This window comes from Microtus oregoni, unplaced genomic scaffold (genome assembly GCF_018167655.1).
Source record: "Microtus oregoni isolate MIOR12 unplaced genomic scaffold, Mior012 000002F_ref0000024, whole genome shotgun sequence".
NCBI classification, from domain to species: Eukaryota; Metazoa; Chordata; class Mammalia; order Rodentia; family Cricetidae; genus Microtus; species Microtus oregoni.
This window is the reverse complement of record NW_024543061.1, coordinates 66,427,078-66,498,717: the sequence shown is the minus strand read 5'-3', so window position 1 is coordinate 66,498,717 and position 71,640 is coordinate 66,427,078. Positions and strand designations below refer to the sequence as shown.

Here is a 71,640-nt window from a genome sequence, read left to right as displayed (position 1 = left end):
GTGGTATATGGATATAATTCCAGTGCCAAGGAGGTAGAAACAGGCAGACCCTGGGGTTTGTTGGCCAATTAGCCTTGCTGAGTCATACCCAGGTCCCATTGAGAAACCCCGTCTCAAAAAGTGAAAGCCCAAATAAAACCCAAGGTGGGGGCCTTGGGAACATAGCTCATTGAGTAAAAGTGCTTGCTGTGCAATTCTGGGGTCCCTAAGTTCAAAACCTCAGAATGCCTGCGAAAACTGGATGCATAGTGTGAACACCTGTAATTTCAACACTCCTGCAGAAAAGCTGAAGGTTAAGACAGGAAAAAGCCCTGGAGGTACAATGACTGGCTAGCATAGCATACACAGGAAAACAACCAAGAGGCCCATCTCAAACTAGACAGAAGACAAGCGCCAACACCGAAGGATTCCACCCTGACTTCCACGAGTGTGCCATCGTGTGTACATGCTTATGGTCACCCACATAAATGTGTATATGCACACACATATGTATAAATACATATATGCACATACACAAGTCAGAGCAAAACAAGCAGCAAGAACAATAACAACAACAAATGACACCTGAGGTACCACACCCAAGGTTTCTCTCTCGCCTCCACACACATGCGTAAATAAGTGTGGATCTATACCAACACACACACACACACACCACACACACACACACACACACACACACACCACATACAATAAAAAGCATGTGGTTTTGCTGGCACCATCCTCAGACATCTTGTGTTTACCAGGCCTCACAATGGCACCATTTTCTCCCATGTTTTGCCTTCTGTGGCTTTGTTCATCAAGGCTCTATGAGCAGAAGGCTACATTGTGTGTGCAATGTGGGCACATACTGCCTTGTGTGACAGGATATCTGTTTGTGGGAATACTCCCATAGCAATGCCACGCAATGACGCATTTCTCATGATGCATCTTTAAATGCCCATCCTAAAGTCCCCATACTTTCCCTTAGAATATTGTGTGATTGTGCACAAGGATGCAGGGAAGAGTGGTCCAGACTGGGAAAACAGGTGTAAGGTCCTGAGGCGGCACAGGGCTTTGAAAAGGCAGGCATGGCTGGCTGAGCTAAGTGGGGGGGGAGGGGCTGGCTCTCAGGTGGGTACCAGTAGCTCAGGGTGAGACTGATGTGGGTTGGTGAGAGTACAGATGTTTTGCCTGGGGTGGGGTGATAGGAAGCCTTGGGAGTCTGAAGCAAGCAAAGAGCACATATGCACTTAGGGTCTGATCGCTTCCCTCTGGCTGTGGGTGGAGAAATGTCCACAGGGGCTTGGTGTGAGTGCTGGGTTGTTTTAACAGCTCCCTGGCTTGGGGAGGCTCTGGGCTGTAATGTCTGCTCATTTCTGGAGCGTAGACAGTCCCACCCTGGCCAATTTCAAACTACCAAGAGTTTGACAACCAACTCTAAAATCTTGTGGAAATCAAAGCAGTCGGCTCAGGGGAGCCTCTGTGAGTCACTGCCAACAGGCAGCGCGGAAGAGAAATTCTGAGTTTCTAGGGCTGTAGGGCTGTCATAAAGGGAAGAAAACAGTGTCAGACTGTGGGAGATTATCATTTTCTCTTTTAAAATCTCTCTCTCTCTCTCTCTCTCTCTCTCTCTGCATTCATACATGTGCACATGTCTGTATGTATGAGTCTGGCCACATGCCAGCCATGGAGTGAGTGTGTATGGCAGTCAGAGGACAACTCTAGATGCCGTTCATCACCTTCCCCCTTGCCTGAGACAAAATCTCTTATTTTGTGGCTGCATATGCCAGGCTTTGAGATTCAGGGAGTCTTTGGGCTCCACTCTGCATCTTACTGCAGGAGCCCTGGGACTGTGGATGTGTGCTACTGCATTTGGCTTTATGTGGATACCGGGGATCCGAACTCAGGCCCTCACAGTTGTACAGCATACACTTTACCCACTGAGCCATCTCTTCAACTCGGGAAAAGTGTAAAGCTTCCTCCTATGCTTTTTCAGACCTAGGCCAGCTGGCCCTGGTGAGATCCCAATAGAACATCCCCATTGTCTTAGTGTGTGGGTGCACCCCTCGTGGTCCTGAGTTCCTTGCTCGTGCTCCGTCTCCTTCTGCTCCTGATTTGGACCTTGAGATTTCTGTCCGGTGCTCCCGTGTGGGTCTCTGTCTCTGTCTCCTTTCATCGCCTGATGAAGGTTAATATTCCTGAGGATGCCTATGTGTTTGTCTTTGGATTCACCTTCTTATTTAGCTTCTCTAGGAACATGAATTATAAGCTCAATGTCCTTTATTTATGGCTAGAAACCAAATATGAGTGAGTAAATCCGGACTAGCTGAACATAGCAGACAATGAGGAATACTGTGAATTCAAGAACAATTGCAGTGGGTTTTTGATCCTACTGCACGTACTGGCTTTGTGGGAGCCTAGGCAGTTTGGATGCTCACCTTACGAGACCTGGATAGAGGTGGGCAGTCCTTGAGCTTCCCACAGGTCAGGGAACCCTGAGTGCTCTTCGAGCAGATGAGGGAGGGGGACTTGATCGGGGGAGGGGGAGGGAAATGGGAAGCGGTTGTGGGGACGAGGCAGAAATCCTTAATAAATAAATAAATTTAAATAAAAAAAAAGCTTCCTCCTATTAATTATGAACAAGGTAATTGATGTTTCCGCTGCATGTTATTTAATCCATGGCTCGCCCTTAGAGCACTTTTGCACAAAGCGGAAAGAGGAGCCCTTCTGTTGGGAGTCAGTAGCCGGCACACCAGTCCTGGGGCAGAGATGGTGATGGGTTGTGGTGATTCCTTCTTCATGGGTGTGGACTAGGAAGCCACAGTGGTGAAGTGATTTGTCTGAAGTGGAAGAGGTGTAATTTGAAACCGCGTTGCTCCATCTTAAAGTCTTGAGTAATTTTCCTCAGAGCCCTATCGTGTTTTCAATGCCACCCTCTCAGAGGACACCTGTAAGTATGGCAGTCAGGTATGACAGCCTGCCAAGGCAGGGAGGTGGAGAGGGAGATGACACAACACAGGGAAAGCCATGTTGTGTTGCACTCCTTCCACATGGAAACATTCCAGCCTGGAGAAAAGCTTCCTCAGAGTCAGGAAGCTCTGAAGGGAAGTTCTGCAACACTAAGGAAACAAAGAATTCACAAGGTTCAGGAAGTCCCTGAATCTTACTAGATTTGCAAGGTCTCTATCTTCAACAGTTAGGACTGCTGAGGAGAGAGGCTCTCAGAGATGCGGTTTGCCTGCAAGTTTTGCAGAGAGCTCTGGGGTGTCAGCTTTTCTGTATCATTATTATGCATGTTTGGGAGGGTTTTCAGTGCTGCAGTGACTTTTGTGTCCACCACACTTCTGCAAGGAACCTTTTATGTCCACTGCTCATTGGTTCACGAAGTTGGATTTCAGTGTTGGATTGCTGCTTTGGTCTGGAGTGAGTAAACGCTTGTCCGTGACTCTCAAGAAATACTGTTACCCAACACTTGAGTTATAGGTTTCTATGGCAACATTTTGTCCCTAATGCTGTCAACAATCCAGACAAGGAGAAAGTTCTAATAATATCAGCAAATAATCTTAATAATAAACACACAACAATTCAGGTGATGAACATCAATTTTTTTTTAGAAAATAATCCAAATATCTTTGTATTAATTTCAGAAGAAAAAATAGGTTGATATTAAAGATGAGAGAATAAGAAGCAAGTCCACAGTCACCCAACTAGAGAGTGAAGGGCATCCAGGGCAATGACTAGTATGGCATTTCAACACAAATCCCCCTGGAGTATGAGCTCAACCTATGGGCAAAACCATCCTATTAGTGTGCCTGCTCTCTCTCCAGAGATCTTGGGCATGATTCTGGATCAAAGGGTGCCAGGTCACTTCCTAAAATACACTGGAACATGGCATCTAGCCTGTTATATGGAGACCATTTTCTCATCCTCAAGTACTGAGGCAGTAGAACTCTAATAGTGAGTAAGATGTTGCTGGTGGCATTTTGATTTACTCAGCATTTCTCTCTGTGCCTCCCTTTGCTGACACCCAATCTCTCCAGAAAACTGTGGTGCTTACATGGTTCCACGTTTCACTAAGTAACTATGGGAAACAGAGTCTGGATATATGGAGGATATCAGGTTGCTGCTTCCCTTTTCCAAGCCCAAAATATAGCCTTGCCCCTCCCCCACTGGTTCCCAGGGCCAACAGGGCTAGGAGTGTCCACAGCAGAATTCCTGGACAGCATTGGGTTGGCTCTCCACTTCTTCATTTATAGTCTTCCTATTTTTGACATGGAGTGAGAATCTGTAGGGCACTTCCCAAGAGCAGGGCCCTTTCCTGGCTTTGGGAAGAGTCAAGGATTAGACTGGAAGGTTTTCTTATTTTTTTCCCAAGGAAGTAGAATTCAAATTGGAACCATATGTCTGGTTTTTCTGAGCTACAGAGCGAGGCTAGAACAGGGTCTCCAGCAGCTGGCTCTTTGTTGCCTCCCTGTTAGTTTGGTTTTACTTTTTCCCTGAATGAGAAACTGGAGGTACATCCTGTTCTGCGCAAGAATTCCCTGCTGGTGATGGATGGTGTAGAAAGATGTTTAGGAATGTGTGTGTGTGTGTGTGTGTGTGTGTTAGGAGATACATGTGCATATATGTATATGTATATGTATATATATATATATATATATATATATATATATACATGTGTGTGTGTATAAGTTATGTACACATTTGTAATTTAGGCCATCTTGGAAGGCTGAGGCCACGTTATGATTTTGATACAAAGTGGGTTCCCCCTCCCCCTGTACCCAAGGTTCATATGTTGGAAACTTGGTTCCCAGCTGGTGTATGCAAACACTAAGAGGGCGAATCATGGAGTTCTACCTTCAGCAATGAATTCACTCTTGGGTGGAGTCATAATCTGATGGCATTTGAGGGAAGCAGTGGAGAGTGAGGCCTGGTTGGAGGAAGTAGTAACTGGGGTATGCTTTGGAAGGGTGTCTTGTCCCCGGTCCAATCTTGTCTTGCTCTTTACTTCTGGGTTACTGAGCAAGCATCCTATTTCTGTTCTACACTCCCATCAAGATGTGTCTTCCAGCAGAGTTCTGAAAGCGGTGGATTCAGGAGGCTGTAAATGTATTCTCCCAGGTGTTGTCCCAGCGACAAAAAGTCTGACTGGCAGAGGCATGGCTCTCTCGTTCTCCATTCACATGTTATATTTTAATCAATTTCTTTTCTAAATTTAGGCACAAGTATGTATTATATGTTGTGCATATTCTCTTGTGCCCTTACCTTCCCTTTTCCCACTACCTGCGGTGGTTTGAGTAGGAATGTCCCCCACAGTCTCCTGTGTTTGAATGTTTGCCCACAGCAGGTGGCACTATTAACAGGTGTGGTCTTCTTGGAGGAGGTGTGGCTTTGTTGGAGGAAGTACTTCACTGTGGGAGCAGGTTCTGAGGTCTCATATGCTCGCTATGCTCAGTGTGGCTGTCTCCTTCTGCTGCCTGTGGATCAAGATGTACAACTCTCAGCTCCTTCTCCAGCACCATGTCTTTCTGCATGCTGCCATGCTTTGTGGCATGACAATAATGGACTATGGACTAAACCTCTGAAGCTGTGAGACACCCCATTAAATGTTTTCCTTCCTAAGAGTTGCCTGGTCATGGTGTCTCTGCACAGCAATAGAAACCCTAATTAGGCCGGGCAGTGGTGGTGCATGCCTTTAATCCCAGCACTCGGGAGGCAGAGGCAGGCAGATCTCTGTGACTTTGAGGCCAATCCGGTCTACAAGAACTAGTTCCAGGAGAGGCTCCAAAGCTACAGACAGGTCTTGAAACCCCATCCCCCCCAAAAAAAGAAACACTATTTAGGATACCACCATTTGTCCATGTATAGTTTAACTTTTACTTCCATGTCATGTGTACATACATGACTGTCTATCTGTATAAAATCTAGGAACTGTAGATGCAAGTTTCTGTCTCACCCAGTCCCATAGCCATTCAGTACCAAATAAGCACACAGAGGCTTATATTAATTATAAACTGTTAGGTCTACTAGCTCAGACTTATTATTAACTAGCTCTTACAACTTAAATTAATCCATAATTATTGTCTATGTTTAGCCACATGGCTTGCTACCTTTTCTCAGTGAAGCATTCTCATCATGTTTCCTCTGCTTCTGGATGATGACTGTGTCTCGTCCCAGAATTCTCTTAGTCTGGTTGCCCTGCCTATACTCCCTGCCTGGCTATTCACCAATCAATGTTCTATTAAAACAATACAAGTGACAAATCTTTACAATGTACAAGAGCATCGTCTCACAGCAAGGAATCACCAACAAAAAAACATTAATTTATTTTCTGAGAAGGGCTGAATTAGCTTCATGTGTTTGTCTCTATTTGTATACATTCTTCTGCAAATGATATATAACTTTATTTTTCCTTGTGGCTGCAAAAGTTCCATTGTGTATATTTGGCACATTTTATTTTTTTTAAAGATTTCTTTATTTTTATTTTATGTGCATGAGTGTTTTGCCCATGTGTATATATGGGCATCACATGTGTGCCTGGAGCCATTGGAGGTCAGAAGAAGACACTGGATCTTCTGGAATTGGAGTTATAGATGTTTGTGAGCTTCCATATAGGTGCTGGGTACCAAACACGGGTCCTCTGGAAGAGCAGTCAGTGATCTTAACCATTAGACCATCTGTTCAACCCCTAGTCCATTTGCTTTGTCCATTCCTCAGTTGTTGGACACCTAGATTGGTTTTATAATTTAGCTATTGTGACTGGTACTGTAACGAGTATTAATGTGCAAATGTCCCTGAGATATAGAATGTAGCACAGTGCCTGGTACGTGGAAACTGTTTCATGGTTACTTGGCACATAGACGAATAAACTGCAGAGGCTCCCGTGTACAAGGGTAATCCTGGAGGCAATAGACAGTGTTGTGGGAGCTGCGGGCCTCTTCCCATAGCCTGGCTCCTGGCTGCTTGGCTAACTTATACCCCGAAATAACAACACACAAATTGTACTCTTTTAAACACTGCCTGGCCCATTGGTTTCAGCCTCTTAACCCATTTCTAATAATCTATGTAGCCCGCGAGGTGGCTTACCAGGGAAGATCTTAACCTGCGTCTGTCTGGAGTGGGAGAATCATGGCGACTCCTCAACTCAGCTTCTTTCTCCCAGCATTCTGTTCTGTTTACTCCGCCTACCTAATTTTATGTCCTATTAAAGGGCCAAGGCAGTCTCTTTATTAATAAGAAATTACTCCCACATCAAGACAGGCTTCTCATGAGCCTTTTATTTTCTACACATCCCTAAATACAGCTCAGGCTGGCCTTGAAACGGGCAGAGAATTCTGTTTTGCCATTGCTGAAGCTGAGGACTTTCTTGCCTTACCTAGCACAGCACAGTCTTCACATTCATGGACTGGTGTTTTCTTTTCTCATGAGCACATTCTGGAAGCAGACAGGAAACTCAAAGTCCTTTGAGATTTGTAACGATGAGTAAATTAAAACCGTCCTTTTTTGTACTTCTGTTAAAAGACCCCTCAGTCACGTCTCTTCACTGGGTCCTCCAAGATAGTGCAGGATAGTGCAGGAATGGTCCGGAAAAGAATGGGGAGAGGGAAAGAGGGGCTGGGGTGACCAAAGTATCTGTGTCCTCTCCCTGCCTCTATGCTGGTCACAGCGCAGCTGGAGGCTAATGCCACTCTTGGAGAATCAGACTTTGGTCTCTGTGGGCAGCAGGGCAAGACGCCTCTTCTTTTTCTGGTTAGTCTTGGGTGTGAAGTTGCTTCTGCTTCTGCTTGTGAGAGATAGATGTCTCTGTCTGCCATTGAGCTGATGCCCAGGGACCCCCTGAGACAGTGTCAGCCTCAAGTCAGGGGCAGAAAGCCAAAGTACTCACTGGGTCACAGAACTAGGATTTTAACTTACTCTGTTCCTCATCTTCTGACCCACGATTCTTCCTATGTAGAAAAGAACAGAGGTCCAGCAAAGATAGACCTCTTAGGCCCTGACTCTACTGCCAGCGTCTCTGTCTTGGGATGGGATATTCCCAAGAACTGTGAAGCACTTCCAAAGGGAAGTCAGAATCCATGCGCCTCTTTTTGTCTCTTAGATCTTAATAGACGGAAAAGGAAAGGAAGAGACAGAACCGTCAGTCTTGCTACATCCAGTTCACAAACCTGTTCATCATCTCCCCACATAGTGGCCATTTTGCTGTTGTCTTGGAAATGATACTCATGTATCTGAGAAGAGGATGCAGAAAACAAGGTGGGCCTGTGCAGTGTGGGAGCTTGGGGAGGTTTTAGCCTGCAAGGAGAAGTGGAAAAGAGGAAAGTTCCCCCAGAGAGGTGCCACCCAGACCCCCTGCATTCTTCCCTGCCACTACCCAGCTACAAAGCCCCTGATGTCCTGAGACATGTTTAGAGGAGAGGCCCAGCGCCCAGAGGCCTCTCCCTCAGCCTGTTATGGCATCAGGACCCCTCCCTTTCCTTTGTCAGAAGCCTGCTGCCTCTGTAAATTGTGTCTGGGAGGAAATGAGATCCTCCTTCTACCAGGCCATTTGCTCGCTTCCTGAACTGCCGAGAGTGCTGGGGGAGGAGGGCATGAATATTTTATAAAAGGCCATAAAACATAATTTGTTCCTCTGAGTGAATTAGAAACTGTAGTTAAAAAAAGAGAGAAGTTACCATCCATTGGCCAGGAGTTTTGCATTATTTAACCCCAGCTATTTCATTATATCCCTAATGCAGGAGGAGCAGAACACTAAAATCACACCCTGTGCCTCCGAGGAAGGAAATGGCAGCATAGAGCCCCCTGAACAGACACCCCGACTCACTGGGCATGGGTCCAGAGCTCTTCTTAGAGCAGCTTGCACAGGTGACATGAACCGACCATAGAAGGGTCAGACGCAGAGGGTCTTCGCTGGTCAGGTATATTTGCAGCAAAGAGGAACATGAGAGAGAGAACCTGGTGGGGTCTCTTCTGTTGGATGCTGCCAAAACTCACACTTCCTCCTTTGTAGAAGCCGCTCTTTGAGTCCCCAAGACTAGGAAGGGGATCAAGACGAGAATGGAACAGTCTTTTAAAGTGGCCTTCAGACATCACTGTCTAATCCCGTATCCCTGCTGAGATCCTGCCTTCCAGGAATGGATCGGAGACCCTGCCCTTTCCTCTCTATTTTGAGACCATCTGTCTGCTTCAGCAGACTCCTCCTCCGATTTTTTCTCTTGTACAAGGCATTCGCCTCTCCAAGTTCTCGATGGGGAGAAAATCCTTTCTTTGTTTTGATGTAATTTAACTTCTGCCCTAGCTGCCCATCACAGCATATCCTAGGCCTTTCTATTACTAACCATAAAGCCCTTTAATTCTATGTCTGAATTAAAAGGACTGTCTACCTTCTCTAGCAGCAAATTAAACGGTAGACACAATAGACAGAAAGTATAACTTCACTGCGTCAAATGTTGAGCGTCCATCTCTTCTTCATATTCTTATTCAACAAACTCACACTTATACTTCAAGACAACAGTTTAAAAGGAGCAGGAAAATGTGTTCTTGATCCTTCCAGAAATTATGGCTTTGTTGCTTCTCAGTGACTTGTCAGGTCAATGATAATCCCTCCCCCCATGTACGGTAATTAGTGCAGTATTTACGATCACATGTTTATGTCTTGTCCAGCTTGTTTTCTCTTTACCACTTGCCCTTCCAACTCCACACACACAGAGACACATGCACAGATACACACACAGACACATGGGTATGTGCATGCCCGTGTGTGTGCACACGGGCACACACACACACACACACACACACACACACACACACACACACACAATTTGTTCTTCTTCCCCCAGGGCCTGGGGCAGGTTTTGTATCACCAGCTTAGCAATCCCTGCCCTCCCTGCAGAGGCCACGGGACTCCTCCATCTCTTGGACACCACATTCATTTCTGTCTCTCACGGCTCCTCACAAGCTACAGTTTATTGAGCACCTAAGTGAAGGGGGTTTCTCTCCTTGCCCCGGAAGCACTTGCTATTTATAACATCTTGGGTTTTGTAGTCCGGATACAGAGGGAATAAAGAAATCTGGATCCCAGTCATTATAGCCCCCAAACTCTGGAATTTGTGTCCTCATTTCATATCCCTACCTTGGCACCATCAAACAATGCCGCTGCATGAGGTACTGATCATAACCTCTTCTAAAGCTTGACATCGCAATCTCATCCTTAAATTGTGCTTTCTAGAATGCACATCTCTCCAAATGTAAGGTGGCGGCAAACAGGTTTCCATGGTTAAATCCATTTGGAAACCATTGTCTTAAGTAAGTTCAGGTACAGCAGGCATGATGGGTCTTGCCTGTAATCCTAAGCTTTGAAGAGATTGAGGCAGTAGGATCCCTGAGCCTGAGCTATATAGTGAGTTTCAGGCCAGCCTGGGTACTGTTTCAAAAACAAAACAAAACAAAGCAAAATTTCGAGGAATAGTAGGAACCTTTACAACTATAAACACACACGGGGCTCTCTACAGAATGGTGTGGTGGGAGAGATAAGAACCAACAATGAGAATGAGCATCGCCAAAGTTAAGCTTTGGAAATGAAGTCCACGATCTCATGAAAAGAATTGCAATTCTTTTCTTCGGCGCTAGGAGATAGAACATTTATTACCCCTGTTGCTGCATCTTATAGAGAGGAACTCAGCTAAGCAAGTTGGTCTGCAAGGACTCGGCTGTGTTGTATGCAGTAACTCACAGTTTGGAAGCTTTGGTGGACTCCGCTAAAGGAGTCGTTATTGCTCAGACTCTATATTTGTCCCTGCTATTATCTGGCCACTAAGTGGTGCCAATCAGATCCCATATATGGTATAACCTGGTCTTCCCAAGGTCGGAAGGAGCACATCATACAGTGTGCTCACGAGGCAGAGAGGTAGAGAGTCTTCAAAACCAGCAGCAATGACCACCAAGGTCATGAAGGGTTTGGCTCACACATAGGAAATGTGCTAACTCCTAAAGGCCTAAGCCGCCCCAGCGTCCACTCATGAGGTGTCCGCAGTTTTTCTCTTAGACGGTAACATGTTCTGAACTCCAGTTCTGTTACAAACCTGGAAGCCCCCTAAGTTAAAGTTGCAGGACCCCAAAATGTCTGCCATCTGTTCACTCACAGTAGGGCAAGTGCAGTCAATATTCTTACTTGGAGGACAGAGAAGGAGGCTGAGAAGCAGTCATTGGTTCATGATGAGACATCATGAAATGCCTAGAGGAGTGGCCAGCCTACTGTTCTCTGACCATTGACTGCCCCCTCCAAAGGCTCTCCTTTCTGCTACTGCCCTGGCCATAGCTGATTGGTGATGCTGGTGGCATCTTCCTCGGGGACTGAACAGTCTGTGTATTGTCCATCTGCATTGAGGGTCCTGGAGGTTTGGAATACTGAAAAGTCCAGATCATGGTTCCTCTGGTAGAATGACTGTGGTATGGTTTGGATCGCAAATTTCTCCCAACATCCTTGATTGCCACTGCAGGGAGGGAGTGGTGGGACTTCTAGGAGGAAGTTAGGTCATTGGGGGTGTGACGGATAATACTGATTTTCAGTTTGATGGAATTTGGAATCCCCGGGGGAAGAAACTTTTGGAGGTGTCTGTGAGAACATTTCCAGAGAGGTGTAACTGAGGTGGGAAGACCCACCCTGAATATGAGCAGCTTAAGTTCATGGGCCGGGGTTTCAGTCTGAATAGGAAGAGAAAAGCAAGAAGAGTAGCAGAATTCATCCCTCCCTGCTTCCTGTCTGTGAACACAGTGTGACCAGAGCCTCACTCCTGCCCCTGGTTGTCCTCACCATGATGGACTGCAGTTTTAAGTGTAAGACAAAACCATATCTCCCTTCCCCAAGCTGCCTTCGCTAGACTTCTTGTCAGTCTCAAAAGGTGACTGAAACGGATGCTGGGCCCTTAGTTCTTCTCTTTCTTGCATTCTTGGTGTTTGGGGTGGAGTCTCCACTACCTGCTCCCAACTGTGATGTCCTGTGCCATTCCAGGCCCCAAAGTGACCACGTGACCATGGACTAAACCCTCTGAAGATATAAACCTGAATAAACATTTCTTTCCTATACATTGATTATCTCGGCTGTTTTATCAAAATGGCGGAAAGCTGAGTGATGCAGACTGTCTGAAAGCCTTTTTTAGGCTGTCTTCTCTGTTCCCGATACCCCAGTGACAATAACTCCATATATGATACATGTATGGTTCTTCTCAATGTATACATTGTAATCAATGTAAACAGTGCATAATATGATACTTCCAGTTTGCTGTAAGAGGTTCTCCCTCTTGTGTCTCTTTGTCACTTCTTCCCTTCCTTCCCTCCCTCCTCCCTGTGCCACTGTGTCCAATTTAAATGACTCACGGGGACGCCTTGACTTTGTACCTGTTTGCTCTACCCTACCTTTGATTCTGAACATTTGTTCCAAGAAGCAAGTCTGAGCCCAACCAGCCTAGCTCACACAAAGGCCTTTAAGTATTTGCTCACTTAATTGGGAGTAGAACAAGAAGTGGTTATCTTTGCCAGTCCTGACCTCCCCTTACACATTTCTGGACTCTCTCTTGTCCACTTCATCTCTCCATGCTAACCGGCCAGCTCATCTATTCGGCCCATTGCATTCTCCCTCGGAGCCAACGGTAGCCACCCAATGCTATTAACAGTTTGTTTTTGAACCTCTTCCTAGATATCCACATTTTATCTGCCTTCTAAGTTGCTACAGTTTTTTTTTTTCAAACATTTGCCTCTTGTGGCATACATTTCCAGCAACTTTTTAATAGGGCTTTTTCACTGACCATCGTTCTGTCAGGGAAACAGCCTGGCTGATTGTTAATGTTTGGCTATCACAGCTTTCTGCTCCCAGGCACTAACTTTTGAATCAACTTGGATAGACTCAGTTATATAAGGATATCAGAGAAACCCCAAATATGGGAGACTTGGAACAACCGCGGTTCTCTCTCCTCCAGGCTACTGTTGCTTTGCCTGGGGACACGAGGAGTGATCTAGCTTCATGTCCCTCACTGCGAAATTCGTCTGGCAGAGCAGCCACACATTGTGCCTTGCAATGCTGGCCATTGTGGCTGGAGAAAAGAAAGTTCGGGGAAGGGGGGAACACTGAAAATTAATGTTTTGGTTCAGAAGCCACAACTCCCCCTTCTGCTGGTAACTCACTATCCAGATCCATTTGCCTGGTCCTGCCCAGTCATAAATACATCAGAGAGTATAAGATCCCACATTCCTAAGCCTAAAGGGATTCAGGAAACAGCACCCCTGCTCATCCCAGCAAGAAAATGAGAAGAAGAAGCTGGTTGCCAACTTATGATGCTAGCAAGCTCCTCTGGGATCTTCTCTGAAAGAGAGGGGTTTCTTGCGGATGGGTTTCTTGGCACAGAGGACCCTTTCTGAAGGCTGTTGATTTGCAGGGCACAGATGTCTAATGCGTTCCTTTCCCAATATATTTCCTCCCTCCAGTGAGAACTGTTGAATCCTCACTGGCAGATTCACCAGCGCTAAGATCAACATCACCATCTGGCTGTTGACGCCCTCCTTCTCCTCATCAAAACCTTCAACAGCACAATTTATTAGAAAGAGTATGCACCTATGGGTGGGTCTTGGCACATGTTTTTCCTTGGTGCACTTGCTCAGGGGGAGAGCTGAGGAGAAAGGAATTAGTCACATGGTTTTTAACCACTAACTGAAAGGGAAAGGGACATCAGGACTAAGATTCACACTGTCAAGTGGGTTTTCACATAGCTTGTGGGACCAGTGAATACTACCGGCAAGAAATTTGCCCTGATGTTTAGGAGATCTTCAACATCACTTTCAGATGAGCAGTGTGTGTGTGTGTGTGTGTGTGTGTGTGTGTGTGTGTGTGTGCATTTATATATGAAGAGGAGAGGTTAAAAAAACAAAACAACAAAACTGTAAAGTATAGAATTATTCAATTGCTCATCCTTCCCACCCAGGCTTTCCTTACTCCTCAAGCAGAGAAAGGATGGAGACATTAGCAGAAAATAGAAATGGCCCAAGTCTTGGGGAAAGTAGTGAAAAAGGTAACAGGAAGAGGGATGCAGGGCCTGCTGGTCATGACTGTCTTGGTTCAGGACAACTTCCATATAACTCACGGTGCACAGCTGTAAAGTAGGCATGAACCTTGCCTGGAGTGGAAACAGCAGGATGGGGTATACAGGGCCTGACTTTGACTCACTGGCCCTGCTTCTAGCCAGCTCTAACTGATCTTCACTCCACAGTGGGAAGCTCAGGCATGGAAGATACTTCTAAGGGAGGGCATGTCTCCATGGACAGGTGAGGCTCAGCAACAAGGGCCCTGACCACTCAGAGAGGGAAGGGAGAAGTTGCAGACCTCCAAGATGTTCCCTATGGGGAACTGCAGGGATCTTAGGGCTAGAATAAAGTCAAATACTCAAGTTTACATGCATACACAGACAGGTCAAAATAAAGTAAAAACTAGAACAGAGCTGTCATTTGTCTACCCAGATCAACATGTTTTATGGTGTGTGGCCAAGCTAAGACAATAAATAAGGCACAGTTGTGATTCTAGTACAGGACCAGTGTGGGCTATCTACATGCTGAGTTCACAGCCAGTTTAGGATATAGAATGAGTCCTGTTTCAAAACAACAAAAACAGAAGAAAAAAGAGACAGGGGTGGCTCCTCACACTCACAATCCTAGCTTTTGGGAGGTGAATGTGGGGGATCAGGAGTTCATTGTCACCTTTGGTTGCTGTAGTGATGAGGTGAGCAGGCCTGCTTTTCATCCCATCTGGCTCCCACATGGCTAGCTTAGCCCTGGAAATAATAACACAGAAACTGTATTCATTTAAACACTGCCTGGCCCATTAGTTTTAGCCTCTTATTGGCTAATTCTCACATCTTGCTTTAACCCATATCTAGTAATCTGTACATCACTATGGGGTTGTGGCTTACCAAGAAGATTCTAACCTATGTCCATTTCTGGCCAGAGCTTCATGGCCTCTGCCTGACTCTGCTTTCTTCCTCCCAGAATTCTGTTCTCTCTACTCCACCCACTTAAGGGCTGGCCTATCAAAAGGCCAAGGCAGTTTCTTTATTAACCAATGAAAGTAACACATAGACAGATGACCCACCTACATTATTTCCCCTTTTTCTGTTTAAACAACAAAGAACAGCTTTAACTTTAACATAGTAAAATTACATATAACAAAACAGTTATCAAGAAAGAATTACAGTTACAATATTTAGATCTATTTTATCTTTTACCATAACAAAGGAAAACTATAACTATAATTAACCATTCTTCAACTCCATCAAAGACTCCAGAAGGATATAATATTACCTAAGTAAACAAGAAGTAAGCAACTTCTAAAACTTTAGAACTGATAGAGACATCTCGCTGCCTGGACAGTCACCCAAAGTTCCTCTGTACCATTGGAGTATCCATCTTTAGCCTACAGGCCCACAGCATCCATCAGATATTTCCATGAAGCAGGAAATTCCAAAGACAGGTCAGTCACTTTCTTTTGTGTCCTGCAGAATGTCTCGGCGACTCTTTCATGAATCAGCAACCCCAAAAGATAATCTCACCTTTAGCCAAGTTTAGCAGCCCTCTCTCTATGGGTTCTCTGGGTCCAGTTTATGCAACAGTCCAGGCAAGAGCAGTTTCTTGCCCAAATGGCTAACCAGCTCCATAAGGAGCCTCTTCGATGCCCATCTTCCTCTTGAAGTAGCTGGTGTCTCATTGCCATGAAAAGCCCTAAATTGTTAAAACATTAAATGCCATATTCTGTAGTCTTTGAAAGATATGAAGAATACCTATATAACTGAAATATATCTCTATATATCTAGAAAATCTAACTAACATGACTACAAGCTTGACTATTATTGATGATTATCTATTAACAACCTACATTTCCTAATTATACAGTACATTTTTAAATGAACTACACAATCACAATACCTTAATCAATATCAGAAATACATATACATATAACAAAATTGATCTTAAAATACATACCAATGCAAATTATTCATACCTATATCATATCCCCCTTTAAATGTAAAAGAAAATTTATAAACAATATTTGGGAATATGGGCACAGTTTTTTTCTCTCCAAACTGCTTTGTGCTGAATGGGGGCACTGTTATTTAGGTCTTTCATGGTGTAACCTGTCTGCTAGGTTCATCTCAGTTGGCAGCTGAGTGAAATAATTTTCCGAAGGTGTTCATGGTGATCTTTCAGAAGGGCGTGGTATACCATACCATATTGGGATAGAAGCAATCCACATGGTCTCATCCTCTGTGAAAACAAAAGAAGACCCTCTTTTCGAAAGCATCATATCCTTAGACCCAAATTCTGAAGTCATAATACCCTTAAGATAACCATTCTGTTTTAGCTTGGCAGCCCATATAATGAAATGTCTCTCTGTACTTAGGTCCTTTACAGTCAAAAAATTCAAAGAAAATATAATAATACAAAGAATCCAGACTCTGTGAATTTTCCATTTTTACGTGGCTTATTTTTACTCTATCACATTACCTCATTCTGTCTCTTTAAAGACTTTACCCTTTTTTTAAGGCATTAACTTTATTCTCTATATTCTTTTTCTTCTCTCTCCCGAGTCTATGTACACCTATCCAAAAAAGTAACCCATTTAGAGGTCTTTTATATTTGAATCTCTCCTATTGTGAATCTGTAATTTTTTACTATCCAGGAATACTTCTTAAAATGTTAAGCACTTCTTAAAAACTTTAGCTTGTGCCACATAGGGGTAATTTGGTACCGCCTGTTTCCTGCCTAGTCTAAACCTTAACTGCGCTGCTATTATGATAATTATGACAGTTCCTGTCTGAGATCAGCACAGTTCAGCATGGTGGAGTGGGGCCGGAGCTGCTCCTGCCTCAGCCATTCGGTGCCCCTACGCTGTGCACAGTTCCAGGCACACAGCAAGTCTACATTGCCATCAAGCAAGCAAGCATTTTACTCACAAAACGCCATCCTCATTCTTTGTCTCCCACAAGAGACAGAGGTCACAGTAGAAGCATAGCCCAGAAAGCTGGCATTTTAAAACTGTGCGGCTTTTTTTTTTCTGCCTCCAGGTAGGAGCCACACTCAGCACTTTAACTCTGAGAATGAGTTTTTTTAATCTCAGTTACAGCCTAATCTGCCAGGCAGACCACTGTGCAGCCTGGAAACATCTCTGTGTATGGCGGCAGATATCTGTCAAGCTCTCCCGCTTGCCTAAGCCTGATCCTGCTGCCTGCCCAGGTGCAGGCAGGGAGCTCTGAACCATTGGCATGATCTCAGAGAACTTTCTTCCCAATCCTGAGCAGGAACACAAACAAAAGCCATCGAAACACTTTACAGACGGACGGAGGTCGTGCTGGCGGCACAGTCCAGAAAGCTGCATTTTAAAACTGTGCAGCTTTTTTCCTGCTATGACTGCTGAGTCAGGGAAATTTCTCTGCAGCATGCTGCCAACAAAAAGTTGTGTTAAACTCTCTCTCCCTCCTTTTTAAGCCCTCTCAGGTTTTTAAGTGGGTTTAGTTACCATGTTGGGTGCTACTCTGTTGTAGAAGGAGCAGCGGGCTGTGTTCCCACCTGGATCCCGGCTGCCTGGCTAGCTTATGCCCAAAATAATTACATGGAAACTGTATTCATTTAAACACTGCCTGGCCCATTATATCTAGCCTCTTCTTGGCTAACTTTCACGTCTTGATTAACCCATTTCTATTAATCTGTGTTCACTACGAGGTCATGGCTTACCAGCATGAGTCTAACCAATGTCCGTCTTGGGCCGTAGCTTCATGGCGTCTTCCTGTCTCTGCTTTCTTCCTCCCACTATTCTGTTCTGTCTACTCTACCCAACTAAGGGCTGGCCTATCAAAAGGCCAAGGCAGTTTCTTTATTAACCGATAAAAGTAACACCTAGACAGATGACCCTTCTACATCAGGTTGCAATGAGTTCAAGGCTAGCCTGGGTGATATCAAATCCTTTCTCAATAAACAATAACAAAACCACAGTTGAATGTAAATGATAATCAATTATGTGCCATGTTAGATGTGTGTTTGGTACATACCTCCAGGTCTGTCTATGGTCCATCTTTTCTTCTAGAAGACTTTAGTGCCATAGATTTAGATATTTCTCTATTTCAAAATTCACAAATCATATATTTCTCATCTGTTACAGATACAAATCAGCCACTATCCCTACAATGACTCCATTTGCATGCCTACTTTGCCTTTCCAACTTAACATCTCTAAATCAAGATCTTGCTTTACTCAGAGGGCTCAATCCCTCACTTTCCCTGCCTTAACATACTGCACTAATGACCCACCCTGTTACTCCAGCTAAGCCCTGGCATGTTCCTTGCTTACTTCTCGTGGGTATTCAGTTCCCAATGCTTCGTCTCCTAAAGCCACCCCTTTCCAGAATCTCTACCTACTCTACTTACCTTCATCCAATTTGCCATCACCTTTTCTTCAGAATACTATTCATTTCCTGGTCTTCTCATTTCTTCTTTTGTCCCTGTGGTGGTTTGGACGAGAATGGCCTCCATAGGCTCCTATGTTCGAATGCTTGGTCTCCAGTTGGTGGGACCATTTGGGAAGGATTAGGTCGTGTGACCTTTTTGGAAGAGGTATGTCACTGGCTTTGAGATGTCAAAAGTCCATGTCGGCCCCATTCCCTCTCTCTCGCTCCTTTCTGAGGATCGGATGTAAGCTCTCAGCTACTGCTCCAGTGCCACGCCTGCCTGCTATTTCCATACTCCCCGACCTGATGATGTGGACCCATCCTCTGACACCGTAAATGGGCACCTAATTCAGTGCATTGTTTTAGAAGTTGCCTTGGTCATGTTGCATCACCATGTAATAGAGCAGTAACTAAGGCAGTCCCTTGGGTTCTTTCTCATTTCATCCTTTGTGTAAGTCACATCTCCTCCGCATGGGAACCATCATTAACTTCACAGAACCTAAACACTTCACCTTGCAAGATCTTACCCTTGTTTCTTCTTCAATCTCCTTTACTTTTCTCCTTGCTTGGTCTACATGAGTCTTCAGTGCCTAAAACCTGTCTGGTTTTTCCACATGTGTCTGTCCATAATGTTCTTTCCCTGCTAATTAACCTGGTGGAACCATCTCTGCTTTGAATTCTTACAAGAAACATTCCTTTGTTTCTTTGTTATCTTTGTTATCACTGTGACAATATGCCTGACCAAAAAGTAACAGAAGAAAGGAAGGGTGCCTTTTTGTCTCACATGACGGGCTGGCAAGGCCAGGCTGCAGGAATGGAAGCTAGTTACACTGTGTCTGCAATCAGGGAGAGATGAATACCAGTGCTCAGCTAGACTTGTCTTTTTTTTTTTTTTTTTTGCCTGGGACCCCAACCAATCCGATGGTGCTGCCCACGTTCCAGGCAGATCTTCTCTCCTCAGTTAAATTCTGCAAATACCCTCTCACAGACCTGGCCAGAAGTCTGGCTCACCAGTGATTCTAAGTCCAGTTAAACTGACAATTAAAATTAACTATTACAGAAGGACACTCTTTGAAGTTCTGTCTTCTACGTTCATCCCTGACATAGCATCCCATTTGTTCTCTTTATTATGCCTAGTGTGTAAATGTCTCTTTTGCAGTATGGTAAAGATTCCTGGCTAGCATGAAATGTATTCACTGTTAACTGCTTCAGCACCTGAACCCACAGTGACTACGTAGTAGCTGCTCAGTTAGTGATTAATTGAGTAAATGACTGACGTCTATGGTCATTGCAGATGTCTGATTTTAGACACAATAAGCATACCGTCTGTGCTGAAATAAATCATGCCCAGGGAATGGTGGAGGAAACATCAAATAACAACTACCTGTCACTGGAAGTAGCAACACAGTGTCTATAGAGGGAGGTGAGCCTCCTGCCTTCCTTCTTCAGGGAGCTGGCACTTCTGAAGGTGTGAGTCGTTAAAATTCATCCCTACTGTCTACTGAAGAAGAACTGTCTAGGCACAGGGAATGAGTCTGTTTCACAAAAGAACTAAAAACAGAAGTCTGATTCATGAGTTTGCTAATGGCTTCTGCCTCCCAAGGGAACCTCCCAGTGCATACCGAATCCTTTCTAGGGGCCCAGCCTTATGTCTGATGTGAAGGTAACCACAGACCAGACTTCGGCCTGTTGGACAGCAGGCAGTGCCAGCCACTTTAATGGGAGTATTCAAATGGTTGTCCGCCATCATGTTAGATCCTGATGCATCCTCTAGAAGGATGCAACTTCTTCCCATAGCTCTTTTTGGATGCTACTAATCTCATGGACAGCAACTTGGGGGAATGTGATCATAGGGACAGCAAACATACAAATGAATAATTCATGATAAAAATTAGAAAACAAAACCCAAAGAATCATGGGCGAGTGAATGGACACACAGGAAATAACCGCACCACGCAGGACAAGACAGTGTATCTCCTACATGCTATTTGTTGTTTTATTTTATTTTTTTCTTCTTTGAATGGAGTAACTTTTGTGTGAAGCCTAAATTGCTTAATTACATAGCCTGTAAATGGGAAAACTATCGACTGGGTAAATGCAGTGCTCTTGATCCCTCACCCTTCAGGGAGCTGTACAAGAGGAGGGAGGGAGTAGAGACCAAGCATAAGGGAAGGAGAGGCTGCTGTCTGGTCAGCCTGGGGAGGGACACAGCAGAGCACAAGGTGCAGTGCCTTGGTGTTGAAGCCAGCCTCTTTCTTATCTTCCCCCCACTTGATTTCCTCCGCATAGGTCCAGAAGCTCTGATTTCCTCCTCTGCCTCATCCCTCCTGGAGCGCCTGCTGTGTGGCCTGCTGTGGCTTTTAAAACAGTCTGTGTGTATCCTGTGGCAAAGAACCCACACATGCATCGTGTGGCTTGAGAGAATCTTTATGTGCAGCTCCCATCCTCAGCCTTCTGAAGCTCGTCCTTATGAAGAAGCAACTGCACAGAAATGCTGGCCGCTGCCAGCCAATCCACTCTGGCTACAGGGAAGTCAAGGCCAAGCGACCTGTACATGGCAGTCTGCAGCATCTTTATCCCTGCGATCTAGGCAGGAAACAGTCTAAAGCCTTTAGAATGGGTGGGAAACCTTTCTGGCATTCAAGGAAAGCCAGAGCAAGAGGCATAGGTTCCCTCATAGCTTATTTTGCCCCATCCAAATCTTGCCAAATGAGTCTCCACTGTAACATGGCCTACAGGTAGAGGCTAGCTTTCTGGCAAAGCACCCAAAATGTGTCTATTAGATACTCATTGAACATAGCTGTAGTTTTTTTTTTATTCACATTTTGATGTACCCCCTTTCCAGTTATCCTCCTCCCCCTTTCTTGACAAAAATTAATATAAATTATAGAATTCTATTTTCCCCCAGGGAGGCTTGGAGCAATGATTCTGGCCTGCGATTCCCTGTGTTTTGTGGGTCTTTAATACTATGATCTTCTGGTTCTTTTCATGGGAGCTAATGGCGGGTGTTCCCAGGACTCGGTGAGAGGGTTTCCCACTCGCTGGGCACACTGGGCACGGGAAGGCTTTCTCTCCCCTGTTTCTGTCCTATACCATGAAGAGAATTGCAGCCCCACCCTTCCAGGTTGCAAAAGTGAGTCTATGGGGGGAATTAACATCGGGACACAGCCTAAACGGAAAGCTCTCAAGATATTTAAAAATATTTCATTTTTTCCACTCCCAGTAGAGGTCTTCATGGATATAGAAAACGCGGAATATCCCCGCCCCCCCCCCCCATTAAATAGCGATTGAGGGGAGTCAGATGCTGTGTATAGGGGAGGGGTGTGTAGGGCCAGGGTGTGATTTCTTTCTGAGAAAATACACTGTGCAGGTCAGCCCGATGCACAGAAATGAGAAGAGATGCGAAGGATGCAGGGGGTGTGTTATTAGGATGCTGCAGTGTGGTTGGGGTGGGGGTGGGGGCGTGCGTGTGGTTGTGAGAAAGCAAGAGGCGCGCGAGGAGAGCGCGGGAAAGATTGCTGGGGAGGCAAATGTACACATCATTCCCCAGCATCCAGGCTTGCTGCAGCCCCTGACTGGGTAAGGGGTGTGATGTGAGAGTGGGGTGGGAGGGGGCAGCAGGCGGGGCCTGCCACGTCACTTGGAGAGTGTTGGGGAGGAAGGGCAGAGCAGAGAGCTGAGCCTGCTGCTGTTGCTGCTGTTGCTGCTGCTGCTGCTGCTGCTGCTGTTGCTGCTGCTGCTGCTGTCGCTGCTACGGGTGTAGCCAAGGCTTGAAGCGGTGGGAGGTGGGTCCCTGCGCCCCGGCGCCGGGGCAGCCCCAGGGCAGTCCCGAGGCCTGTGGAACAGCTCCTGGGAAAAAGGTGGCGGTTGGAACCGCGACCTTGGCCAGACCTAGTTCGGTGGTGGACGTAGGGCGGAGGCAGAGGCCGAGCCCGGGCAGGAGTCTTTGGTGAGCCGGAGGGAGGCGCATCTGGCGCTTCGGTACCAGCGGCAACCCAGGGTCTTGTAAGGCTGGAAAAGAACAGCGGGACCCGGACAGAGACAGGAGGGCGGACCCGTGGGTCCCCGAGCCCAGCTTCAGTCACCAGCTTCAGTCACCAGCAGGAGCTAAGCCACGCGACTTTTCCGGCAGCCAGTTTCACGCGTGCGACAGTTTGCGGGTTCCAGGCATCCCAGTAATCTTGAGCACCGAGGCGCAGCTATTGGGAACCAGAGCCACATCCCAGACCTAGCCTGGCAGAGGGACCAGCTGCAGGTTTCACCGACCTAACCGCCAGGTCAGAGCGCGGGCCCCACCCTAAAGGAGGGCGCAGCCAGAGCTGGGAAGCGGGTGCCGCGCTCCGGAGCTCGTGTCGTGGGCGCCGTCCTAGTGGCGGGGAGCGCACTGCCAAGGGGACATGAGATCGGAGAAATCCCTGACGCTGGCGGCGCCGGGGGAGGACCGTGGGCCGGAGGGGGAGCAACAGGATGCCGGAGAGTTCCCGGAGGCCGCGGGTGGCGGCGGCTGCTGTAGTAGCGAGAGGCTGGTGATCAACATCTCTGGGCTGCGCTTTGAGACGCAGCTGCGCACCCTGTCCCTGTTCCCTGACACGCTTCTGGGAGACCCTGGCCGCAGAGTCCGCTTCTTCGACCCCCTGAGGAACGAGTACTTCTTTGACCGCAACCGACCCAGCTTCGATGCTATTCTCTACTACTATCAATCCGGGGGCCGCCTGCGCAGGCCGGTCAACGTGCCCCTGGACATCTTTATGGAAGAGATCCGTTTCTATCAGTTGGGGGACGAAGCTCTGGCGGCCTTCCGGGAAGATGAGGGTTGCCTGCCCGAAGGTGGCGAGGATGAGAAACCACTCCCCTCCCAGCCCTTCCAGCGCCAGGTCTGGCTCCTCTTTGAGTACCCGGAGAGTTCTGGGCCCGCCCGAGGCATTGCCATCGTCTCTGTGTTGGTCATTCTCATCTCGATCGTCATCTTTTGCCTGGAGACCTTGCCCCAATTCCGTGCAGATGGGCGTGGTGGAAGCAACGAGGGTAGTGGGACTCGCTTGTCCCCGGCCTCCAGGGGGAGCCACGAGGAAGAAGAGGAGGATGAGGATGCCTATGCATTTCCTGGTGGCATTCCTCCTGGAGGGGTGGGGACCGGGGCATCGTCCTCATTCAGTACTCTTGGGGGTTCCTTCTTCACTGACCCCTTCTTTCTGGTGGAAACTTTGTGTATCGTCTGGTTCACCTTTGAGCTCCTGGTGCGCTTTTCTGCCTGTCCCAGCAAGGCAGCCTTCTTTCGCAATATCATGAACATCATTGACTTGGTGGCCATCTTCCCCTACTTTATCACCCTGGGCACTGAGCTAGTGCAACGACACGAGCAGTCCGTGAGTGGTGGCAGTGGCCAAAACGGGCAGCAGGCCATGTCCCTAGCCATTCTTAGGGTGATTCGCCTGGTCCGAGTGTTCCGCATCTTCAAGCTCTCCCGCCATTCCAAAGGGCTGCAGATCCTGGGTAAGACCTTGCAGGCGTCCATGAGAGAGCTGGGGCTGCTCATCTTCTTCCTCTTCATCGGAGTCATCCTCTTCTCCAGCGCCGTCTACTTCGCAGAGGCGGATGATGATGACTCTCTCTTCCCTAGCATCCCAGATGCCTTCTGGTGGGCTGTGGTGACAATGACCACAGTAGGTTATGGGGACATGTACCCCATGACAGTGGGGGGCAAGATTGTGGGTTCTCTGTGTGCGATTGCTGGGGTTCTTACCATTGCACTACCGGTACCAGTTATTGTCTCCAATTTCAACTACTTCTACCACCGAGAGACGGAGCAGGAGGAGCAAGGCCAGTATACCCATGTCACTTGTGGGCAGCCTACCCCGGACCTGAAGGCAACGGACAATGGGCTTGGCAAGCCTGACTTTTCCGAGGCTTCACGAGAAAGGCGGCCTAGCTACCTTCCAACTCCACACCGAGCTTATGCGGAGAAAAGAATGCTCACCGAGGTTTGACGGATGCAGGCAGGGCCTGCAGGAACAAGGGAGCTCTGAGCAAGCCATCTCTCAGGCTTCCTTCACATGCTCACTACTCCCGCCATAGCTCCCGAGGACCTCGAATCCCCTCTCCCTGTACCCAGTACATGGCATCCTGGACCAAATACCTGGACTGTAGACTGTTGCTCGATCCTCGCAGCATTCGAGGTTTCTCCATCTTAGTGACATTTCAGAAATTTCAACGGTGCCGCTCAATCATGCCCATCTGTCAAGTGGATGAGATACACATGTCTGCCTGACCTTCCCTCGAGACTGAATTCTTCTGCCTGGGTCTTGTGATACCACTAGGAATGGTGATGTCAATAGAATAGAACACAGCTACACTCTGCTCCCTTCTCTGGCGTCCTTTGCTTTGGGTTGTACATCCTTCTTAGCTTCTGGTCACTGATCACTGACAGAATCCGGAGAATGGAAAATAATTCAACTTGCTGCTTTAGCTCTGAGCCCTGTCCATCTTCTGGCTGGCAGAGCTGTTAGCTGCACAGTTTTGAAAGTTATTCATGCCTAAATTTGGATGGAATTAGAGAAAATACTACCCAGCTGGATTCTTTGAAGGATGAGGGTCAGTTCTAGACCACAGGGGCCGGTGGATTCCTCTAGGAATCATCTGGCACAGGAGGCCCTGGCTGTGGTCCATCTAAGTCCTCCTGCTCTGGTTCTCCAACTCCCTTGAGCTTCCAGGAAGGCTCTTTCTCTGAGCCAAATATTCTTTGTGCAAACGTCTTCGTGGGCAGAGGATCTGGAAAATGGAACTACAGAGCCAGGAGAGAAGGCTGACCAGAGCCAATTGATCGGCTGGACCACATATCTTAAGCGAGGTGCCACTTAGCAGAGACTGTCACCTTGGACAGGCAGAGGGGACTCCGCTGCAGACAGCGGCCAATTCTCCCTAGTTAGCCCAGACCTGTCTAATGTCCCCTCCACTCTTCTTCCCGGGAATCTGACTTAGGATTGCAGATGATTTTTTTTTTTTTAAATAAAACAACCTCAGCTATAACCTGCAGACAGGTGAGTTCACATACCGAATGCCAGCATAGCTTTCCTCCCCTGCCACGGGCAACAACACTTGGTTTGGAGCCAGGAACAGGCGCAGGGTCCTTTTGTTGACAGCCTCACTCTTAGAGGATTTTGCTGAGTGAAGCAAATGTTTGTCTGCTCTTCCTGCGGAGCAGCATTCGGCCTGCTCTCACTGCTAAGGTAACTCGGTGATTCCCACTGGGACCAAGCCATCTTCTCCCACTGCAAAGCCACCACCCTCCCTTCCAGCTGCCCACTGCCTGCCTCCCCAAGTAGCATTGCCATTCCGTTTTGCCTTTGATAAACTGTGATGTACTGTTCTCAGTTCTCATGAGCACGGTTCCTAACCCCAAAGGACTGTTACCATGTTTTCAGTTTCATATTAATGCTTTAAGACTCTTTGAAGAGAATGCTTTTTTTTTTTTTTAAAAAAAGATTTTCTCGAAGAGCATCACACTAGGGACTGACCTTGGGGACTGGCTTGAGAGGCACTGTGACTCCAACAGTCTCAGTTTTGCCACAGCTTTACAGGGTAGCGTTGGTGTCAGAGTCCCTCTTTGTGCCTCAGTTTCCCCATCCATTAAATGAGAACATTAATGTCTTCCCCTCCCTACCTCATGGGGGAGTATCAATAAACTCACCCAGGAAGGTGGGGAAGATACTATGCAAATGTGTGAAGTATAGTCGTGGATTTGAGTTTTAGTTTATTATCCTGCCTTCCTGTCTCCCAAAGTTTCTTCCTTGAGTTCAAAGCCTACAAATAGGCCATTGTAGACCATTAGATCTCTAAGTCTCTCCTTGGCCTTTTGGGCTGTGCCTCCATCCTTTGTCTTACCCTTCAGAATGGAATGTATTCTTGTAGTAGACTTGGTGGCTGGAGGTCACTTTACCTGGGAGACTGACTTCTCCGAGCCTGGAACATAATAAAAGACAGAGATACTTAAGACTCAGAGACCTATCCCAAAGCCAGTAAGAAAGTGTTTTTTGTGTCCAACCTCTTTAGTTACTCCCGAGCCCACCCCGGTGGCCAAAGGGATGCCCCCAGCTGAGGGTGATCATGGGGACATGTGTGCATGGACCTCTGTGTATATATCATTACCCTCATCACTGTCCTTGTCCTTATGCAAACATTGCCTTTTCAAGTCAGAGCATGCCTGAAAGTAAAAGGTTTGTGGCAAGTCAGGCTCTCCAGGGACTCTGGTTGCCGTAGCAACCTTCCAGACTGTTCTCTCTACTGATTTGGGTATCAAGGGAAAACAGACTACACATCCCAGCTTCTCAAATGGGAGCACCTCCTTTTTATTGGTTTAGGCATTGGTGGAATTAAGACAAGGATTCGGGACCTCGCGGAAATGTGGAGGAAGTAGGTTCTCAACACTTCCTGCCGGGACCTTTTATTCTGGTTCCATATCTGGTCCCTGATGCTGCCACATCTTACGCCCGAGTCTTCAGAAACTTGAATGCTTAAAAACTGCCCAATGAAGTCCGCAGCAATGCTAAGGCTTTCCAAAGGTGACCTCAGAGAGGGGTACAAAATGTCCCTTCCACAGCAGCCAGGCTGGGCCTTGAGGACATGGATGACACCGGTCTGAGGTGACCTGACATTCTCGCCTTAGATGCAGGCTTTTTCCAGCTCTAAGAGAGACCACGAGGAGTGAAATCCTTTCCTCACAGGGAGCAACGTTGCTTCTGACAAGAAGCTCTGAGGTGGCTCCTAGGATGTCATGCAGAAGCTGAGAGGCAGACAGCGACTCAGTCTCTCTCTCTTTTTTTTTTTGGTGGAGAATTTTATCCAGTGATCCCTCCCTGCTTCTGAGTCTCCACGTGGACGTTGCAACCTTGGCATCAAGAGAATATGTACTGTGTGCTGTCTCAACAGCTGGAACAGGATCACAGTTGCCCAAGAAGGTGGGTTCAAGCTATCCTAACAACTGACTTAAAGCAGTGGGGGCTCCCAGAGGACTTCTTGGGACTGCCAGTTTCTGCTTGGGATGAGGACCCTCCTCCGGCTTAGCATCCCAGAGGAGCAAGGAACAGCTGGCCTTCCCTGAACCTGTGGTATGTGCCCTGACAGAGTGGTGGGGGGAGATGGGTTCAGCATCTGTTAAAGCAGGGTTTTGCTGTCTATCTTTATTGTTGTGGGGTTCTCTCTGTCTTCATCTGTTTCCGTCCCTTCCTTTCTCCCCACTGTTTCCCCCATTTTCTGCAGTCTTCCTCTCCTTGTTACTTTATATATCTCTTCTTCCCCAATTCTCTTCTTTCTACCCCACCCCCTCCCCACTTAAACAGGTCTTCCTTCCATGCATTTCTATCTCTCTTTCTCCCCCTCTCCATCACTTTTGGCTTTTGGGAGCCCTTTTGGCAGAACTGTGAGAGCCATGATTTGAACTACAGGACAGCAGGGACCAGTGTTTTGCTAAGAAGGTTCCCTGTTTCCCTGGCATCTCAGGGTACCGTATTTCCCTTGCATATTCTCTGTTCTTGGAGGAGCTTCACTTACACAATAAGATGATATCGTGCGGCTAGTAAAATGTCTTCTAGAAATTTCTTGAGCATGAAAATACTCAGAGAAAAGAGGAAAGGTGGCAGGGAGGAACGAGTGTGGGGGAGAGACAAATAGAGATGATATCTAGATAACTAATCTGAGTCTCAGCTACTCGGCCATTTAGCATGGAATATGCCCTTCTGAGTATCCTCCAACCTTAGGAGCCTTGCAGAGACGTTGGAGTCAAGGAAACAGTAATAATGGTGGAACAGAGAAAATTGGAGCAGCTGGGAGGACGTGAGGCAGATCTGATAACTACTCAGCACTCACTGAAGGCTCGCTCAGCCTCTGACTGGCTCCTTGTGTCCCCAAGGCAGAGCAAGAGGAAAGACACCATTCTCAGTGATGTAGAATACAGGGGATGCTTCTTGACCGAGATTCACTGACTAGACCACAGGGAGAGAGTGTAGACTGCCCCTCTCTGGAGCTTAGGGTGAAGCCCCATCTGCATCAAGATGTCCTGGTGGCCCATCAGACACACAGGGTTCTACATAGGCTGTTAAACTGGCACCAGAGAACTTTTGAGGGTGACAGAACTGTTCTAAACCAGATGTGTTGAAAGTCCTATGATTCGGGTGAGAGAGACACGAGCCTAATGACCTAAGTCTTCTCATGAGCTGGTACAGGGTCTGGTTTTATAACTCAAAAGGATGGACCATGTGGATTATCTGTCAGACTTTTTCTTCTGCAACTTTAGTTATCCTGTAGCTGCTCTTTGCAGCTGTCACAAAATACCAAGAAGTGGTGTGTGTGTGTGTGTGTGTGTGTGTGTGTGTGTGTTGTCTGTGAGGGTGCTGTGGGGTGCATGGCATGTGTCTGTGGTGTGGTATGTGTGTGTTTGTGTGTGTGTGCATGTGGTGTATGTGGTATGTGTGTATGTAGTATGCATGGGGTCTCTGTGGGGGGTGTTTAGTGCATTTGGGGTCTCTGTGGAATGTGTATGTGATGTGTGTGCGTGTGTGGGGTCTCTATGGGGTGTGTATATTGTCTGTGGTATGTGTAATGTGTGGTATGTGTGTGTGTAAGGTGACTATGAGGGCTCTGGGGGGAGTAGGGGGCAAGGGGTGTGTGCATGTGGTGTTTGTGAGATGAGTGGTATGTGTGTATGTGCTGTGTGGTATGTATGTATGTATGTATGTGCCTATGGTATGCATGGGTTGTCTGTGTGGTATGCGGTATGTGTGTTTGTGTATGGTGTCTATATGGTCTCTCTGGGGTGTGTGTGTGTGTGGTATGTGTGTGAGTGTGGTGTCTGTAGGGTCTCTGTGAGGTGTGTGTGTCTGTGGTGTATGAGGTGTATGTTTGTCAGTTGTGTGTGTGTGTATGTGTGTAGGATATCTGTGTGATGTTATATGTCTGTGAGGTCTCTGTGAGATATGTGTGTGTGTTGTGTATGTGTGTGGTGTCTGTAGAGTCTCTGTGGGGTGTGTGTGTCTGTGGGGAGTATGTGTGTGGTATATGTGTGTGTGTCTATGGGGTCTCTATGGAGTGTCTGTGTTGAGTTTGTGTGTGTGTGTGTAGTATGTGATGTGTGCATGTGTTTCTGTGGTGTGTGTGCTGTATGTGTGTGTGGTGCCTTGGGGTATCTGTGGAGTATATATGTAGTGTATGTGTGGTGTGAAGTGTTTGTGTATGTGTGTGGGGTGTCTGTGGCTATGTGTGTAGTGTGTGTATATATGTGTGTGGTATATGAGTGTCATGTGTGGTATGTGCATGTTTTTGGTGTGTATGTGGTATGTGTGGAGTGTGTGTAAGTGTATGTTGCATGTGCTGGGGTGTTTTATTTTAACTGTCAAGCTTTCATGAGATTTACATGCTTAGGATTGCTTTGAAGGCCCAGCAGGCTGTTCTCTGGGAGAGCAGGCGCTGCATGTGTTGTGGTTTATAGGAGTAGGGTCAAGGACTTGCTCAAGGAGTTTATACTTCGTTCCAAAGCAAAGCAACCCTACAAAGCCCTCAAACCATGAAATCCTTGCATCTCCAAGTATCAAAAACCAAGTTTAGTTATTTTTCACCCTTTTCCACTAACCCTCACTAGCCCTGTATCATGGGGGCTGGCAATCCTCTAGGGTTTGGTTTAAATTGTTGTGGTTGGAGTTTATTATACTTTTCATATGGTCTGTTAGACCTTAGAACTAATCTCTTTGTATTGCCTGGTGCCCACAGAGCCCTGACCTTCTTCCTTTGGGGTTTTCCCTCCACATGACACCTCCCAATCCTATCGCTTGCCTTCCGCACACAGCCCCGCCCAGGGCTTTGCTGGCGGCAACATTTCTCTCATCTTGCATCTCTCTGTGGATGCCAGGAAAGCTTCCCAGGAGATGTCATACTCCCTGGACCGTGTGGCTGGAACTGCTGTCTAACTCTGATTGGTCTTGACTGTGCGCTCTTGCCTGAGGAAGGGAAGTGTGTCCTCCTCTTTCTGATGTGTCATGGTCACTTACGGGAGAAAGAGAAATCTGTGCATTCCACGGAAGGATTCACAGCCCTCGTCCCCTTTAGACTCCTCTGCATGGACACCTCCTAGCAGGATGAGGCCTGGAGCGCAGGACACTGGAGCGAGGGCACATATTGCCAGACACGGGCCACTGGGATGAGGACAGATGGGAGCCTGTTTCTCATGCTGTCGTTTTCCTGCTCTGGTCTTGAGGGCCTCGTGGGGCTGGAGACTAGGATGCTTTCAAGTATCTTTACTCTGAGCTGGAAAGTGATTCTTCTACTCTCTAAGTCCCGCTTTGTTCTCATGCCCTTGTTGACAAGGTGGCCCTGCAGAAGAAGCAGAGCTGCCAGCTCTCCACCAGGGTTGAGGGTCTTTTCTTCAGGAAACTGACTCATTCACAGAATAAAAGGGAGAAAAGAAGCCTGCTAGACAGAAACGTAATGTTAATGCTGGCCTAACCTTGACCTGTTTGGGGCCTAGCCCTACTCAGGTTTATAACATTTTTTTAAAATACAACTGTAACCTCATCACTGATACTACAGAGAGAATTTCCCTTAGACAAGTCCACAGACCCACGCATTTAAACTGCACGATTTGCAGTTCACACCCCCTTTAGACTCCTCTGTGCAGACGCCTACCCTTAGAAAACATCCTGGGACCTTAAGCACTCTGCTGCTGGCTGTGTGAACTGCATTCAGTCCTGGACTCTGGTGAACACAAAGTCAACATTTCAAAAGGAAATTGCAGCCACGCAGTCTGCTAGCGCTGCTATATTTGACATGCTTGCTGTTCTCTGGGGGGTTTGACAACCGCTGTCTCCTGGAGACAGGCAAACCTGCTCCTGGCAGCAGAGATGTGCTTTGAGAGAATACACGGCCTGACTGTCCTGTGACCGGGAGGACGGAAGGTGGTGCTGTCTTATTCACCCTTAGAAAGCAAGCCCATGGGTAAGCAGCTTCAGAATTCCGGTCATGGCATGACCCCTGCCAGGGAAGCTGATGGCACTCTGCATGCAGAGCTCTGGCTGTGGCCTTCCCCTTGCCAGGGAAGCTGATGGCACTCTGCATGCAGAGCTCTGGCTGTGGACTTACCCTTGTCCAAGAAAGCTAATGGGTCTGTGCATGCAGAACTCCGGCTGTGGCTTCACCCTAGCCAGGGAAGCTGATGTACTCTGCAGCCTCTCAAGGGCAAGGAGCTGCAACACTTCTTTTCCTTTACGAGCTTCTGAAACCTAGTCAGGGTTCTTTGCAATTAGGCTTTAGAGCAAAGTGGTATAGATCCAGGACACTGATTCAAATCTTTCCTTGCTATGTAACACCAGGCAGGTGTGAAGCTGTCCCATGACTCAGTTTCCCTTTCTTTTACATGAGGGGGGGTTGATAATAACTTTGACCTGATAGGGCTGTTCTGAGAATTGAATGAGTTAGCATATGTGATGTATTTAAGAGAGTAATCTCTGCTTAAAGATTGCCTATTTTGGATCCGGAGAGATGGCTCAGTGGTTAAGAGTACTGGTTGTTCTTCCAGAAGACCTGGTTTGAGTCCCAGGACCCACATAGTATTCACAATTATAACTTCAGTTCCACAGGATCCAACACCCTCTTCTGGTCTCTGCAGGCACAAGATATGAGCACCATGCACACACATACAAGCAAGCAAATCACCCATACACATAAAACAATAAAATTTAAAGACTGATTACTTTGGCTATTCACATAGCAAACCTAGGTAGGTAGGTAGGCAGGCAGGCAGGTAGGGAGTTATCCTCTTTTTATGAGTAGGAGAAACAGAGGCAAGAGGGGTTGTGACATGCTCAAGGGCTCATAGCTATGTATGGTTCATTGCCAACATTACAGAACAGAATGCATGGCAAGGTGATTCTGGTACTGAGTGAGAAGAGCAAGGTGGTGTCTCCTGACTGTAGAGATTTTTATTTATCTGTCAGTTTAACTCTGACAGAAAAGCTGCAAGTATTTTTTGTTTTCTCTATGGGCTTCGAAAGTGCATGAGCTTCGTATCTGCATCTTCATCTGTGTTGTCATCTGCATTTGTATCTGTGTCTGTGCCTAAGTCTATGTTTGTGCACCTGTGTCTCCATCTGTATCTGTCTGCATTGCTATCTGCACCTGCACCTGTGTCTGTCGGCATCTGCTCTTGCATCTCCATCCATATGTATCTGTCTGCATCGGTATCTGTACCTGCATCTGCTATCGCATCTCCATCCATATCTGTCTGCACTGGTGTCTACTCCTACCTGCATCTGGGTCTGTCTGCAGTATCTGTCTGCATTGGTATCTGCACCTGCACCTGTGTCTGTCGGCATCTGCTATCGCATCTCCATCCATATTTGTCTGCATCGGTGTCTACACCTGCATCTGTGTCTTTCTGCATCTACTCTTGCATCTCCATCCATATGTATCTATCTGCATTGGTGTCTGCAGCCTGCATCTGCTATTGCATGTCCATTCATATCTCTCTGTGTCCCTATCTACATTTGCATCTGTGTCTGTCTGCATCTGCGATTGCACCTCCATCTGTATTTGTCTGCATTGGCATCTCCATCTATGTTTGTCTGTATCTACGACTGCATCTCTGGTCTGTATCTGTCCGCATCGATATCTGTGCCTGCACCTGCATCTATGTCTGCATCTGCTTCTGTATCTAAGCATGGATTTGAATCTGCACCTGTGTGTTTATCTACACCTGTGTCTGCACCTGTTCTGCCTGGGCATTTGTGTGCATATGCACCTGCATCTGTGCATTGACATAAATGTGCCTGCATTTACACCCACGGTGGCACCTGCATCTGTATTCACTGCATCCACATCTGCATCTCTCTATATGCCTACATCTGTCTGTGCATTCATCTTATATATGGATTTTTTTTTCTGCTGAGCCCTTTGTTACTGTGATCACTATTATCTCCTCCTCACCACTCACTCGTTCCCCAGCCACCCTCATGCTGCCCCGTGAACACTCTACTTCACTGATGGACAGCCATTAGCATCCATTTCTAAGATCTGCTCCAGCTTCTCTGCCCTCCTTTAGGATGGAGCACACACACACAGGGGATTCTGCAACTGGAATACGCTGGCTTTCATTTTCTTGTCTCGATTTAAGAACCTTGGTTCTCCTTGGGGGGGGGGGGGGAGGGCGTCACACAACCCAGAATGTCTGCCCAATCCCAACTCACTTCTTTCATCCCGAAAACGTCTCCTGAAGGATCCAGCTTAAAGCAGGGCAGCACAAATCCACCCCCGCCACTTTTGGATTAAGAACCGCATGGTTTGTTTGCCTTTAAAGTTGGACTTGAGTCTCTGTACCTCATTTAACCTCACCGGGCTTCAGCTCTGACATCTGCAAAACAGGGAAGCAAATACCACTGGCTTCTCAAGGTAGCGTTGTGAGACCCAGATGAAACTGCCAGTTAAAGGCTGGAGCCAGCTCTGACTAGCTGTGGGGCCCACTTGGCAGCTGGCAAGCCACCTGCATCCTCAGAGGAAGAGAGTGTCCCTGCTGGCTGCAACCATTTCAATAAAAAAAAAAAAAGCTTCTGGGTAGCTCTTGGTTGTGCCAGAAGGCTGTTTGCCTAGAGGAGTCTTTCAGCCTACAGCAGACTTTCTTTAAATAATCTCCCCTAGGCTGCCATCACATGCGCAGAAATGTGCAGGTGCATCTTGGAAGGCTGGACTGGATATCATGGGACGTTCTTAAAGAACCAAGTTTGCTTCTAACTAAACCAAGACTGGGCGGTCTTACTTTCCTTTTTGAGCTGCACGAGGAGCAGTTAGTTCTGAAGGCAGCAGACGGATGGGGTGTGGGAGCTGCGATGGGGGTCACTAAATGTCCCCTCTAAGAAAGAGGAAACTGGGGCAGAGAACCGAAATGATTAAATTTTAAGACGGTAAGGACCTTGGGCAGAGCTGGTTCTGGGACCCCTGTTTATTATGTGGTCTCACTGTCTTCCTACAGAAAGTGGAAGCCGAAGGAGTATAGGAATTAAACAAAAGTGTATAATCCATTCGTTCATTTCCTATCTAACCATACTTTTTGGAAAAGTGGCCCATAGGAACATAATGAAGTGACTTTGAATTTTATCTTTCCCATCTCTCTTTCCAGCAGGCCTTGCTGGGGACCCCCCAAGCTGACAGTCTCCTTCTATGCTACAAAATGGCTAAATAGTGTTGCCCTTGGGAGTACCAGTGGTATTCACCCCTCAGCAAAGAGGCTTGAGAGGGCTGGCTTCAGCAGCCAAATGTGGGGCTTCCGCTATCACCCGTCAAAGAGTTTCTTTAACCTTTGAGGTTGGGGTTTTCTGCTAAATTTAGTAACTAGAGTAAGGGAATGGTCAATGATTGGAAATGAAGAAAGTAAGAGCTTGTTAGAGATACCTATGTTTGGGGGGATAAAAGAAGGGGCACAGAGAGTTGGCATCTTATCCAGGAACGCCAAGGTCTGCTGAAGCCCTGGGAGCCAGGAGTCTTCCCCGCACCCTGTTGCTTTGAGGGTGGGAGGAAGAAGAATGTGTTCTTGTGGAGTTACAGGGCTCTTTTTATAAGTCCGGGATTCTCACTTGCCTCTCTGCCTAGGATGTTCTCAGTGGGCTTCTGCTGATGTAGGTGGGTCTTCTATCTATCTGTTGTTTCATTGGTTAATTAATAAAGAAAACTGCTTGGCCTGATAGGTCAGAACATAGGTAGGCGGGGAAGACAGAACAGAATTCTGGGAGAAAGAAAGCTGAGTCAAACAGACGCTATAGCTCTCCTCTCCAAGATGGATGCAGGTTAAGATCCTTCTCGGTAAGCCACCACCTCGTGGTGCTACACACATTATTAGAAATGGGTTAATCAAGGTGTGAGAGTTAGCCAATAAGAGACTAAAACTAATGGGCCAGACAGTGTTTAAAAGAATACAATTTGTGTATTGTTATTTCGGGGCATAATCTAGCCAGGCAGTTGGGAGCTGGGTGGTGGGAAGCGGCCTGCCGCTCCATCTACACTTCTGCTGTGTTGTGGTTGGAATATGAAATGCCTTCTAGGCTCCTGTACTGCATGCTTGATCCTCAGCAGGTGGTGTAAACTTGAGGAAGTGGATCCTAGGTAGAGGAAATGGGTCATTCAGGGGGATGTGTTTGAAAATGGTTCGGGCCATGATGGTCGAGTGTTCAATGCTCTGTGTTACAAAGTATATCCCAAGCCCAGTTCCATTCTCTCTGGCTGCTACCTGTCTACCTAGATATAAAACAGTTCCTGGGCTACACAATTCTTTCTGTCCAAGTGCACAAGGTCAAGGAGCCATGGGCTGAGCCTTCTGAAACCATGAGCCAGAAAGATTCTTTCCACCTTTGGGCTGCTCTCAATGATGCAAATGTGACCCATACAAGCTTTTAGATAAGTCTCCTGTTGTTCTAACCACAAGTTAGATGTGTGTAAGGTTGTCACTGTCCCGGGGTAAGTGCTTCTGGAGGGAAGCAAGATCTCTCCTCACCACCCCCCCACCAGATTTACCTATAGGCTAGAGTCAGTCAGGGCTACAGCTTTAGAGTTCTGAGAGGAAGAGACCTCTTGTAAGTTATCGCTCCTTGGGGATATCTGCTATTCCTGAAAGTCAGAAGCTAAAGGGCTGTACTTTCCCTGTCTTCCAAATATTTTCCCCCTCCACTATGAAGATATTAGATCAAGTTGATATTAAAAAAACAACCCTCACCATGGGCCTTCTTCATTTGGTGTGTCTGCCTCATTTTCCCCAGGAGGTGTGTGTTGGTTAAGTTTTGTCAACTTGACAGAAGCTAGAGTCTGGGAAGAGGGAACTTCAATTGAGAAAATGTCTCCATCAGACTGGCTTGTAGACAATTCTTGATTGACATTTGATGTGGGCAGGCCCAGCTCGTTAGTGGCTACACAGTCCCTGAGCAAGTGGTCCTGGGTTGTTGAAGAAAGCAGTCTGAGTGAGTGGTAGGAGCAAGCCTGTAAGCGACACCCCTTCATGCCTGTGCTCCAGTTCCTGCCTTAAGGTTCCTGTCTTGAGTTCCTGTCCTGACATCCTATTATAGCCACAATCCTAACTCCCCCTCCACTGGAACCAAAGGAAATTCTGGCTATAACCGAACAGATCCTAGATTCTTTTCTCCCATTGGAGAAACAAGGGGGCATTTTTTGAAGTTTATGGTTCAGAGTGGGAACTCTGAGAAAGAGTCCTAACTGCATTAGACCCCCAAGGTGACACATTTGCAAGTGTGCAGCATGACATTTCCCACCCCTGGGCCATGCTGGGTGAGGGTGTGGTCCTGATGCTAGTGCCATCTGACAATACAGGAAGAGGCTAAAGTTTGCCTACTGTGAAGCAATTCAGTATCAGGCACTGCCACCTACATCCTGCGAGTTTCATGACTTGGGAGAGTTAGGAGCCTCTCTGAGTTGTTCTCTTCTTGGAAGCCTAATGATGAATAGAACTCTCTTGTAGAAGCATGGAAGATATTGTCCACCCAGGTCCTGTCTGGCACACAGGAAGCCTGACATGTAGCAAAAATTTGATAACCTCCCTCCCTCCCTCTCCCTCTCTCCCTCCCCCCCCTCTCTCTTTTTCTCTCCCCCACCCCCCGTAGTACTTTGTACATTTTCATGTTCTCATCTAAGTGACCATGGGCTAGCTCTGCAGTCATCAAACACTTGGATTTAACAAGGATGCCCTGTTCAAGAGGCTTTGACATCATCCCTTTAGAGAAAATGGCTTCCATGCTCAAAATGCCAAGGGCTTAGATGAGCGCCTAGTGGGAAGAATGTGAATGACAGGATGTCGCGGTCAGAGCACACCTCCCACGGAACTGGGAACTAGCTGAGTGTGGACAGCTCACATGGCTCAGTGTATCTCTCACCTGACATCTGGGCTGTGCTTGCTGGGGAGAATGACTGGAAAAGGTTGTCTGAGGCACAGGTAGAGGTAGGGTACTTCCTGCAGCACCCAGCAGGCTCTTGAAGGCACTGTTGGTGGTGTGTATGACGTCAACATTCTTCTTTGGGATTACAAGTCAGTGGAAACTATGACTTAATCTGCAAATAAAGCCTTTGCTTTGTATACAGTCTTTTAAGACCATCTTTAATTTGCAAGTAAGTCAGCTGAACTCATTTAAAGACACATAAAGACTAGGGCAAAATAGCGGAATAGTCAGGCCGAAAGAAACTACTAGCCATGGATGATGGCACAAGCCTACAGTCAATACTCAAGAGGCTAAGGGAGAAAGATTGGAAATTCAAAGCCTGCATGAGCCACAGAGTGAGTTTCTGGCTAGCCTGGACTCCTAAAGGCCCCTGCCTCTAAAGGTATCAAGAAAGCTGGGGTTGTGGCTCATGTGCACACCTCTTGCCTCCCATGCTAGAGGCTTCAGGTTCAATACTGGGGTTGTAGGACAGCAAGAAGTAGGGGAGGAAGGAGAAGAAGAAAGAGGAAGAGGGAGAAAGGAAGGGATGAGAAGAGAGGGGGAAAGAGAAGAGGGGACTATGAATCTGAAAGTCTTGAGACTCATTGCTCTGCTCTGCTGAATAAGATGCCAGGCCTCTTCAGAAAACTCTCAGGAAACATCACCTGAGTGTCAGTTCCTTGAAGCAGTTGTGTCTGAGGTTCGTGAAATTTGCTGTTTGCCTCATGTCTGAGTCACATGTCACCTGTTGCACCTTAAATTTCCTCCCTCCTGTTTGGTCCTCTCCTCAGATGCTCAGCCAAACATCTGACCTAGAATAACCCATCTCAGAGTTAGCCAACTGTGTAGAGCATGTCATCTTACATGACATTCCATGTGAAAAGGACCTCCAGGCTCTGGTTTCTGAAATGCCGCCTTGTAGAGGTACACACTGCACATAAACACAAAAGAAATGTCCCGAGAAGCCTCGCAGCAATTAAGCTCCTCTTAATTCTTTCATCTGGTGTTTTTCAAATCACTTTGTACTGTAGCATCTCCAACCTCTTACTGTCTTGAAAGGTAATTTATTTGAAGCCCACAGAAGAGTATAATCCAAACAAACTATTGAGAAACTTGTTGAGATTGGCAGCTTTTTCTATTGTATTTGAGTTCATGGGAGCCCCAGCCATTAGTTTTTCCACACAGACCATTTGTGGTTGTGTATCAACCCTCTTAAAGGTGTCTGGTGTAGTTTCCTTTCCATGTTGAAACAAAAGGAGAGAGGAAGTAGCTACTCTTGCCTGTTGGTGCTGTGGTAATTGCTCCTTTTCTAAACTCTCTGAACCTTCAGAAAGTTTCTGACATTTGCTTACTCTCATCCTTAAATCCAGGCATAGTCAGATCAGATGGGAATCTAGTGTCATTCTGGATCTTTTTGCGTGACCTTCAGGAAGTCGGTTGTTGTTAACCTAGAACGTACTGACCATGAACCTCATCCTCTGGCCCATGGTCTTGACCCATGATGTGAAGTAGTTGGATTACACCATTGAGTTTCTGCCTGAAAAATGTGGCTGCTCAGGCACCATCATTGAAGGGCACAACAGGTATGATTGCTAAGTAGCTATCACTCTTTGAAGAAAAAGAGATGAGGTTGTTCCAATTTCAACTTCCTAGAGGATGATTCTGTTTCAGAGCTTATATACATGTTTCAGCTTTCCATTTTATACACAACGAGCGGAACATACCATTGGAAAATATTCTGAGCAGGTCATAGAGAACAGTTTGAAGAGAGACGTAATAATTTTATCTAGGTTCAATAAACCTGCTTGTCTGCTTTTCTCTCTCCTTCTTTCACCGCTTTCCCTTCCACCCCCCTTCCTTCCCATCCTCCCTCCCTTCTTTATTTCATTTCTCTTTTTCTTAGATGAGGTCTATCTTAGTTATTAAGTGTTTCCAGATCCTTCTGTCTAGTTTGACATTGCAAAATAAACACGCATTGCTTTTTGGCTGAGTCGCACACCTTGGCATTGTGATTGGAAAAATGTTGGGCATGGAAAGACTCTTCTATATTAAGGAGAAACAGGGGATGCAAACCAGCCAGATGCTAAGCAGCATCTCCGGCTTTTGGAAAGGAGCCCATGGTGGGGGAGGCTGGGAGTTGGTACAGCGCTTTGGCTTCCTTAAACAGAGTCAGAACTGGCTCTCTATTCCTGGGAGAGTACCTCCACAGTGGAGACAGGCATTGTGTTGGGTGCCGTGCAGTGGCTCTAGGGTAGAAAGCAACTTTGCTCAGGAAGCTTAGGTTGGAGCCTATTCTACCTTGTCCTGTCACTCTTTGGTATTTACTAATCTTTCTTGGTTCCTGTTCCCCATTCAGCTTACAGGGTAGGACCTGACAGTGTAGAAAACCTGGGTGGGTGTCCTCATTTCATTTCTGTTGCTATGGTAAGATACCCCAATGAAAACAACCCAAGGGAGAAAAGGGTTATTTTGGCTCATGGTTCCACGTTACAGTCCATTAGTGGAGGGAAATTAAGGCAGGCAGCGGTTACTTAACACAACTGATCACATCATATGCCCAGTTTAGGGCGGAGATACATGAATGCATGCACGTCTATTGCTTAGCTAGTCTTTTCCTCCCACATAGTCTTTGGGATCCCTTGCCTAGGGAATGTTGCTCCCACAATGGGCTGAGTTCTTATACAGCAATTAGCAATGAAGACAGTCTCCCATAGACATCGCCTACAGGCCAACCGCGAAAGACATTCTCCACAGGCATGCATATATGCTAATCTGATGCCGGAAATTCATCATGCATGATGACTCTTTTCCCATGTGACTTTAGATGGTGTCAAGTTGACAGTCAAGACTAACCAGCACAGTGGGCCTCTGAATTGCTGTCTGACCTGGAATACGTTTCCAGAAACAAACGTTTTGAGTTTTGATTCCAAAAGTAGCATCTCTACTCATGAAAATCAATTCAAAAAGTTTAAGGGAGAAAAAAAAATAGCTCCAGAGTCTTACAACCAAGACACTGAGGTGCAATTTCCTCATGCTTTTCTTCTAGCCCTGCATCTGTTTCACTGCAGAAGTCACATAGTGCATCATTTAAAAGACATCTTAATCCAGTCATGGTGGGCACAACCCTCGTAATCACAGCAGCTGGGAGGTAGAGGTAGGGAGATCGGAAAGGAGTTCAAGATCATCGTTGACTACCTAGTGAGCTCAGGACTAGCCTGGGCTAATTGAGACTTATCATTAACAAGTAGGCAAACAAAAAAAAAAGAAAGAAAAGTAAGAAAATTAATCAATTTACTAAAAAAGAAAATACAATAGAGAGGTTGGAGAGATGGCTCAGCAGTTAAAAGCACTTGCTGCTCTTCCAGGGGACCCAAGTTTGGTTTCTAGTACCCAAACAAGAAGCTCACAAGCATCTGTAGCTCCAGCTTCAGGAAATCTAATATCTTTAGTCTCTGCAGGCATCTGTGCTCGTGGAACACACCCACGTGCAGAACCTATACACCTGCCCATAATTAAACATTGTTTTTAAAAGTCTTTAAAAATACAATACAAATAAAATAAAAAACAACTCGTACTACCCAAGCTCTCAGTGACAGCAGGACAGAAATGCCAACCCAGAGACCATTTAGTACAGATATTTGCTCCCACGTAAAACTCTCCATGGGCTCCCCAGGGTCAAGTAGTTGGAGCAGGCGTCGTCATTTTTCTAGGCCCCAGCTTTTCCCATGTGGAATAAATGAATAAATGCTGTATACTGTGCATACCCCAGTTATCTGCCCAGTTGCCCACCGCTCACCCATCTCATGCTGGGAAGTAAGGTGGTGGCATCTTGACTTTAGATAGTCAGTCTAAAGTCCCTCTTTCAACTGCTAAGCTCATATCACCCCGGTGAGATGGAAAAACTGAACTGAACAGTCCCTGGGACACAGTCGCTAAGAGGAATTCATAGGCTTCTGTGTTCTCCTTTTTTCTCATTGCTGTGTTTTATGAGGTCGACGTGTACGTGTGTATGTGTGTGTGTGTGTGTGTGTGTGTGTGTCTGTGTCTGTGTGTGCACATGTGTGTTTTCATGCATCAGTGAACAGAGCAGAGGTGTCTTAGAGAGTGTGAAGTGAGCATCCCCAAACAAGCTGTTGATGAATGCTAGAACTGCTTGGGAAATCGAGGCGCCAGACAGACACTGAATGAAGGCTTATGGGCACTGTTGGTTACCATAGTTCATTTGCATTCCCTGTCTTACACTGCCCTCCTTCTTTGCCTGGGCAGTTCACCACTGGGTGGAGCGGGAGGAACGGGATTGGCTAACCAGAGTAACCCCGCCTCCAGAGCACAAAGCAGTAAGAGCTTTGGGAGGTGTGTCGTCCCTCCCTCACCCCCAGCAGGAGGTTCTGCAACCTTCCCTTAGAGGATAGGTCCCTCCTGCTTGAACACACTTGCCGACTGTGTTCAGCTCTTGGAACCCGAAGATTTGTTTGTAGACCTTCATAGATACCAACATCCATGGATACTCAGGCAGGCACTGTTTTCTTTGTAAATCATCCCTAGGTAATTTGCAGTGCAGCACAGAGCGAACTTTCAGGATTGTTTAGAGAATGAGGAAGAGAAAACGTCTGTACAGAAGCATTTGCTCCCAAGTATTTGTGATGGGAACTGGGTGTCTCTGCAGATGGAGACCGCGGGGGACACAGCAGCGCTGGGGGAGGTCTGAGATGCTGCTGGGTCACAGGCAATGCCAGCCGTAGCACCAAGAAATCAGAAGAGTAGGAAGGCCCCAGAAAGGCACCCTCAGTGAGCTCCAGGCTCACATCCTGCCCTTTTGCTGTCTACCCACCTGTGTTTACATAACTGACCCAGACTGATGTCAAGGTCTGGGATTTTAAAAGCTTCTCAAGAGACTCAGATGAGACTCTAGAATCCAGTACCACCAGACTGAGAAATCTTGGTGGCGGTGTTACTCCTTTGTATTGAATGACTCTTCTTGTATAATTCCTTTTTTAAAATTTGTAACCATAGACTAACATAACAATCTATGAGGACCAGCAGACCAGACAATATTGTGATTGCCCTTGGCTAAGAGAGGTAGCCCGAGCTGCTCACAATGACATAGCATTTGTTCTCAACCCACCCCACGGTCAGCCATGCAGGGCAACATTCATTCATTCATTTGTCTTTGTATATATTTATTTGCAATGATGAAGATTAAGCCCATAACATGATGGGCAAGCACTCATTGAACCCAGCCCTTATGAAAGGGGGAGTCTCCTTCCCCTAAGACCAGTCCAGGGGAAACAACCATAGCTTCCATCCACTGCCTCTGTTGGCACTGTTGGCACCCCTGGTCCTCAGACAGCCTCCCAAGAGGCCAGCGGCTGTGCTGTCTCCCATCCACTACCCCGCATCACAGTTAAGGGCCAGCACTGAGGGGCAGCCTGGGCAGCCACATCATGCCGACGCCAGTGGTCTGAACAGCAGATCTTGGACTCAGGTTAAGCCTCTTCCCTGCTGATACCCTAGAGAAAGTCCAGCAGTTCCACAGTTCCACAGAGTCCCATCTAAACTGTAGCAACCACACCACTGTGTCCTCTCTACTCCATGGCAACCCATCACCAACTCATATCCACTTCAAGAGTGTCCCTCTTTCCTGTGTCCACTACCCACCTCCTCAGAAGCCCCACAGCTCACCCGAGTCCTTCCTGTGAGGCTACCACACAGTATTGGAGTCACTGTAACTGGGAATCCTCTGGTTGATGGGAATTCCACCAGAGAAGGAAGCATACCCCCAAACCATGACTTCCCCCTACACCTCCACCCCAGCTGTCCACCAACTCTGGGTTCAACCTCTCTCCTTGATCCAGCCAAGGACGATCTTCCTCTCCCTTTTCTCCTCCAAACCTTTGTTCCTTGCCCAGACTAGGCTGCATCCTGGAGAAGCTCCCAGTTACTGCAGGCATCTTCTGCGTGGGGCTCCTGCAGCCTGGGATGCTCTCTCTGGAGGAGGAAGGAGGTGGAGCTTCGCTGCCCTGGCCATGCAGGTAGGCCTTGCAATACCTCTGTTGTGCAGGGCAGAGGACCAAGACTATGTCTCCCCATCCCCTGTACCTGTGATAGTGCAGCTTTGTCCCCAAGCAGAAGCCGCTGTCAGCAAATTCCTGCCCCCGGGCCTGCGCAATGTGGGTTGGCGCAGAGGATGGTTGTGTCCTCAGTGACTTGTGATCTCCAGCTCCCGTTCTCAGGGAATGGCCCCCCTCTCAGTGAGCAGAGCTGCCCTGACTCAGTACCTCTTCTCTTATACAACAGTCCCATGTGTAGCTGTGACTTCTGCTGGGTAGGAAGATTTGGAAGGACGGGAGAGAGGAGGGAAAAGGCCAACTCTCCTTCCTTGAGCAAAGGAAGGAAGGGGCAGACAGCTGGCAGAGTGGTTCCTGTGGCTGCAGCTGCTGTGTGAGGCCGAGAAAAGCTGGCTTGGTAAATCTTTACCTGCCACAGTGGCCCAGAGGCCCTCACAGGGAGCCCCTCCCTGCCCTTCACCCGTAATGCTGAGCTTCTGGCAGCCAGACTGGTACTGCCTGACGCATTTCCACAGTGGATTAGGTTACCACTGAGTTTGAGTCAATCTGTGACCCCTTCTAAAAAGCACTAGTGGGTGTGGCTGGTCCAGGCTGGCCCGTCTGTGGGAGAGAGAGAGAAATCCTCCAAGTCACGGGTGCTGAAAAGGATCTGATTCCTTCCCTGGCTGTACCGCGGTGTTTAACAGAAAAAGGATTGAGGAGTGGAATGATGACTTGACTGGCCCAAGGCCACATAGCGGTGACAGCGGTCATGCCACAGAGGTGGGACTGTCCAAAGGGTCAATTCACACATTCCCTTGGCCAAGAGGTCGTGTGCCAGCTTACAGTTTGGGGAGATGACTCTAGCCAGGTGCTGCGTGCGGCACAGTAGAGACCCACAAGTCTCAGCATCTGCTTACCTTGGTCTGTCCCTTTCTCGCCTTTGGTGACATGGACTGTGGGTCAGTTCCTAAATATTTTGTCTTTTTTGAACTAGAAAATGGGGGGGGGGGTATAGGGCTGGGACGTGGCTCTGTGGTAGAGTGAGGCCCTGGGCTCCATCCCCAGCCCACCACCTCCTGAAAAATAAATAAAAAGAGACATACTTTATCTTGCTTTATCTCATATCATAGGCATTCATGGGATGTTCTAATACAGGCTGGGGTAGGGGGAGCTTAGCATATAATCTGGGCTCAGTAGTTGAAAGGCTTCTCACTCAAGCCAGAAATAGTCCCCTCTCCCCCACAGTTCTGTTCTGAAGCTGATGTGGTTTTGAAATCATGTAATGACCCCACAGTGGCATGTGTGGAATTACTTGTGGTCACTCTGTCCTCTTCTTATTCTCAGGGGCACCGATGTCAGCGAGCTCTTGGGCGCTTATGATGATGTCTTCGTGTATTTGTGTGTGTGTGTGTGTGTGTGTCTGTGTGTGTGTGTGTGTGTGTGTGTGTCTGTGTGTGTGTATGAGTGCTTGTGCATGTGGAGACCAGAAGACAATCCAGTACCATTCCTTAGGAAGGCTGTCCATGTTGATTTTTGAGATAGGGTCTCTAACTTTGCTGGGACTTGCTGTATAGGCTAGACAGCCAGGCCAGTGAGCCCAGCCATCTCCTGTCTCTTGTCTCTGTCTCCCCAGTGCTGGGGTATAAGCTTGGCTTTTTGTTTGTTTAAAACAGGAGTACTGAGGACTGAATTAAGGTCTTCATGTTTGCAAGGCAATAGCTTTACTGACTGAGCTCTCTTCATAACCTTGACAATGACTTTTAAAACAAACAAACAAACAAACAAACGAGGACAATAAAAAAATGAGGAAAGACAACTCCCAGACCAATAATGTATCTGTTAGCTAATGCTGTGTAACTCACACTTCTAAGCTAAGGAGCTTAAAATGGCAACTATTGATTTGCAGCTTCCAGTTCAGTGAGGCTTCCCTTTGGGAGTGAAGCCTCCAGTTGGAGGGAAGGCAGCAATGAAAAGGACTAGCCCTCTGTGGAGGTGGTGGCTGTGTGTAGCCAGCTTTGGAGGGAGGTGGAAGAGTGGTCCACAGGTCAGGAGATGCATTTTACCACTGACACTGGTGAAAATAAACAGCAACCTGACTTTAGGCTGCTTTTACGATTGTTCATGAATCCGCTTTGGATGATGTGCTCCTGAGCTGGCTGAGCTGGGGGCCTCCTTCCGCAGCACGCTCCCCTGGCACCAAGCAGACAGGGACTGTTGCAGAAATTCGGGGGCTATAGCTCCATGCTGAGCTCTTGCTAGGGCTTCATGGACAGATAGACCTAGTATGGGCTCTGAAGACTGGAATGAAGAAGAACCTTTGTATTTGGGGTACTGCTGTCCTGGGTGGGAGACACTTTCTCCAAAATCCCTCTAAAGTGAGCAGACTCCGTGATGGCCTGGAAAATAGATAGGCATGGGAGACGCAGGGGATGATGGGATCTGCTCATCCTCTGACAGATTTCATACTATAGAGTCTTCGTTTCATTCCCTTCGCTCAAGCTAAAAGTCTCTTTGTTAGTCCCAGAGCTCTCCCAGAGATTGCTTGGAGCAGTACATGACTCTGTATGTGTATGTGTGTGCACGCATGTGTGCATGTATGTGCATGTGTGTGTATGTGTAAAGCAACATCTCTTTCCTGGAACATCCTTCATAAAATATTCATGGTGACCAGGAAGTCCTCAAGGGGAGAAACGTGGCAAATAGGTTTACTCAGAAACAAAGGGAAAGGCTGGCCTGCCAGTCTATACCCCTCTGGGCTTGCCTCATGCCCTTGGCACCTGGGCAATAGTAGCCTGCACAGGAGGTCACCAGAGACTGCTACTGAGGGGCGCAACGCTAACAGCAAGGCCACAATGGCAGAGTCTTCCCTGATTTTTTCATCAGGTGCGGCCTACATGAAGCATGCTGCCAGGTGTCAGTATGTAAAATAGATACATACAAGCACACACACACACACACACACACACACACACACACACACACACACAATAAATTATGTAGATAAATGATACATATAATTAATATATGTATGTAACTGTAGCTATTCTGATAGGGATGGAGTGATGGTTCTTCCAGTCTTTAATTTGTGTTTCTTTGACACAGGGAACACCCTCTTGTCCTGACTTGTAATCTCTCCAGTGATATGGTCTTTTTCTCAACTCTCAGTTAAGTGTTTGTTAACTACTGAGTTTTTACAGTCCTTCAGAAATTCTGGGAATGAATATTTTATCAACTATGTGGTTTGCAAATATTTTCTTAGAGTCAGTGGCTTTTGTTTTCAACTTCGTGAGAGGATTAGTTGGATAGCTTTAAATTTTGATGAAGTCAGATTTATCAACACACCTTTTTAATATACTGGTTACTCAGCTGACCCATCCTGCTTCCACCACCTGGCTCCTCCTCCACCATTCAACTGCTTTTCAAATTCTGGAAAACCAGTTGTCTATACTTACATGGATCTGCTTCTCTCTGTGTTCTCCCCTGATTCTTTACTGTGTACCTCTGCCTGGCCTATTCACTATATAGCCCACGCTGACCTTCAACTCATAGTAATCCTCCTGTCTCAGCCTCTTGAAAGCTGAGATGATAGGTGTGGGCCACCACATCCAGCTTACGGGGCTGTTTCTATGGACTCTGTTCAGTCCTGTTCATCCGTGTGCTTACCCCGTGTAACAAAGCCTGTATGTAATGTGATCTTCAATAGTCTGCATCCCACCTGGACAAATGATCAGACTGAGGGGATAGCATGCTCGGCTGGCTGTGTCCAGTTCATACACACACCTCAGAGGGAAGGTGGCCGCTCATGTGGCCCACAGAACTCAGACTGAGATAGAACGCAGAGATGACTTCTCTAGGGGAAATTCCTGCTCTGTTATAAAAAGAAAGGACAAAATGGGGATTGCCAAACTATAACGGTAACTCCCTTTCTCCAAACAGACAAATCAATGAACATCTCCTGCAACCAGCTTCCTCCTCGGCTCTTTTAGTGTGAGAAGGGTCATAGCGTAGATACAGCAATAGCAAAATAGGATGAGGAGCAAGTCCACGGTTGTAGGAAACCTGCTGCTGGGTCCTTATGTGGATGCCCCATCCTGATTCAGGCGTGAGGATTAAGATGGCTCAGTGGGTAAATGTAGCCCTCTACCACCAAACTTAGCTTTCAAGGATGTCTTACAAATAGCTCCCGTTCAGACAGGAGACCGTCTGAATCTGGAGCACATCTGTTGATACTGGTGAGAAATAATCTATATACTTTTCATTGTTCCCCTGCGCCTGCTTTAAGCTCTGAGCTATCTAAAACAAAAACTGCACAAAAGGCCAGTAAGGACACCCTGGAGCAGCAGAGCCTGGAGTCCTTTGGTCTGTCACAACTCAAATTCTGCTTCAGTTCCTTCACAGTGGTTGCTGGTGGTTGCAGTAGGTGAAGGCACTTTCTGCCAAGCCAAGGACCTGAGTTTAGGCCTCTCGACCCATGTGGTGGGAGAAGAAGACTGACTCCGGAAAGTTGTGCCCTGGATGCCACGTACATGCTCCCCCCCCCCCCCCCATAGATAAGAAGAAAAATGTAAAAGCAAAGAAAGAACTTTAAAGAGAATTATCAAAGAAAGTTTTTGCATGCATGTGTGTATGTTTGGCACAGTTAGTAAACACAACTTGAAATTATTATCATTTTAAGCTCTCTATATTCTAAACATATTTTCACGTTAATAAATACAGGTGATTTTTATTTCCAATTTTTATGATGAAGTTTATAGAATTAGAATTAACGTAAATACAGACCATAAGATTTCAGTTTTTTTGGACCGAAATACTTTTTAACCATTCTTCTCAAAATGTTTTTCTTTTATGATTAGAATCAATATACTGACAAATATCACAACTTTTACACATTTATCTCTTATGATTTCTTGTGAATAAATTCTGAGGATAGGATTGCTGTGCTGAAGATTTCTTATGCCTTAAAAACTTAGGTGTGTTTACTAAATCGTCTCTAGAAGATTGCACTTCTGTTGGGTAGATGCCAGAGAAAACAACAGACTCACAGCTTCATTTCCATCTCTCATCAATGATGCATATATTCTCAGCATAAGAATGTACCAAGCTTGGGAGATAACTTAGATTTCCAGTTCCCCACTCCACATAAAGCTGGACACGGTATTGTGTGCTTGTAATCCCAACTCCCTTATGGTGAGACTCCAGGTGGAGTCCTAAAGATCCCTGGAAGTTCGAGGCCAGGGCTCTTGGTATCTGCAGTGGCAAACAATGCGGAAGGCGAGAACTAATACATGAGGTTGTCCACATACATTGTGATACGTGTGTGTCTGTAATCCACACACACATACATACATATACATAGACACAGAACATTTTTTAACTTCCCAAATTTTGCAGAATTGCCTGGAGATCAAGTGGAGCTGGGAATCCTGTGTTTTATTCAGTGTACCTGGTCTTGGTTTGTCACCCCGTATTTCTGCACCCTCTATGGCTCCTTGCGGGCATCATCACACTCAGCAGCATGTCCCTGTCTGGCCAGTGTGGTCTTTTCTCTATCCCTTCCAGTGACCTGTGACCTTTGTATCTTTTTCCCAGATGCAGGGAAGGCCTCACTCTTACTCAGATCACACGTTGCCAGGCTGTATTGACCACTGCCACTGATTGGTAACATCACCAACAGGATTTTGTGTTCTAACACTTCTAGAGGCTGGGAGTTTGGGTTACCTCTGTCACCATAACAAATGTCTGAGACAACAAATTCATAAAGTAAGCCGGTTCCTCCTGGCTCAGAAGTTCTGGTCTGATTCCTTGATGCTGTTGCTTAGTGCCTGGGGGGTGGAGCAGCACCTGTGGGAGCAGTGTACGGTGGAGCAAACCTGCTCACCTAGTGCCAGGAAGCAAAGGAGAGCAAGTATGGTCACAGTGTCCTCTTCGAGAGCAAGCCCTCAAGAACCTAAGGGCCTCCCGCTAGATCCCTAAAGACCTACAGCCTCCCCCAGTGTCACCTTGTCATCTAATGCCTTAGTACATGGACCTCATGTACATTCAACTACAACAAAATCTATGATTAAAATAACCATACTGGTTCCTGCCCTACTTCCTGTCTGTTCTCTGCTTCCTGGCTGTGGATGAAATGTGACCAGCTCCTGCCTCCAGACTCCCAGGGCCACCATGACCTACATCCTGCTGAACCAGAAGAAACTGTGGCTCCCATCACTTGCTTCTTCTAAGGACTTGGTTACAGTAACAGGAAGTGTGGCTAATATATATTACTATGACCTCTCACCACTATATGTATATATATATATATATATATATATATATATATATATATATATACACACACACACTATAACATAACACACTCATATAGTGGTGTTATACTGAGTGCAAATGGCTATGAATAAGCAAATGCCAGTCACAGTGCTGTAGGGATGTCGGAGAAGAAGCAGTGTTACATAAGGAGTTGGAGGGCCTATCTAGAAGAGGGAGTCTCTGCAAGGACCTGCTGGGTTGGTCTGTAAGCCCTATGGATCTATGCAAAGGGCACACACAGCAGCACAAAAGCCCCTAGTCAGGAGGACATGGTGTAATTGAGGAGAAGAGCTGCCAGGAGCAAAATGAGTGAGGTGGGGGTACCAAAAGGGATGATTTCAGGGTCATACAGTGGGGCGAGATCATGGAGGGCCTTGTGGGTCAGCCTACCGTCTTTGAGCCACAGGACTTCGGCTTTTGTCTTTGCGGATGCAGCCACGCGCCTGGCGAATGCTTTCTGCCCTCACTTAATGCTTTGTTTAGATTGGCGTTTATGTCATTATCACCATCAAGTATTATTTTCCACATTGCCGAGCAGTGCATTATGATAATGTTTGTTTAATCTCTTGTAAACACTTTGTTAATAATTGCCTCATTTTCTCCACCTGATTAATTTTCTGCGTTTATATTTATGGTTCTTTCTGGGCTCTCTGACACAGTTGGAAAACCCCTCTAGATCATTTTCCAAGCAGGCTCTCTATTGGTCCCCCACCACTGAGGTCTTCCATTCTGGAACCTTCCACTTTCCCACTCTACCTTGCCTGCTTTCGCTCCGTCTCGGTATAGCTGTTATCCCGAGAATTCACTTTCCCTTTCTCTCTGTTGGGCTTCCGTTTTCCTGGACTCTGTGCCCCAGTCCTGCTTTGCTTTCGTTTGAATGGAGCAGACCGTGCACCGTATCCTCAAAAATGATGAGTGAGTTTCCGGTTTTGAACTTGGCATGCCAAATGCCTTTATTCTGTTCTCAAGCTCCATGTGTGACTTTGGATGTGGAATTCCAGGATAGATGTTGTTTTTCCTTACAGTTTTGAAGACACCATACTCCTGTTTCCTAACTCCTAATCTTGCCATGATTTTGCAAAGTTGCTGCCTTTTCTGATTTCCTTCCATGAGAACTTGCTGCTTTACGTAAGTGTCAAGATCTCCCTGTCCTGGCTCTGGCCTTGGTGTGGATCTAATGAACATGGGGTTGCTGGATAAAATGGAGGATGCTCATTAAATCTGAACTTCAGATAAACTTGAGTAACATCTTCAGTATTTAGGACACAATTATGCTAAAAAACATCGATCTGCTCTTTTAAAACTCACATTTTGCTGGATGTTCTTTTGGTTTTTGCCTGTTTTGCTAAATCTGGCAATACTGTAAGTTGGTTTTATTTTTCAAACTTGAGAATGTGTCTTTTGGGTTGGAGAAATTTTCATTTATTTTTTCCTCCTCTAAAACAGTGGTTCTCAACCTCTCTAGTGCCACAACCCTTTAGCACAGTTCCTTGTGTTGTGGTGACCCCCAACCTTAAAATTATTTTCATTGCTATTTCAAAATTGTAATTTTGCCACTTTTGGAACTTTAATGTAAATATTTGATGTGAAGATGGTCTTAGGTGACCCCCATGAGACGGCCGCTTCACCTCCACAATGGACTCTTGACCCACAGGCTGAGAACCACCACTCTAAAAGGAAATGGAAACATTTGCTCAAGTTGTAAAAGACCAGCTTCCCCATCAAGCCTCATACCCAACAATAACCACCCCCAGCCCTCACGCCCCCACTTACACTCTTAGAAACACCCCCTCCTTTGCTGTAGCTGTGTTCTAGACCACATTTGCATCCCCTGGAATACACTTGTGTTTTGTCAAGACCACATTTACACCCCCTGGAATACACTTGTGTTTTGTCTAGATCCACGATTACATGCATTGAAATACACTTGTGTTTTGTCTAGACCACGGTTGCACACCCTGGAATACACTTGTGTTGCTTTTGAAGTTTTGTCTCCCAAGTCTTAGAAAAATCCATTCCCTCCTATGGAAGATACCACCCACCACTGCTCTCCACACTACACACAGCACCCATGTATACCTTCCCCACTTACTGTAGTGTAAGTATCAGTTTTTACATCTCTGAATTCAGTTCTTCTTTATCGTGGCTGTGTAAATGGTGTTCCCCATGGAGAAACCTCTAGAGGGCTGGGGTAAATTATATTTTGTTTCACACATGACTTCTTTCCCCCTGGAACTCCTAAGCGTCTCCTTCCCTGTGTTCTGCCTCTTTCTATGTACTTGTCACTATTTGGTTTCCATGAGAACAGGACTCAGTAAATGCCATGCCAGCAGTGTAAATCTCCTACTGTGTGCAGACACACTAGGCTGGACTTCACCTTCATCTTGGCTCCCCTAGGTCGTACCATCCTGTTGAATGTGGTCTTGGATTCTGGCAAGACTCCTCTTCTGAGGCCCTTTCAAATCTTTCGCTCACCTCTCTGAGGCTTGGATGGTCTCTGCTTGGACGTTGAATGGTTAACATTTTAGGTGGAACCTCCTTCCGTATTTTTGTGGGTGTTTTTTTTTTTTTTAATGGTTCTTGTTTCAAAGCAACCTTTTCTTTTCTCATAGACAAACTGTCTTCTGTTATTTATTGGAGGATTTTATAAAGAGAAGAGAAGAGAAGAGAAGAGAAGAGAAGAGAGAGAGAGAGAGAGAGAGAGAAAACGAGAGAACACAGATTGTGCTCTCAGGTCAGAGAGTAACTTGAATGAGTCAGTTCTTTCCTTCCTTCCACCACGGATTCCAGGGATTAGACCCAAGTTTTCAGTCTAATATTGTGGGTGCTTTTTAATCTGCCATTTTCCAGCTCCGGTCGAATGGTTTTGAAATGTGTCTTGCTTGGGGATTGGTGCAGAAATTACACTGGAGCTGCCAACACGTGAAGGCTGTGAGGAAAGCATGGCCTGAGTTCCTGATGTGTAGCTCAGTTTCCACTCAGGCACGTGATGAGCCACCAGCTTAGGGATGTTTCACTGTCTTATAGGCTTGAATCAGGAAGGAGGATGGGCTTCCGCTGGCCTGCACTCACCTACCGCGGGCCAGTTCTGTAGTTGCAGTGAGTGATGGAACAAGGAGAGCCGAGGTCTGGTAGCGGGTCCTTGTGAGTGCTGGGGGAGACGAGGGAAAAAAGCCAAATTACAGTTTGCATGATGGCGTCTCCCATGTTTATGTCCTCACGTCCTTATCTGAACTTCCTTTGTTCTCCCTCTTCCCTTGCAGAGTCGGGCTGCATGTGGGCCACTGGGGGAAACCTACGCACACCTCGCGCAGAGTGGCTGGATCCAGAACACCTGGCCTTCAAGTTCCCTGGAGGATGGCAGGATGGCATCCCCTCCTCACTGAATGACTCCGCCAGATAGCCCTTGGTGGCCTTCTACACAGCGACTGGGACGGAAAAATAGGGGAGTTCCTGTAGTTAAAGACAGGGTTCTGAATTCTGGGGGTGGGGCCACAGGAGCAGGGTGAGAGCTGATGGAATGACCAACAGAAAAAAGGGGATGGGATGATGTGGGAGTCAAAGAAGCCATGATGTTGCTGCGGAGGCGTACGGGCATGGCCTGGCTGTGGAAGAGTTAACTCATAAATAAATGGCAGTCTCAGAGGCCAGGCCTTGTGCTGTGTAAGAACCCCAAGAGCCAAGCTCAGCGCTCACATCGCATGGCTTTGACAAAGGCAGGCAGATGCACAGATGCCAAAGCACTTGGCCAGCTTCCCAATGTTTCTCATCCACGGTGCCCACTCGTGGGCCACCAGAGAAGGCTCTCCATCAGCTTCTGCAGATTGGCTCAGGCAGGGGATGCTCCCCAAGGAGACCAGCTGTAGACCATTGTCTAGCATGCTCTGCCTCTTGGGTCTCAGTGCAGGGCATATGTCAAGGCCAGAACTGTCTTTCAAAGGGCTTCCCAGGGTCTGCTGATATCATACGTAGGTCCCTCAGGGGAGTGAGAGTGGTCTCTCCTTTCCTTATTTGAAACAGGCTTTCTCATGCAGCCCAGGCTGCCCTCCACCTCACCATGTAGACAAAGATGACCGTGAATTCTTCATTTTCCTGTTACAGCCTCTTTAATGCCGAGATAACAGTGTGTGTACCACCATGCCCAGCTCATCCTGTGACTCTCGTTCTCCTTGGAGCCCACAGCTGACTGCTTGTCCTCATGAGAACAACAGTAATGTTACTCTGGAAGTCCCCCAACAATCACTCCTCTACTCTTTTCTGGGGTCTCCGGAGAGGGACATCCCCACCAGCAGCCACTCACCCAAGTGTTTGTTCCTTTTGGTCTATATTTACTTCCTAGTCAGGTACTGTGTGCATGTGTCCGTCTGCCTTAATGCTAAGATTCACTCAGATTAGTTGTCACAGCTGGGCCCGTTACCCTACCCTAGGGACCATATTCTCAGGAAGGCTGTACCCAATGTCCACTAGAACACCCAATGTGGCAAGGACCGTTTGTGAATGTCAGCTGGGCCAGTGAATGAATGGAGAAAGCATAGACTCTGGCTGATAAATATGGTTAAAGTACTTATTCAAATGATCAAGTGTTTGTAAACCACTGATTACAAGTGAAGATGACTGTCAAACATCTCCAACACACATAAACACACATACATGTACACACATACACACACATGCACACACACGTGGTTGAACAAACATGCACATACACACACAAATACACACATACACACGCACACACACTTTTCTCCACCAGACTTCTCTTGCTACTAAATAATCCTAATGGCTGATATTAAGATTGGGTCCTGTCCAGGAAAGGCAGGAATTTAATACAGCAAATGAATAGATATTTGCACAGTAGGTGAGTTTATCTGCAATATAGGACTATTGAGAAGAGGGAGGCAGGGAAGGACTGAGTGAGGAGGTGGTGCTTGGGTAAAGTCCAGGAGGTCATCAGATCAGGAGGAAATGGTCCACTCTGAGCACATGCAAAGGTAGGAACATGCAGCTGGTTTGTAGATAGAGGGAGGGGCCATGTGGCTGGAGGTTGGCAAGCCATCAGCAGGGTAGGAGACGATGCAGAGAAACCTCAGATGGAGGATGAGACGGGCAAGTCAGGGCCCCACGGGACTTCTTCTGTGTTCCGGGACAGCAGGAAGCCATTCCTACTGGATTCTGAAGAGTGCTTAGTTTTCCCGGAATCACCAGTGATGAGGCTGAATAATCTTAGAGAGTGGATGTTTTGGATCCGGCTGCTTCAGTGGAGCCAGTGAGACATGGCCAGACCCCATCCCTAGGGAAAGCAGTGTCAACAAGAGAGGTGGGATGCGGGACATGAGAGGACGGCTGGCCAGGAAAACTCGAAGGCTGTGAACTTAGCGAATTGGGGTGATGTGGGGAAGAAAGGCAGTCAGCTAAGCCAGCACTTGGGCCCAGTAGCTGGACCCACTTCTGGGCTGCCACCGGTGGACAGGCGCTGGGTTACAGAGGCGGGGCTGGGGGCGGGGCCTGGTTGACTCTCTACCACGGTATGGCTCCCATTTCCTCCCCACTGTTCAGCGCAGGTGAATGAGAGTTTGAGCATTTTCCAGCCGCCTCTTTTTCTCCAGAAAGCCGGTGGGAGGAGGCGGCTGTTGTCACCATGCCCATCTGTCATCCTGACCCTGGACCTGGGATGGGGTACAGCAGAGTTCCCGTGATTCATTCCCCGTCTCTCGCTCTCCTCCCCCACACAGCCTCCCTCTCACTTATTCACGCTTCTCCTCACGTTTCTCTCTTCCGTTAGACCCAGAGTCGGGTGCGCCTTCTTTTCAGTCAAGTGGCAGAACACACCCAAGAAAAGTAACCAGAGAGCCCCAGAGCATGGTGGGTGCGGGCAACGTGTTCCAAGTCCACGGCCGCAGAATCGCACACAAGTGTCTCTTCTTGCTTCATAGCTTTGACGTTTGTGACTCTGTCCACAAGCCACCAGCATGAACTCATTTCCAGATACAGGTGCATGATGGGAAACAAAAGCCTCTTGCCCAGGGAGACCCACACTGGTTTATCTCGGTGAACTTCTTCGTTTGGCAGCAGGCAGTTATAATAACCAGATGACTTTGCTTAGTATGGAAATGAGTCTGGTACCCAGGCAAGAATGACCGTTTTATAGGTTACTGAGAGCACAGTAGAATCTCACTGACCCACACTGGCTGTAAATCTATGTAAGTTAGCCATCGTCTTTACTCTCCTTGCTACGGGATGGGTCCTGCGGATGTTCTCTTCCTGCTAGTGTGAGTTCTTCAGTCCCATCTCCACAACAGCCAACAGCTCTGATGGCACCTTTAGCCAGGAGCCTTTTCCTGTCCAATCACAGAAGAGGGCCCTTCTCTTTCAGCTTGACCTCCAAGTACAAAATCCCCTTGGTTAATTAGGGCAGCGTGGGTGAGGCGAGGGAAAGGGACCTCGACTGATCACTACGAGGGCAAGGTGTGGGGAAGTTGGTGAGCGTGTGAGAGGCTCCCGCGCAGGGGATCTGCTCCCCCGAACTCTGGTCCACCTGCCGCTTGATCGTAAGAACAGCCTCTGTCTGATGGAGGAAGGTCATTGGCTAATAAAGGCACTGCCCTGGCCCATTTTATTGGTTAGAGGATAGGTAGGAGGAGTAAACAGAACAAAATGCTGGGAGGAAGAGGAAGTGAGCTCAGAGTCGCGACAGCTCTCCTCTCCGGAGCAGACGCCTGAGAGAGACGCCATGCCCCGCTCCTGGGATGAAGCTCCGACCCAGGATGGACATGGGCTAGAATCTTCCTGGTAAGCGCACCTTGGGGTGCCATACACAGATGATTAGAAATGGGCTAAATTAATATGTGAGAATTAGCCTAGAAGAGAATGGGCCAAACAGTGTTTAAAAGAATACAGTGTCCGTGTAATTATTTCGGGGCATAAGCTAGCCGGGCAGGCGGCTGGGGTGTTGGGGACGCAGCCCCGCCGCCGCCCTTATTACTTCATCTGTCACCAAGATATTTGTGCTGGGTGTGATGGAAACAGCTTCCTCTGAAGAGCAAATGCTTTACTTCGCAGTGACATCCAGTAGCTTGAATGTTTGCCCAGGTCAGGCCCCTTCTTCCACTTCTCTCCACTTCCGCTTTCTGGCAACAGCCCACTAGAGGGAGCTACAACCACATTCCTTCCTAACTGCACCATAGCCCCTGCTGCCCCTGAGTCAGCCAGCGCCACTTCCGGTTGGAAGGAGCAGCCAGAACCCTCCTGTGCAAACCTATTCAGGGCCCGCAGTCTGTATAGCCATCTAGCTGGGACTATTAGGGTCTGTTGTTGACAGAGACTTGCCACAGTTCCCCTGATGGGGTGCAGCTGTCCCGGTGTTGCCCATGACTAGGGGTAAATGGGTGACAAGCTGCCCTGGCGGTGCTGTGTGCTCTGGTAACCATGGCTTCTCAGACCTCCTGTGCAGATCTGGAAGCAACTGAGGCGCCAAAGGCTCCTCGTTCCCTGGCCTGTGAAAATAGGTAGGCAATTTCCAGAGCCTTCGCTTGTGGATTGCCCGTAATCCCCTGGAAGGGCCGAGGGAGCAACAGGAATCAGTATGACACTGTGGTAGAAATTCCACACAGAAGAAGCCTGGTGGCCAGGGGACCTGGGTCCAGTTTTCCCCTGTGGAGTACTATCCTCAGGAACTAGGAGATGACAAAGCAAAAAAAAAAAAAAAATCAAGTGTCTCTTGGAAGAACAATTCTCCAGATCCAATATCAGTTGGTCACGGAAATTTCATGGGATCTAACTAAGCTAAAAAGCAAGTCAAGGCGTTTAGAGCATCTCCTGGAAACAGTACCTGGGATAAGAGGGGCCTGAGGAAAAGGTGAACTTGGGAACACGTCCCCACACCAGAGCCAGTCTTTGAGTCCACGCCTCACTTTCCTCCACGTTGTCAAGCAGAGAACTGATTCAAAGGTCCTCAGGTTACTTCCTGTAAGCCTTTGGTCTCCTGCACTGTGGGTCACGGGCTCCCTGCGACTTGATGGGGGGAGGGGGAGGGAAATGGGAGGCGGTGGCTGGGAGGAGGCAGAAATCCTTAATAAATAAATAAATAAATTTAAAAATAAAAAAAAGAACCCCCCCCAAAAAAAACAAATAAAGTTTGGAGAGGCACATATTAAAAGTGGCACAAGGGTGTGTTCACCAGTCCTCCAGGTAAGCTTACACTTTGCAGGCTGGTGCCCCTTAATAAGGTTCGGGGGGGGGAGGGAGAGGGGGGAGGCTGACATGCTAGGGACCAGATCTTCACTCTTCTCCAATTCCAAGCGTGACGTCTCAAAAATGCTCTGGTAGCCGTTTTCGTATCTGTGCTTGTCCAGGTGTTTTTGTGGCAAGGTCTTGCCAGGTAGCACTGGCTGGCCTGGAACATGCTAGGTAGACCAGGCTGCTCAGATTCACAGAGATTTACCTGTCTCTGCTTCCTGAGCGCTGAGATCAAAGGTGTGAGTTATCGTGCCTCCGCTTCTATAAAAATCTGAAACGGGGTGTCATGAGTGCCGTGTTGGCCTCAAACGCACTGTGTGGCCAAGGATGACCTTCCTATGTCCGTTTCCCCACGGCTGGCTCCGCACCCATGCACCACCAGACCCGGATTATAGAGTGCCGGGCTTTTGTGCAGGCTAGGCAACTTAGCACCTGAGCTGCATCTGCAGTCTCCCTGATGGGTTCTGAAGAACTGGGTAACAGCGGGAGGACTGTGCGTGTGTGTTGGGGGGAGGGGCGGTCTGGAAGAAAGGAGTCTTGTTCTAATTGGTTCATTATTGGTAATTCTTAATGGAGGTACGTTCCTTCTGGTTTTCTTTTTGGTCAGCTCCTTAGAACTCATACGAGGTTTCTGAAAATGAATAGGAACAAAATACCAAAAGCTCTGGATCTGGGCTCCCCTGTCTCCCTCTTCATTGTGGTCAGAATCACAAGGATAATGTATTATGCAAATTCCTACCTGAGCCTGGAGGAACTGCCTAGAATCTCAGTACACAGGAGCTGAGTCAGCCTGGACTACAAAGTCAGATGTTAAGACAGACAGACAGACAGACAGACAGAGTGGGTTTCTGAGCTGCAACTCTAAGAACTGCTGAACCAGCAGGTATGAGAAATGTCTAATATTTTTTATTTTTATTTTAGACAAAGTCAGCTCAGCTTGCCCTGGTACTCACTGGGGTTACAGGCCTGCATCACTACTCTAGGCTTATGTGGGTTTGGGGATAGAATTAAGGGGTTCAGGAACTTGTGCATGCTAGGGAGCACCCTGTCAACCGAGCTACAATCCCAGCTAAGAAGGGTCCAAGTATGAGTGTTTCCGTCCCAGGCAAGGGTCATTCTACAGGTCAGGGGACCGGTACTTTGTGCTATTAAACCTGGAACACAATGATGACTCCCACGTCACCCACATCCAGTTTGGTGACTTCTAAACTCATACCTCTGGGGCTTCTAAGCTTATAGGTAACAGTCAATTTAGCGGATGAGCAAGTAGTTAGTCTCCAAGGCAACGGAGCCTTGACTCCCAGGATTGTGTAAAGGCTCCCAGGTCAGCTCTGTGAGTTTTGGCCACTAGAGGGAGACAAGGCCATTGCTTTGCAGCCCTGAGCCTCGGAAGAGGAAAAGTACTGAAGCAGGCTGAGCAAAGCCTTTGAGAACACCGGCAACGCGCTCAGCTCGCTGTTCCAGGACCGCAGCACAGCGCTGCAATCTGGATGTGCACAGATGCCATCAAGAACCACGTGCCTGGCGAAGAGGGGAGGGGCTGTTTGTTTCCCAAGGCACTCGGTTTTTCTTCCATTCCTCAAAGTGCCTCTTACATCAATCCCGTTATGCAATACATGTCTGCTGATATGAGAAGAAATAAGGATATTCTGCTGTCTTGGGCTGCAGAAAGTGGTGCGTGTGTGTGTGTGTGTGTGTGTGTGTGTGTGTGTGTAGGGGAGTCAGATTTGTGAGAGATGATGGGGGCTTGTGATGGCTGAGCCAGGACATTTCCTGCCCAGGCATGTGTTGGAGGGGACACAAGTCTATAGCAGGCCTGGCTAGTTTGAGGTCTGGTTATGTGCCCTTGGAGTGAGAAGGACCACGGATTCTGTAGCAGAAAGAATTAAGTTGGTCCTTGAGTTAAGAAGACAAAATGAGACAGTTGTAGTTTACCTTCTTTGAATTTGCAAATGCTCATGGTCCACACTGTACACCCTTAGCTCATCTCTGGAGAGGATGCTCACATCTTGAACACCCATCAGGGCAAAGGAACAGATACAGAGTCCGTCATCAGGAACAGGCTACTCCGTGTCTGTGACACTCATGCCTCTTTCTGCATCTTCTTTTCTATACGACCTGATATCAGGCACTCAGTCTGCTCCCCTCCCCGTGAGCAGTATGCACTTGGATACTTCCTCTCAATGTGAGCATACTCAGCCCTCTTCTTTCTCTATGACCATTATGCATGCAAACCTCCTCTCCTTCTCTCTCCTCTTCCCCTCTCCTCCCCCCTGCTCTCATCTCCACCATTATGTTGTGTGAGCATTGTGAACAAATCATAGCCCTCAAGGTATTTCAAAGTAGCTTCTGTGTCAGTCACTGAGAAGCACCCCTGTGCTCTTCTAGACGGGACAGCAGCCATCCTGCAACTTTTGAAAGAAGCAAGAAGGGAGTCCAGGTAACAATGGGACATGCGGGGCTCTAATTTATCTGCAGGACAGCTTCCGTCACATACATAAGTACAACCTCGATGACAAACCATGGGAGCTTTAATTGGCTGTAAGAATTTAGTGTGGGGACTTGCTGCATGTTTCTCAGAAGCACACATGGTTTTCCTAAGGCAGGCCCCTGTTTAGTTAGCCTACCAGCGTGCTCAAGTCCTGGTGACATATGAAAAGCACGTGCTGTCAGCGTTGGGTAGCTAAACGGTGACCAGAGCCTTCCCCTATGGGCACAGTCAGGGCACATGAAGGCAGCTCACGGGAAGAAATGGGCAGAGACTTTCAAACTGTCTGAAAAGAGATTGTGTGTCTGCATATGGGTGTATGAGTAAACATGTGTGCATGCTATGTGTTGTGTGTTAAGTATGAGTACGTGTGTGTGAGTGTGTGATGTGAACGTGTATATGCGTACATGAGCACCTGTGCAGTCTGTGTGTATGTGTGTACTATGTGGATATGGTTATGGTATGCCTGTTAACACATGTTTGTGTAGATGACTGTGTGTGTGTGTGCATGGTATGTCTGCACACTTGTGTGTGTATGTGTGTAGTGTGTGGATGTGAGCATGTCTTTGTGTGTGTGCGTGGGTATGAGTGTGCAAGTATAGAACCTATTTGCTTCCACCTCAGACACACTCCCCCCCTTTTGGCCAGTGAAACCCCTTCTCCATGTCGCTCTCTTGTCTCCCCAATATCGCTCCTCACCACGAGCTACAGAAAGAATCTTGCATAAAAGTCTGTGGTTATCCATCCCCACGTATTCAAGTCCTGGATGGGAGCTTGGTTTTCCTAACGACCTTTTCCTAAGGGTCATCACTCCCAGTTCTCTGCTTGCTGCTGGACAGCATAGGACTTACTCTGATCCATGGCTCCCTGAGACTTACGTTTTGGAAACCCTTCGGGGGTGCCTGGTCCCTGAGCTTCCTCCACATAGGCTCTCATCCCGGCTTGGGCATCTGCTGCTGCTCTGAACCCTGTCTTGATCTCTGCCTGGCTGTTTGGATCAGGAGGGAATCACTGACCAAAATCCAGAGAACAACGAGAGGTGTTTGTGCCGGATGGCTTGTCTTCCATCTCTCACAGTCTTGTCCTTGAAGGAACCCTGTCCCTGCTGTCCCTTGCAGCCTTCTCCACGCTGCAACTGGCCCGGAACATCAGAGCAGAAAAGTCACTGCTCCAATTGAATTTTGCTGCAGTTTCTTTCTTTTTTTTTCTCCCCTAGACGCTGAGAGCTATTTTTAACCAGGGACTTCAAAAAAAAATGAGGGGATCCACAGTCTATTTTTAAAGCCCTTACGGAGGCCAAACCACCAAGTGTTTCTCATGCAGATTTTGAAGAGCAGGGTAGGAAAGGTTGGGGCAATGGGTAGGGGCACCTGCCTGCAGATGAGGGGCACCCAGGAAAGGCTCTGGGGGGTGGGAGAAGATGGGTCTTGGATGGAAGCAGGAACAGGTTGCTTTCAAACAGAACCATCCCTGCTTCTACCTCAAGCTCCCAAGTCTCCTAGAGTAATAGATGTTTCCACCCCAGCAGCTGAGTTGACATTGCCATCGGTTGAGATGATCACATTGACTTTTCCCTGAGTATCTTTGCTCTGGCTCTCCCTACGGTATGAGACTATGTGTTGACCATGAAACCAGCCCCGAGCAGGCAGAGATAAAGCCCTGGGTGAAGAGAGGACCCTATGTGTTCTGATACGCTGGCCAAGGTGCATGGGCACTGAACCTGGCAGGAGGAAGGCCTCTGGCTTTAGAGAAGGGTTAAAAACAAGAAAATGAGAATGGGGTGCCCTGTAGAATGGCTGCTTGGGGTCCTCAGAGCTATTTTCTGGGTCTCCCAGAGCCTGTCACTCCAATGGCCATGAAATTTGGAAGCAGGTTTCACATGCCTTGAATGTAGGTGGGCCCTAGGACCTGGACAGAAAATTCTAGATGGTGAAAGCACTTTCCACTGAACCCACAGACTCTCTTGTCTCTGTTTTCACATGAATGGACAGAAGGGATGTCCCAGCTGGCAGCCTGGCAGCTACCCAACTGCCAGCCTCACGTGACTCTCCTTCCTCGCTCCTCACAAGATTCAGTACCTAAAGCCATGTCTTTCCTGAGACTGAGCGGGTTCTTCATGTCATTCCTCTACAATTCCTCTACAATCCTCCAGTTCCTCTACAATCTCGAGTAGAGGCAAGGAGTGAGGAGAAAGTGAGACAGAAATGGGGACACTCACAGGGATGAAAAATAATCACTTCTCACCGCCTTAATCCATAAATCAGTTACCCACAAAATCTCTCTTCCCCTGTCCATAAAATATGCAATGCCCATCGTTTATGCCCTCGCCGTAAGAGAGAAAGCCTACCAAGCGAGTATGGGGATGCCTCTAAGGACCAAGTGGCTACGGAGCTGTATCTACATGGGGAGAGTCCCTGGAACCATGAATAACAGTTCTAAATATAATACCATCCTCAGGACAGGGATGACTCAGCAGTTAAGAGGGCTTGCTCATCATGAGGACTGGAGTTCAGATCCCAGTGTAATAAGTTGGTCATCCTTACAAATGCTTACAATCCCAGCACTAAGGAGGGTGAGGACGGGATGATCCCTGGGGCTTGATATTTTCTAGTCTAGCCCAAACTTGAGCCTTGGATTCAGAAAGAGGCCCTGCCTCAAAAAATCAGTAGAGAATGATGGAAAAGAACACCCACTGTCCTCTTCTGGCTTCTGTGCTAGCACGTGTGTGTGTGTGTGTGTGTGTGTGTGTGTGTGTGTGTGTGCGCGCGCGCGCGTGCAGACACATACACAGAGCAAATCTTTAAAAATACCACCCTCAAGACTAACCACAATCATGGTCCAGACCACTGCAACAAGCTGATTAAATGCTACCTCTATTCTAGTGGGAAGCTGGGCCCACCCTTTGCTCCAACCTTGCTGTCTTCCCAGTTAAACTCTTTCCTGGGCGCTCACTCTGCTTATCTCCATCTTTATTTCCCGCATCACTGGACTGAACGTTCCTTTATATCTGACATAAAAAGAGGCAGGGAGACTTGCATTCTGACCTGTCAGCAGACGGTCACACTGTCCCTCAGACCTGCCCAGGCTGGGATGCTGCTGTGGTTCTGTGCTGTTGGCAGGACCTCTGGGGAGGTGGTTCTCCCATGGTAGAGCTGACCTGGGGACCAGCACCGTCAGAACTGTACACAGCTGGAGCAGCATGGCCTCCCGGCCTCCATTAGCAGGTGGGGACAACACAAGAGTCCTGTGTCTTCCTAGAGACACTCTTACCCCGTCCAAACCAAGCCACACCCTTTTATCTTCCTTACTTCCACCAGTCTCTGAAGGACTCCTGGATGCCAGCACTCTAGGCTCACATTCTGAATTCCCACCTTACACTCCAAATTCTTCTTTTTAACTTTTTAAAAATTTTAATATTAATTTATTTTATTCCTTTTAGTTTTATTGTATATGTGTGCGTGTGTGTGTGCGTGTGTGTGTGTGTGTATGTGTCTGTGTGTATGTATGTATGCCTGCGTGTCTATATGTACACTGAGAAGAGAAAGCCAGAAGTGCGCGTCAGAGCCCCTGGAGCTGGAGTTGCAGGTGGTTGCATGCTACCGTGTCGGTGCTGGGAACTGATCCAGCATTAGTTTGCAAGAACAGCTCTTCATGTAGGCGTTAAACTGGATCAGCTATAGGTTGGCTGTTCCCAAAAGTTCCACACAACCATTACACTAGCACATCTTTCAGGCAGGACACATTGTGGGTCAAAGGTTTTGTGGCTGAGTTGATGTCCCAGTCCCATTTCTGGGAGCCTTGCCTGATTATAGACGATGGCCAGCTTGGCTCCATAGCCTCCATCACTAGGAGACTTTGGACCGCTTGGGTCACTCTTGTAGATCCAGGGAGTTTCCACTGAACTAGCTTTCTACACTGCCCCCTGGGGCCCCCAATTCCAGTCGTCCCTCCTAGTACTCTCTCCCTTCGTCCCTCTGCCCTGCCCCACCTGGTCCCTTCTATCTCCATCCCACCCACCCCCAGTCCACCTGTGAAATGTATTGTATTTCTCCTTCCCAGGAAGATCCATGCTTCCTACCTTGAGCCTTCTTTGTTACCTAGCCTCCTAAAATGACCTTGGCAATGTTCTTTCTGTTTCTATTTTGTGGAATAATTTGAGGAGTATTGGTGTTAGCTCTTCTTTGAAAGTCCAGTAGAATCTTGCACTAGAGCTGCCTACTTTTTTGGTGGTGGTGGGGGGGATTGGGAGACTTTTAATGACTGCATCCATCTCCTTAGAGGTTATAGGTCTATTTAAATTGTTCATCTTATCTTGATTTAGCTTTGATAAGTAGTATCTATCAAGAAAATTATCCCTTTCAAATTTTGTAGAATATAGGTTTTAAAGAATGATCTAATGATTTCTTTTAATTTCCTTGGTGTCTTTTGTTATGTCCCCCATTTCGTTTCTGATTTTATTAATTTGGATATTCTCTCTGTGTCTTTTAGTTAGTTTGGATAAGGGTTTGTCTATTTTGCTGATATTTTAAAAAAACAAAACCTCCAACTCTTTGTTTCATTGATTCTTTGTATTGTTCTCTTTGTTTCTGTTTTATTGATCTCAGCCCTCAGTTCAATTATTTCCTGCTGTCTACTTCTCTTGAGTGTGTTCCTTTTATTCTAGAGCATTCGGATGAGCTGTTAAATTGCTAGTATGAAATTTTTCCAGTTTCTTTATGAAGCCACTTAGTGCTACGAACTTTCCTCTTAGCACTGCTTTTATTGTGTCCCATAAGTGTGCGTATGTTGTGCATTCATTTTCATTAAATTCGAGGAAGTCTTTGATTTTTTTTCTTTATTTCTGCCTTCACTCAGTAGTCATCCAGAAGAGAATTGTTCAGTTTACATGAGCTTGTAAGCTTTCTGCTGTTTCTGCTGTTGTTGAAATCCAGTTTTAACCCATGGTGGTCAGATAAGATACAGGGAGTTAATTCAGTTTTCCTGTATCTGTTGAAACTTGCCTTGTGACTGAGTATGCAGTCAATTTTGAAGAAAGCTCCACGAGATGCTGAGAGGAAGGTATATTTGTTAGTGTTGGGTCAAATGTTCTGTAGATATCTGTTAGGTCCATTTGTTACATAAGGTCTGCTAGCTCCAGTATTTCTCTGTTTAGTTTTTATCTGGATGACGGGTCCATTGGTGAAAGTGGGATATTGAGCTCTCCCACTATCAGTGTGTGAGGGTTGATGTGTGTTAAACTTTAGTAGTGTTTTCTTTACAAATGTGGGTGCCCTTCTACTTGGGGCATAAATGTTAAGAACTGAAAAATCATCTTGGTGGATTTTTCCTTTCATGAAAATGAAATCTTCTTCCTTGTCTGTTTTGATTAACTTTGGTTTGAAGTCTGTTTTGTTAGATATTAGAATGGCTTACCCTAGCTTGTTTCTTAGGTCTATTTGCTTGGAAAATTTTTACCAGCCCTTTACCCTGAGGTAATGTCTATCTTTAATGTTAAGGATGTTTCTTTTTTAAAATTGATTTTATTGAGCTATACGTTTTTCTCTGCTCCCTTCCCTGTCTCTCCCCTCCCCTTCAATCCTCTCCCAAGGCCCCCATGCTCCCAGTTTACTCAGGAGGTCTTGTCTTTTACTACTTCCCCTATAGATTAGATCTATGTAAGTCTCTCTTAGTGTCCTCATTGTTATCTAGGTTCTCTGGGGTTGTGATTGGAAGGCTGGTTTTCTTTACTTTATGTTTAAAAACCACTTATGAATGAGTACATATGATAATTCTCTTTCTGGGTCTGGGTTACCTAACTCAATATGATGTTTTCAACCTCCATCCAAATTTCAAGATGTCATTATTTTTTTCTACTATGTAGTACTCTATTATGTAAATGTACCACATTTTCCTTATCCTTTTTTCAGTTGAGAGGCATTTAGGTTGTTTCCAGGTTCTGGCTATGACAAGCAATGATGCTATGAAAATAGTTGAGCATATGTCCTTGTGACTCGATTGAACATCCTTTGGATATATACCCAAAAGCGGTATTGCCTCTGGACTCTCAACCCATACTCTGGACTTCTAACCTACACTCTGGACTCCTAACCCACTTTCTGAATTCCTAACCCATGCCCTGGAATCCTAACTCATACTCTGGACTTCTAAACCACACTCTAGAGTCCTGCCACACACTCTGTACTCTCACCCCATCCCACATGCTAGACTCCCATTTCTAGGACATTCTGATTTTACTGATAAACACTGTAAAGTGAATCTTCCTCCCTTCCATGCCCTTACTAAGTTTATCACCATATGTGATCTTCCCACGTATGCTTTATCTCTGTCTTCTGCCACTATGTCCCATATGAAAATTTGTTTTTGTTTATTTTGCTCACAAATCAATACTTCTGTACCTAGGCCATTGTTGCCAAATACGTAGGCAATTGTTGACAGCAAAGTGCCAGATTATGTGACTGACACTAGGAGACCTTTTTCTGTCCCTTGAAGTAGACTGTGGCAAAGCGGAGATTCAGGGAGGAGATGATGTAATGAAGTATGTTTTGGTTTGGTCCCCTCTCTTTGTAAAGTCCTAGAAATTCTGGAATCTCTGAAGTGGTCCTGCCATTTTCTGTGCTAATGAGATAACTTTTGGATCATATTGGCTTCAGGGTGGAGGATGGCTACAGGAAAGATAAAGCAAGATAGGAAGAGACTGCTAGCCCACTGGAACTCAAGATTTAGTTGGTCACCAACTTTCAATGAAAGTATCACTCATGCTAATGTTACAAAGCCTCCTTAAAACTCTAAAAGGTGCTTAAAATGGCCAGGCACAATTCCAGTCCAAGGTCCGTGCCTGGCCGTTATAAGCACCTGAAATGTACCTGTGGACACACTGGCTGAAGTGAGTATTGGACACAACTCTGTCCGGTGTTTCTGGAGCTACAAAAACAAAACCAAACAAAGCAAGCAAACAAACAGAAACCCCAACAACCTGAAAGGGGTGTGGAAGCCATATTTTCTGGAGAAGTGTAGCTACTGCCCCTTAGCAAAGAAACCTCTCCTTGCAGCAAATGGAGGTTGTCACAGAAAACCACAACAGGATAAATGCAGAGATCAATGGATGGGGATCCCAGCCCAGTGAAGACATCCATATCACAGTTCCTGTATCTATAGCTCAGGGAACATTGTGGATAGAGGGCAGAAAGACTGTAAGTGCCAGAATACCAGACAGTCTGCTGTGGACCAGTCTTTTCTAGAAATGGCTACATAAAAAAGACTGAAAAACAGCAATATCAATGGATGTGTTAACATGGAATGCTGGAAGCTCCCCAGGATCCCTACCCCTAGACAAAGAACTAGTGCTGGGGGAGGGACTATTAGTCTCACCTGGCACTGAGATCCATTGTTTGTTGTCTGATGCAGAGTCCAGCCTTGAAACCATAAATACACAAACAACAGAAATGGATTTAGCAGGAGGGGTGTGTGTGTGTGTGTGTGTGTGTGTGTGTGTGTGTGTGTATGTGCATACAGGTACATATATATGTGCAACAAATATAACAAAGGGAAAAAAGGCTAGCAACTTGAGAGGGAGACATGGGAGAAATTTGAGGGAGGGTAGCAAGGAAAGGCTGGAAGGAGGAATGATATAGGGAAATAATGTAATTCTATTTCAATTAAAAAAAAAAACCCAACAACTTCCAAAGGGACAGGGTTTTGGAGAACATTGAGGTAACTGAACACTGGGAGGTGCTTAGAGTTGGCATTCCCAGAAGAGGGTATAAAATATCCACACACTTCTCTCTACCTGCCCCTCCTGGACACCAGCCAGTAGTTTCCCTGATTCTGGGAGCTGCATGGTAAATTCATCAAAGAAGAGGAGGGCATTGGAGGGACCTTGATTTTCACCAGTTGGATCAGGGGTAAGACAAACAGAATTTGTGTCAGTAGACAGAGCACTCCACTGTGAGTCTTAAGCTATTTGCAGATAGATGGTGTTAGATCTGAAATGGATTTAAGCACTCGGTGGCTGCTTGTAGCAACATCACTGCCTCCTGGTGGGGAGAAATGTCCATTTCTTCCAAGGCTACAGAGTCCTGTGCTGGCCTTTGTGGATGGTACGAAGGCAGGGGAAAGTAGACTGTTTCCCCAAGAAGGTGATAAGGGGGTGATTGTAGCCACCGTCCCTTTCACACTGAGTGGATCTGTTCCAGGATCCAGGACACAAGTAACACGACCTCCTGCAAGTCAGAGCAGGAAAGTGATAAAGAAACCATCAACCCGAAGCCCCACATTCTGGCAGAAGAGGGAACCAAAGTCCCAATAGTTAAGGAGATTTGCATAGTGACACAACTTGCTAAAGTCAGTGAGTAAGTAGGGCCTCAGTTCCATGCCTCTAATTATTTCAGGAACTCAATTGTCCACTGGTCTCTCTCACAGGGGGTGAATTCCTTTCCCAGGTCAGGAAGGCAATAGCTTTTCTGACGCATCTAGAGAATTCATTTGAAGCTCCAGGCGTTGATTTGACTGGGGCAACGAGGGAATAAAGCGGGGACTGGCACACAGTCACACATCCATAGAAAGGCTGGGTTCATGGGGGTGGACTCTTGCAGAAAGTGTAGCACCCCGGAAGCTCAGCATGTTTATTGTAGAACAGAGGAGCAGGTCTCCTGGCGTATGACATACAGATGGACAAGGAGGGAGGTGGAGAGGATCTCATAGGGGAAGTCTCTGTGGGGGAGCAGTCTTCATACCATAAACATTAGGAACAAGAACTATGGTGGGCGCTTTCTTCACACACTGTTAACATCTGTACTTGGACGGGAGGAAGGCTTTGCCATTCACCTGGGGTTGAGGCATCAGTCCTTCACGGGGCCATGCTCAGGTCAAATGTCCCATATTTACCCAGGACTTCACTTCCCCTTTCTCATTTCTTAGGTGTCTAGGATGGATCTTCACACTCCGTCTAGAGGCAGCTCGCTACAGCGCTCGCCACCAGGCTGTGAGACCACAAGCAGGAAGGTCACAGCAGCCACTGTGCCCAATGAAACACAAGGAATGCTTTAACAGGCTAAAGGGCTTAAAGCCTTGAAGCTTAGTGAACACGTTTTTGCAGATTAGTGGAAAATCAGTCTGATCACAGGCCTTTTGCTTTTTTACGATGTGCCTGTGTAATTAGGCCATATCCTCACTATCAAGATTGTGGATCCAAGAACCCAGGAGGTGGGTCCTAATTCATTCACAATTATTCTGTTTAAATCACAGGGCTGTAATCCACCCTGAATAGTGGAATGGAGGAGCTTCTCAGGAATCCAGGATGGTTAGAGTGGTATCCCCTCCCCCAAACGAAAGTAGTCATTAGCATAAACAGGTAGAGAATGATGTGACCAAACCACTGGTTTAAAAAACATGGGCTCAGCAAGGCTTCTCCCTGACCTGTCTGGCCTGTATGGATGAAATTATGAGTGTAGTCAATGGGTTATTTGGGTAGGGTTGTTCAGAAACTGGGTAGCATTTAAACCAGCTAAGAATTTCCTCTTCCACTACTAGTGTCCTCTGACCACAGAGCTACTCCAGAGTGTCTGAAGATGACCTATGCCTCATGCTAACACCACACTGCACATTCTTGGGTGGAAATCTAGGATGCGAATGAGACATGCAATGCATGAGGCTATAGCTAGAGCAACGTAAAACAGGCAGAGCATCCACAGAAAGCCCATGCTGTGAGGCCCACTCTTTATGCATCAGACCCTTTGGAGCTATTAAACCTTTTCCCTACGCCAATCCATTTTCTCCTTTGAAAGTCTCTCTTTTCTTAACTAAGCATGCCTGCTTCTGCTGCAAAGGGATATCTCTTGGGTCTGTAACACAAGGTCCTCAAATCCCTTTAGAGGTGCCCTCTAACTCCTGATATCTGCTGATACCAACCTGTCCTCTGGGATCTGTGAACATGACCCTATTTGGAAACAGGCTCTCTGCCAATGTTATTCAGTTGTTCATTTTGAGAGGCAAGTGGCCTGTATGATGTAGGAACAGGTACTCTTCTAAAAGATCCACAGTGGAATGACGAAAGAGGAGAGACCTGGAGAAGATAGAAGTGCCAGTTGTGGTCCTCTGGGCCAACAGGAGCTGCAAGAGGCAAGGAAGGGGTCTCCCTGTAGCCTTCGAAGGGGCACAGAGAGAACAGGGGCACAGAGAAGGCAAGTAAATTTGCACAGTGTCTAACAATCAGTAAAGAGGAGGGATGCTGGGATACAGGCTCTCTGCAGATATAATTCAGTTAATCATCTTGAGATGTAATTGCTTACATTGCCCCGGGACAAGTATCCTGCTAGAGACTCACAGTGGAATGACGAAGTTAGGGAGAGTCATGGGAGATGGAGACAGAGATGGGAGCATTGACTGGACATCTGAGCCATCGGGAGCTCGAAAAGGTGGGTCACTTGGGGCCAGGAGCCCAGTATAAGTCTGTGATGCTATTCTCTCCACACTGGAGTGCTATTGCTGCTTGTGGTAGAGACACAGCAAGGAGAGTCTTCTTGTATTCTGGGGCTACCCCAAGCCTCACAACTACTCTGAAAGTGGGGGCTACTGTAAGTAAGAAAGCAGAGCCCCAGAGAACCCAGAGGAACCACTCAGACTTGCACCCTGCTACCTGCTTTAAATATCTCATAGGTATCCTGAATGAGAAGCAGAATTTGCTTGCATTTTCAACATCTCAGTCCATTTGCCTACTGCTGCCAAGCAGCAGTCTGGGGCAAACCTGCCATAGGGTGGGGCGGGTCAGCTGGAATACACTCACCAGGGAGGACTCAACGCTTCCTCCAGATTCCATTGCACCTCTTTCCAAAACCTTTCTGATCTGCAGAATTTCCCACGATGGACAGAAGAACTCAGAAGGTGAATGAGCAGGTTCTCCTTGTCATCAGGACAATGTACACACCTCTCCCTTAGGCTCCCAGAAACGCAGGACCCATGAAGCAGATTTATATCCAGTTCACAGAAAGCAGTAGGTAGATGGCAGTGATGACTAATCTTCATCATCAACATCTGGGAAAAGCGAAAGTCAACTGATGAATTGTCTCCACGAGGTTGGCCTGTGGGCATGACTATAGAACATTTTCTTGATTGCTAATTGTCTATACCCCAGTGTGCTTATGGAGAAACAATGGAAGTGGT

The 71,640-nt window shown here is 47.0% G+C and overlaps 1 protein-coding gene across 7 annotated transcripts; it reads left to right on the top strand.

Moving 5' to 3' along the window:
• Positions 1–22,111: 22,111 nt before the first annotated feature.
• Positions 22,112–53,854, top strand: Kcna6 (potassium voltage-gated channel subfamily A member 6). 7 transcript variants are annotated; one of them, XM_041632406.1, is made up of 4 exons: positions 22,112–27,558; positions 52,373–52,494; positions 52,788–52,904; positions 53,024–53,854. In XM_041632406.1, exon 1 carries the CDS (start codon positions 22,852–22,854, stop codon positions 24,439–24,441), a length of 1,590 nt encoding a protein of 529 aa, XP_041488340.1. In that variant the 5' UTR covers positions 22,112–22,851; the 3' UTR covers positions 24,442–27,558; positions 52,373–52,494; positions 52,788–52,904; positions 53,024–53,854. The 7 variants fall into 7 exon arrangements, with proteins under 7 accessions (XP_041488340.1, XP_041488308.1, XP_041488362.1 ...); XM_041632374.1 differs by lacking the exons at positions 52,373–52,494; positions 52,788–52,904 and having other exon boundaries at positions 22,112–25,491; positions 27,285–27,558; XM_041632428.1 differs by lacking the exon at positions 52,788–52,904 and having other exon boundaries at positions 22,112–27,408.
• The last annotated feature ends 17,786 nt before the right edge of the window (positions 53,855–71,640 follow it).

Bases quoted from the DNA above. Each gene is read 5' to 3' on its own strand.
- Kcna6 (XM_041632374.1), top strand. From the start codon at position 22,852: ATGAGATCGGAGAAATCCCTGACGCTGGCGGCGCCGGGGGAGGACCGT.